The sequence below is a fragment of the Glycine soja genome, chromosome 20 (assembly GCF_004193775.1).
Source record: "Glycine soja cultivar W05 chromosome 20, ASM419377v2, whole genome shotgun sequence".
NCBI classification, from domain to species: Eukaryota; Viridiplantae; Streptophyta; class Magnoliopsida; order Fabales; family Fabaceae; genus Glycine; species Glycine soja.
This window is the reverse complement of record NC_041021.1, coordinates 9,976,336-10,048,424: the sequence shown is the minus strand read 5'-3', so window position 1 is coordinate 10,048,424 and position 72,089 is coordinate 9,976,336. Positions and strand designations below refer to the sequence as shown.

At 35.3% G+C, this 72,089-nt stretch overlaps 1 protein-coding gene and 1 non-coding gene across 3 annotated transcripts; one reads left to right on the top strand and one right to left on the bottom strand.

The window, feature by feature from the left end:
• Positions 1-3,817: 3,817 nt before the first annotated feature.
• Positions 3,818-3,924, bottom strand: LOC114403953. The gene has a single exon (XR_003664720.1). It is a non-coding gene; the product is annotated as a small nucleolar RNA R71 (small nucleolar RNA).
• A 29,331-nt stretch (positions 3,925-33,255) lies between these two features.
• Positions 33,256-63,945, top strand: LOC114403138 (flowering time control protein FPA-like). Of its 2 annotated transcripts, XM_028365913.1 has the most exons (4): positions 33,256-33,510; positions 34,476-34,817; positions 43,119-44,317; positions 62,467-63,945. In XM_028365913.1, exons 1-4 carry the CDS (start codon positions 33,508-33,510, stop codon positions 63,725-63,727), a joined length of 2,805 nt encoding a protein of 934 aa, XP_028221714.1. In that variant the 5' UTR covers positions 33,256-33,507; the 3' UTR covers positions 63,728-63,945. The 2 variants fall into 2 exon arrangements, with proteins under 2 accessions (XP_028221714.1, XP_028221715.1); XM_028365914.1 differs by lacking the exon at positions 34,476-34,817.
• Positions 63,946-72,089: the final 8,144 nt, after the last annotated feature.

The window sequence follows — 72,089 nt, the reverse complement described above, 5'->3', positions numbered from 1 at the left end:
AAATTTTTCACATACATCTTGTGCCACAGTTAAGAGTTCCTTGGCATGAAACATCCTTAACACTTGCTTGTCATGATAGATTTGATGCACCATATATCCATTAGGATAATTAACAGCATCTCGAAGACATCTTCCTTCAACACTTTCTCTATTTATTAAAAATAGTAGATGTTTGCCAATAAGCGACATCACCTATGGTGGATACACTATTGGATCAGGATCCTAAAAAAGTCAGAAAAACAGGTTATGCAGCATTGGTTAAACTATTGAAACAATCAGAGGTCTATGAAAAATTTGTAAGTACCTCAGTTGACAAAATAAGATTATGGCAGTCCTTATTGACTAACTTTGCTACATCAGCATTTGGTAATTTAAACCATGCAATTCCAGAATCATCATAAACTTGAGATATTAATGAGTAGTTGCAATGCCATCATAAACTTAGTTTTTAATTCACTATCATAGGAATGATTTGTATGCAAAACAGAATGTATGAATTAAGTATGTTTACCTGGGAATTAGTGGAACACAGACTTTAGTTTGGTAATGTCTTGTGTCATTATATTCTACCAATCGATGACCATTTTCTAACTCCCACTAAGGTGTATTATCCATGAATCCAACGATTTTGGCCCAAACGACACACAAATCATCCTTCACAGTGAAAAGCACCATATGTATATATTAGTGAAGACCGTATTAACAACTTCAACAATCCAATTAAATAGTTATATATGAAGGATTAAAAACACTGACCCATCCAAATAAGTGCAAATCTGCAATCATTTAATGGGCATTAAGAATCAGGAATTTGAAATAAACATCATTTGGAATTGGTCCAAGATTAATCACTCACACTTTTTCAAGCCTAACTCTGTTATGGCACATGTAATGTTAATGTTAAACAAATCCATATTTGACCAATGATAAAAGCAATACACATTTGGCCAAAATTGCAACTGTAGTAGGTACACATTAAATGAATGTATACCTTATTCCACAATTAGACATGGTTGGTAAGATTGGATTCAATATTATGTTGCTGACATTAGCCACCATTTCAATATACATTTCACTTGTTTCATTGATATGTTTTTAGTTAATATATTTACAAATGTATGTTGTATCATCAAGCGAGAACAACATTCAACACTAATGTTAATGCCTACCATTGAGTCAATACACATTTGGCAAAAATTGCAACTATAGTAGGTACACATTAAATGAATGTATACCTTATTCCAAAATTTGACATGGTTAATGATGCAATCCTACCCCCTAAGGGCATTGGATAGAAGACTCCATGAAGATTGAGCCAAAGAGACAAAAGAAGGCCCTAGGGTTCTCATGAGCCTCAAGGTAGATTTTAGGCCAATGGGCTAAGTATGAGCCCACTTATCTTTGTACATATTAGATTAGGATTTCATTATTTTTAGGTCTTGTATTTAGGGCTCCATAATGTAGGTAGGGTACTCTAGTATTGTAGGATTTTTCAGCCCTTGTATTTTAGGGCACCTAAACTAGTTTTTGTATTAGGGGTAGTTTCATAATTTTACATGCATTAAGTAAATATTTGATGTGTGTGTTGGGAGATAAATTTAATTGAATTGGGAGAAGCCCAGTCCAATTAAATTTTGGAGGGGGAGGTGAGCATTTGCATGCTACACCTTATTGCCACATCATATAGTCATACTTTGTGCATGTCCTTCATGCTTTACATGCCTCATGACAACTAAGTACAATTAGTGGAGAATCTTGGACTTGATCTTGGATTAGTGGGCTGAACCATAGCTAAAATTCACTAATCATAATTAGTGAAATTTTGGATCCAAATTTGGCTCCACAAATTAAAATTCAAATTCAAGTGAAATTTGAATAGAAATTCAAATTTCCCTCCAATTTTGTGTGACACTTAAGCTATAAATAGAGGTCTTGTGTGTGCATTTTTTCAACTTTGATGATTTTTTAGCCCTTGTATTTTAGGGCACCTTAGTTTAGGTGCCCTAAAATACAAGGGCTGAAAAATCCTACATTACTAGAGTACCCTACCTACATTATGGAGCCCTAAATACAAGGCCCAAAAATAATGAAATCCTAATCTAATATGAAAAAAGGTAAGTGGGCTCATACTTAGCCCATGGGCCCAAAATCTACCCTAAGGCTCATGAGAACCCTAGGGCCTTCTCTTGCCTCTCTGGGTAAAAGACTTGCTTATGAATCAAGGGGAAATAACATGTTTTAATTCTGATATTTTTTTAATTAAAATTTGCTCGCTGTTTAATTTACAAAAACAAACAACCCCCCCCCCATTCGTTACTGTTTTATTACTATCTATTATGAACATTTGGTTGACCATTGCTCGCTGGGAGACGACCTAGGATCACTTCCTAGATACTGCATTTTTAATGTTTATTTGATTCGGGTATAGCCTCGATCAAATTTGGCGCCGTTGCCGAGGAGCAGTGGTTCAAAGGTTCATAATAGCTAGTGATTCGTGTCTTATGTTTAGTTGTTTTACGTTTACTTCTTTTGTTTAGTGTGTTCGTGTTGTGTTAGTGTGGTATTAGTATGTTATGTTAGTGCGTTGTTCTGTTTTATTTGATGTTCTGTTTTGCAATTTAGTAGTAACCCTTGTTCAGCGCTTCCCCTATTTCAGTTTTATGTTTTGCTGTGAATAGTGCTCAATGATGGAATTAGAGACTGATTCTGTGTTACTGTTCACACAACATTACATTAGCGACTGAATTAGTGACAGTTGTTTACAATTTAATCGGCAATTTTTTTTTATAGTCAGGGTTGTTATTTTTGACTGAATTTTTGTGTGGTAGGTTCTTTTGACTCATATTTTGTGTGAAAAATACCAGGAAAACTTGTTGTGGCTGGATTTGAGAGATTCAAAAAAAATTTGAGAACTTGTGTTTAGCAAAACTTCAAACGGCCATAACTTTTGCTTTGGGTATCAGAATAACTTTTGTCGGTTGGGGACTCCCAAGCTCCAAAATCAGTCGTTTACTAAGTTTTTAATTTTTTAATTTTTTAGTATTATTGTCCTATTTTTCTAAACTTTGCTTAGGTATTTTTCATAGTTAGACATTGAATTTTTGTTTGAAATATTTTGTGCTATCTTTTCATGATTTTAGGGTGTTCCTCATAAAATTTTAGCTCATTTTGATATTGTTTAAGTATAGTTGTAGTTTCACCCCCTTGTTAGGTGCTTGTTGAGAAACGCATTATTTGTTGCATATAGTGCATGACTAGGGGTAATCCAGGTGATTTACAACCCTTTGATCCTAAAATAGATAGAACCTTTCATAGATTAGTTAGGCATAGTGTGTATCCTGGTCATTTTGTGCATTCTGAGCATTCTGAGCATTCTGTTGAGGATGATTCTGAATATTCTGATTTTGAACATTCCACTACTAATTTTTATATTGAGAACATGGCTCAACCTCCACCTTGTGAGAGGACTCTTAGGGAGATGGTTGCACCTAATTTCACTTATGAAAGCTTGTGCATTCAATATCCTGATGAGGGTGTTCCATATGTTCTCAAGATTGGACTAATACATTTGCTGCCCAAGTTTCATGGTCTTGCAAGTGAAGATCCTCATAAGCATCTTAAGGAGTTCCATATTGTTTGTTCCACCATGAAGCCCCCGTATGTCCAAGAAGATCATATCTTTCTAAAGGCTTTTCCTCATTCTCTAGAGGGAGTGGCAAAAGATTGGCTATACTACCTTGCTCCCAGGTCTATTTTCAGCTGGGATGACCTTAAAAGGGTGTTCTTGGAGAAATTCTTCCCTGCATCTAGGACCACTGCCATCAGAAAAGACATTTCAGGCATCAGGCAACTTAGTGGAGAAAGCTTGTATGAGTACTGGGAAAGATTCAAAAAATTGTGTGCAAGCTGCCCTCACCACCAGATTTCCGAGCAACTCCTTCTTCAATATTTCTATGAGGGACTTAGCAACATGGAGAGGAGTATGATTGATGCTGCCAGTGGTGGAGCTCTTGGTGATATGATCCCTGCTGAAGCTAGGAATTTGATTGAGAAGATGGCTTCCAACTCCCAATAATTCAGTGCAAGAAATGATGCTATTGTCCTTAGAGGAGTCCATGAGATGGTCATAGATTCATCTGCATCTACTGAAAATAAAAAGCTTGAAGGAAAACTTGATGCCTTGGTTAACCTAGTAACCCAGCTTGCCATGAATAAGAAATCTACACCTGTTGTAAGAGTCTGTGGTCTATGTTCTTCTGCAGATCACCATACAGATCTCTGTCCTTCTTTACAGCAATCTGGAGTCAATGAGCAACTTGAAGCTTATGCTGTAAACATTTATAATAGACCTCCTCAGCAGCAAAACCAACAACAGTAGAATAATTATGACCTTTTGAGCAATAGATACAATCCAGGTTGGAGGAATCATCCAAATCTGAGATGGACAAGTCCTCCACAACAACAACAGCATGTCCCTCCTTTCCAGAATGTTGCTGGTCCAAGCAAGCCATATGTTCCTCCTCCAATACAGCAACAGTCACAACAAAGACAACAAGCAACTGAGGCTCCTCCTCAACCTTCCTTAGAAGAGTTAGTGAGGCAAATGACCATCCAGAATATGCAATTTCAGCAAGAGACAAGAGCCTTCATTCAGAGTCTGACAAATCAGATGGGGCAGATGGCTACTCAGATGAATCAAGCTCAGTCCCAAAAATCTGACAAATTACCTTCACAAACTGTGCGGAATCCGAAAAATGTGAGTGCCATCACCTTGAGCTCTGGCAACCAAATTCAAGTGCCTCCACCAGCAGCAGCACCTGTACCTGAACCTATCAAGCTTCATTCTACACCTGAAAAAGAGGATGAGATAATTGCACAAAAGAGAAAGCTTCCTAACAAAAATGTTCATGCAGGTGGACCTTCTTCTAGTAATTCTGACTTACAGCAGCCTCTTATCCCTCTTCCATTCCCACCTAGAGCGATTCCAAACAAAAAAAATGGTAGAAGCGAAAAAGGAGATCTTGGAGACCTTCAGGAAAGTAGAGGTGAACATACCTCTGCTAAATGTCATCAAGCATATTCCAAGATATGCCAAGTTTCTAAACGAGTTGTGCACCCACAAAAGGAAGATCAAAGGCAATGAAAGGATTAGCATGGGTAGAAATGTGTCAGCATTGATAGGTAAATATGTTCCTCACATTCCTGAGAAATGTAAGGACCCAGGTACTTTTTGTATACCTTGCATTATTGGAAACAGTAAATTTGAGAATGCCATGCTAGATCTAGGAGCATCAGTTAATGTCATGCCTCTGTTCATTTTCAATTCTTTATCTCTTGGACCTTTGCAATCTACAGATGTAGTGATTCATTTGGCAAATAGAAGTGTTGCTTACCTCGCAGGTTTCATAGAGGATGTGCTGGTTCGGGTTGGTGAACTTATTTTTCCTGTTGATTTATATGTTCTTAATATGGAAGAGGGATTTTCCCATGGTTCAGTTTCGATTATTTTAAGCAGGCCATTTATGAAAACAGCCCGAACCAAGATAGATGTTTATGCTAGCACATTGTATATGGAATTTGGTGATATTGTTGTTCATTTTAACATTCTTGATGCCATGAAACATACATCTGAGGATCATTCTGTTTTTTGTGTTGGGATAATTGATCAGATTGTTGATAATTATATGTTTGATTTTGATTCTGTTCTTTATGGTAGCAAACATCCATTTTTATCTAATTTGCCTACTTGTCATTCCTTATGCATTGAATCTGAATCTAAGTTTGAATTTGATCCTGTATCTAATTTTTATGCTGAGAATGAATCTGAATTTGAGTCTGGTTCTGATTCTCTAGGTGTTGTACCTCTTGATATTGATTTTTTAGAGTCAGAATGCACTAACCATGTTGCGGGAGGTACATACACTTCTGACTTACTTTATGAGGTACAGGCTGAGGAAGCTTCTTCTTCTCCTACCCTGGTGCCTCCCACTGTTCAGCCACCAGAGTTGAAGCCCTTACCAGCAAACCTCAAATATGCTTACTTGGAGGACAAGGAAAAATTTGCAGTGATCATCTCTGCCTCCCTTGATGCTGAGCAAGAGGACTAGTTGTTGCTAGTTCTCAGGAAGCACAAGAAAGCCATTGGATGGACTTTAGCAGACATTCCTGGTATTAGCCCATCTACATGCATGCATAGGATACTTTTAGAGGATGGAGCTAAGCCAGTGAGGCAGCCACAGTGGCGACTCAACCTCGTCATTCTAGATATAGTGAAAAAGGAAGTGAGCAAGCTCTTGCAAGCTGGAATCATCTACCCCATTTCTGACAGCCAGTGGGTGAGTCCAGTCCAGGTGGTTCCTAAGAAGACAAGCCTCACAATGATCAAGAATGAGAGGGATGAGCTTATCCCCACAAGAGTGCAAACAACTGGCGAGTCTGCATTGATTATTGGAGGCTGAACCAGGTAACCAGAAAAGATCATTTTCCCTTGCCTTTCATTGATCAAATGCTTGAGCGCTTGGCAGGTAAGTCCCATTATTGTTTTCTTGATGGTTTTTCTGGTTATTTACCAATTCATATTGCTCTCGAGGATCAAGAAAAGACCACATTCACCTGTTCCTTTGGCACTTTTGCCTATAGGAGGATGCCCTTTGGCCTATGCAACGCCCCTGGTACCTTCCAATGGTGTATGCTTAGCCTTTTCAGTGATTTTTTAGAGAGTTGCATAGAGGTGTTTATGGATGATTTTACTGTTTCTTGGTTATGTAGGGTTTTATAGGCGTTTTATCAAGGATTTTAGCAAAGTGGCCCTTCCACTATCCAATCTGCTACAAAAAGAGGTGGAGTTTGATTTTGATGACCGGTGCAAGGAGGCTTTTGATTTCCTCAAGCGTGCAGTGACTACCACCCTTATCATTCCGGCACCTGATTGGACAGCCCCATTTAGGCTAATGTGCGATGCATCCAATTATGCATTGGGGGTTGTCCTTGCTCAAAAGATCTCCTTACTTCAGCTTACTTCTCTTCCGCCATGACTTAGGGAGTTTTCTTTCTTCTGTCTCCTTCTTTACTTTTATTGCACTTGTCCAAATTTATTGATTGCTTTGATTGTTCTTGATCTTATGATTGTGCTACATTGAGGACAATGTGTTGTTTAAGTGTGAGGGGGGGAGAAGATTGTTCTTTAATTTTTTTGGGTATTCTAGTTTAATTTTATTAGGTTTTCTAGTTAAAGTTTGTTAGGTTTTAGGTTAATTTTGTTATTTTGGTTTTCTGTTTTGTGTACAACATTGCATGTTCTCTTTGAATTATAGGTTATGTACAGGTAATGGGTAATTGTTTTTGAAATAGGAGTTTCTTGGCATTTTGTGAATTGAAATCCTTATTTTTTCTTTGCATGTCAAGTTAGTTTTGAAAGTTCGAATTGAAGGTGATAGATTTACCCTTGGTGAGAATTTGAGCCATCATCATCTATTTTATTCGGTGTGTTTTGCCCCATTGATTGCTTGCACAATAGCCTTGGCTTGACTCTTGTTGATACTTCTTGTTTCACATGCATGTTGGGAGATGATTTAGGCATTTTGTTCTTATAAGCCTCTAGCCAAATGAGCCTACCTTGAATTAATTCCTTTGATAGCCCCTTTGAGCCTATGTTCCTCTTTCTTTGTTTTGAAGTTCATTACAAGCCTTAAGTAAAAAACCATGATTTCACCCTACCCATAAGGAATTTTGGAGCTTTGGAATTGTTTAGGGAATAAGTGTGAGGGGGGGGGGGGGGGTATGTTTCATTGGATGATATGTTTTTGTTGGCCATGCTTGATGATGTATTTTGGCCATGCTTGATGTATATACATATATTGCCTAATTGTTGCTTTATTTTTCAAATTCTTTCAATTGTTACTGTTCACGTTAAAAAACATCAAAAAGAGAGAGAGAGAGAGAGAGAGAGAGAAAGAAAAAAAATAAAAAAATAAAAAAATAGAAAAAGAATGAAGTTGAATAAATGAGGTCTTGGTTTGAAGACTTGGATTGGTTTAAGGACTTGGTTGATTTTGTTTTGGGTTTACTTTTTAATTTTGGTTTTTGGGTTTACTACTTTTTCTTACTTCCCACTTATTCTCCATTGCTCCTCTATTTCTTTGGGTTTTAGCTACTATCCCATACTTTCATCTACCTTGTCCTTGGCCCCATTACAACCTTAAAAGACCTTTTGATCCTCACGTGCATGTGTTTGTGATGTGGTTGTCAATTTTAGAGTCTTGCCAAGTCTATGTGGTGTTTGTTTTCATGGGTGCTCTGAGAGTAAACAGTAGCCTAAACACTTGAGAGATAGAGTGCATATCTTGTGAGGCTTTATCATTTTCATTCTTGAGCTGATTGACTATCTTGCCAAGTTTGAGATGCTTGGATGATTTTCATGATGGCCTTGATTCTTTAACTCTTTACGTGTTGGATGTTACCCATTCTTTTCATTCCTTGAGATTCATTGAGAAATATGTAATTGTTGTTGTGTCTGTTTGTTTCTCTTTAGTATCTCTGGATTTGTCCCTTGCTTTGTTTTTTTTTTATTTTGCCCAAGAGTGCAAAAGGCTAAGTGTGAAGGGATTTTGATGTTTCATCATTTTCTCTTATTTCTTAACCCTTTTTGTCACCATTTTAATTACTAATTAGTCTTAATTGTCAACTTAATTATGCAGTTTTATCAATTGAGCCTACTGGACTAATTTTGTGATTTTTAATTTAATTTTAGGATAATTATAAGCAATTGGGCTTGAATCCAGAATTGGGCTTGGACTTGAAGAGAGCAGACAACTTTATTCTACCAAATCTTATCTTATCTAGATTTTATCTCATCTAGATATTATTTCATCTAGATTTTATCTTATCATATCTAGATTTTATCTCATCTAGATATTAGTTCATCTAGATCTTATCTTATCTTATCTTATTTAGATTTTATTTCATCTAGATTTTGTCTTATCTTATCTTATCTATATTTTATTTTATTTATGGGCTCGGACTTAAAACAGATTAGTAAGCTTTGGGGCTGACAACTATACAACATCACAAGGGTTCTAGTTTTAAGACTCTCTCTCTCTCTCCTTTTCGTTTTAGTTTTAGAACTCTCTCTCTTTTTCGTTTTAGTTTTAGAGTGCTACTCTCAATTCGTTTTAGTCTCTTTTTCGTTTTGGAAGAATAATTCTAGTTTTCTTCATTTTCTACTGATTAATGGAAGGCTAAGTCTCCAGTGTTGTTTTCTCTTGAGGATCAAGCACCGCTCTCTTTGAGGTTCTATTATTACTATTAAATTTTGATCAGTTTTTCCTCTTCACCAATTACTCTGTATTTGTTGCTATTAATCAATGCATGCTTAGTGCTTGATTAATTGTCTCTGCGCTTAATTTATGTTCATGCTTAATGATCGTTCATGATTAATTGGTGTATGTGTTGCTTAATCACATAATGAATGCCTTATGTTAAATTTTGCTTAGTAATTTAATTTAGGGTTGGATTAAGTGGTTGAACTGATAAATGATAAATTCTCGTAACCTAGGATAAGAGACTTGCTTGTGAATCAAGGGGAAACAACGTGTTTTAATTCTGATGTTTTTTTTTAATTAAAATTTGCTCGCTATTTAATTTACAAAAACAAACAACCCCCCCCCCAATTCGTTACTGTTTTATTGCTACCTGTTATGAACATTTGGTTGACCATTGCTCGTTGGGAGACGACCTAGGATCACTTCCTAGATACTTCATTTTTAATGTTTATTTGATTCAGGTACGGCCTCGATCAGTAATTTAAGCAAATGAGAAAGTCAACAAATCATAATGTTTTAATATTAGGATAATGGAAAAATACATTTCTTGGATATTAACACACTATCTATTGATTCTTTAATTTTTTTCGAGTTCTTTTCTAGTTGTTATTTCCTTTATTATAGAAAGCTAGACAACCAATAGTTCAACAGAGCATATAAGACATGATTCTGATTAAGATTTACCTAATAGGAAAATTGGCATGCAAGAATTTATTATTTCTAAAATAAAATTTGTCTGAAAGTGAAAAATATAAATTAAGAGTTAATAATATGAAGAACTTAAAAAAGCAACGACAACGACAACGATTTTGAATACAATACTCATGAAAAGAATATTAATACAGCGATCAATCAGAAAATAAAAGAAATAGTTACATTGGTAACAAAAGCAAAGTATAGAAACAAATATATTACCTTTTGTTGCATGACTTCTTCCTAAAGAAGCAGCCACACTTGTACATCGAAACTGGAAGCGATGAGAACTATTCTTAGGAGATACCACGGCTCTGAGTTCCAACAATCATTTAAGTTCACTTGTCCTCTCATAAGATTTTCACAGGTAGGTGACAATGCATCTTCAAACCAATAGAGAACATATTCATTTCAAGTTACAGGTGTTAAGGAGAGTGTTTTGGACTACCCTCAGTGAAAAATGCACTACGACAATAACATCAAAAGCCTTGTCCTAAGAGGTGAGTTTGACTACATGGAAATTTAAGTATATAGTCCTGAAAATTTACACATGTGCATATAGAATAAAAAAATTGATCGTGCAAATCACTAACATTTGACAATGTTGTATACTTAAATAGTACATCAAATGTTGGGTTGCTTATGCATTTCCGAACATTCTCAACATTACCAAGAATGTCAAAACGGAAAAGATTAAGCAAGGGTAGGTATTAGAAGGAAACATGCTGGAAATTGTTATCAAATGGCATCATTAATTAAATCCACCCTCACCATCAACATATGATGTAAATTTTATAACACAAGATACATTGACAAAGAATCGATATGGAGACATGTTTAACATCAAAAGAATAGTTCCAATAACAAAGTCACAGATATGGAAATTTACCAAGAAATGATGCAACAGCTTGCCACAAAAGTTAGCAAGAACATCATCACGGATTTTACCAGGGTTCTGGGCTATGGCAGCCAAAGCAGCAAACTACTCAGTCATATTTGTAGCAGTTTTATACTCATGCAGCACAAGCTTGGTGAATTATTGTTCATGGAGGCATCCAAGATAAGATATAAATTAAAAAAGAAAAACATGAGCTTGCTACCATCATGTATAATATATATATATATATATATATATATATATATATATATATATATATATATATATATATATATATATATATATATATGCAACAAAGATGTATATACCAAGAGCAACATTCTTTAGAGCATGTCCAAGTCCAAATTTGAGTGATTGAAGACACATTATTCTAGAAGCCATATCTCATTAGGAAGATATTTGAACACACATAACTCTTAAAAGGAAGCTAAGACAACATACCTTCTAGACTAGGAAGATATTAAAAAAAAACTGCAACATCTAGCACAATTATATTATTAATGAAAAAATGGATGTCCAGCAAAAATGAGATAGAGGAAGAAGTGAAGTTCAATAATGATTTTTTCTTCATGTGATAATGTACCTCTCTTGAAATCGGGCCTTAAACAATTGTTCCACTTAAGGCTCCATCTCTTATCACACCAACTGAGCCGAGCACCAACAACATTGAGAAAGAGTGATAGTAAGTAACAAGGAGTGTTTAATTAGTTCATAGAGCTTCTAACTTCTAAAACAAAAAAAAAACAATAATATGAACTTGAGACAACATGAAGGACCCAAAGGAGGAGGTTGTGGAAAGCATAACATAAAATGAAAGGAACCTGTTGCACTAACTGACGACTAATTATTGATGTTGGAAACCTTTCTGATTCCTAAAATAAAATTAAAAAACATCAACAAACTTGGACATTAGAATCACAAAAAGTAAAATTGAAAAGAAAAAAAGGTGAATGAGAATCACGACATACCCACAACTTCTTGTTGTTGGACAAAACCCTTTCGATTTCTCATATGAAAAATATCAAGAAATCCATTAAACAAAATGGGGAAATTAAAAAATAATATGAAATACATGTAACAATAAGAAAGGTGAAAATGAAAAAATGGATGAGAAAACAAACTTACCAATGGTATCAATGTGGTGGTGAAGGAACTCGTTGTTCAGTAGTGATGATGATGAAGGATGTCACTATCGAGTGGAGACGATGGTGAAGGAAGTTGTTGTTGAGTGGCACTAAAATGGAAATGCAACAAATGAAAATTGGTCACACATAGCTCGAGTTTTCCAACATATAGCGTGCACAATGAACATAACTCGGTGACATGAAATCACAGGTCTAGAACCTAGTCAGGCATAGCCTGGTCTTTTGAAGTTTGAAAATCAAATTGAAATTAAGTTGGGAAATCTGGAATGAAAAAATAGAGGAAGCAAAGCGCAACATACTAGCTTGGATTTTTGTTATAGCGTCAACAACTGAACAATTTGGGTTGGATTTAAAGGACACTCTTTAAAATTGAAGCAAAATGTTAACTAGTTGACAAGTGCACCAATTTATCTCAAGTAGTAAAGTACTCAAAAGTCTAAGTGTTGAATCCACAGGAACTTTTTATGTACTTAAATTGATGCAAACCCAATTTTTAAGCAGTTAGAAGAAGTGGAAGAGATAAAGAATTATAAGTGTGAAATTGGAAGGTAAAAGTAAAAGAAAAGAAAATAGGAACAATAACAATAATTGAATGCAAAAGATGAATTCATAATGCAAATATGTTGAGGCCTAGAACTACTTGTGATAATGCAATGTTAATGATTTTCTCTATCTAATGTTATCCCAGTTTCCACTCACATCTACTATGACACCCTATCTTTGGTTTCTCGCATGAAGAGTCTAATTTACCTATTTTTCTCTCCCAAATTTCTTTGCAAACATAAAAACAATAAATTGCATTAAGATTAAAGATGCATCAAATAGGCTAAACAAATATCAATCTATTTCTAGCAATGATTTCATTTAGATGCTCTTTCCCCCTACTTAGAAAATAATCATTTTTTAATGCATTATCCTCTAAACACTACATGAACATGGGTGATCAGACCATAATCAATAAACAAATCAGCACATAAAAGAGCAATAGAAACTGGATTGCATTAAATGGATATTAAAAAAGAGTTACATTACAAGAGTTGGTCTGTTCCCAACAATGGGGGTTTAGCCTCTCATTGACATGAGAAGCTTTGCACTTTAGGGGCTAATGTAGATAAAAGAAGGGAAGGGACGGATAGAGGAGAAGAAGGGAAGAATGACTAAGGAAAGAGAGTTCACCTACGAGAGATGCTCAAACTTTGAATGTATTCAATAGAGAGCTCTAAAACTCAATGTCTTTCCCTTCTGCTTCCTTTTATAGGCGTAAGGTATCTTAAAATCCACACGACCTCGTGCTAAGGGCACACACTCCTGGGCCTAAATTCTTTATTATTTCATTACAATGATATTAAATTCATTATTATTTCATTAAAAACTAATAAAGTGAAGAAATTCTAATCATTATTAGCCAAATTTAACTATCAATTAAACTCAAATTTTGCAGTTATCAAAAAACATTTTTTGGAGGTTAAAAATGATCAAAAAATGGTTCATTACATTTTAAATGTTTCCCGTAAGTAATTATTGATAGTAAAAATTTGCTACAAAACTTTTTGGCACAAATCAACTGTTACATAATTGTTTAACCGAAAAAATTGATGGCAAGGATAAAAAAATTAAACAGAAAATTAATTAGAGAACTACGACTGACAAACATTTAATCGAGGGATTAAAAATAAAAAATACTTAAGGATGTAAAATATATTAGCCTTCAATTTATAATCAACATTAGTAAATCTTTATCACTATGAATGAATTCATTGTTTTAAAACCAATTAATAAACCCCTACAACTTCAAAAGCGTGTATTTAAATGATTCGTTTGCACACTTAAACAGGAACTAAATTTAGGGAAAGGATACCTTTTCAATTTAAAACAAAAATTAATATATATATATATATATATATATATATATATATATATATATATATATATAGAAATGTATCAAGAGTGTATAAATTTCATTGGATTTTTTCTTATAATAAATTTTAATGGATTTCATAAGACTTTTTAGAAGAAAATACACATCAAATAATCTCACCAAAATCCTTGAGATTTCACAAGACCTTCTTTCTTCCATTCTTTCTTTTCCTGCAAATTGACGTGCTTTTATTTTCCCATCATACATGATCCCTTGTCTCTTTGTTGAAAACGGTAGACATTAATAACTTTTTTTTACTCTTTTGACCAACGAACAACATGCGTTGAAATATGTGATATGAGAGATTTTTCAAATTCTTTGAATTTATAATTGGGACATCTTGATTTTGTACTTATACATATAATTGAATATGAATATATATGAACATGAGAAATATATAGTTTTAATGAGTGTAAGAAGTTGACTCATGTATAAGTCGATAAATATATAAATGAGGTTAGAAACAACTGTTGGGCATGTTTTATGTATGGTGGGATCGTTAGTATGAGAATGACTACAAATATACACGTTACTAACAGACATTGTGATATATAGTTTTTATACAATTAACATGATTGATGATTAAAGGGGAATGAATCTATTGTGCTTGTAAATATGCTATGAGAAATTGATTTAGGATGATGGGTTTTATTTAAAGTGTTAGGTGAGAAAAATTTATGGATCTTTTATTAATAATTTTTTAATGTTTTCAAAAAATTTATTAAATTCTTTAAAATCTTAAAAATCCATAATATTTTTTTGAAATCTTATGAATTCATATTTTATAAATCCATTAATATCTAAACCGCAAAATCCTAATCATAAAAGTCTTTTTAAAAAAATCTTAAAAGTCATTACATTCTTACAAAGTCTTTTTAAAATCTGTTAAAAAAATTACTAACAAAAGGAATTAGTGTCATAATAAAAGTATTAAACTATGCTAAAAAATATTTTTTAGTGCATGTATTATTATTACTTCTTTTAAATATTGTCAATAGTTGTTAAGAAGATTTTTTTAAGAATTAGATTTTTTTAATATTTAATTTGAGATAAACTATGTTATAAGATAGTGATTAAATAAATTATTAAAGAATAAAATATTAAAATTTATTCATTATTAAAATTTAGTTAGAAAATATAATTAACAAAATTAGAAGAATAAAATAAAATTTGATGAGTTATATTAAAGTGAAACTCAAATAAAAGACTTGTCTAGCCTATAGGGACAGATCTAGAAGTCAATCAAAAGGGGACTGAAATTAATAACAAATATTAAATAAAGTTCAAATTTCTAATTACAATAGACTATATCTTACATGTATTTTACATTTTATTTTTTCTTCATATCATAAAATTAATTAATAACAAAATTTGTAACAAATTTTTTAATAATCCTTCTTTCAATGTATGTAATAATACTATTAGCTAGACGTTCATCTTCCATCATATTTATGAGCTTATTTTTTGCCATCTCCTTAGTTTAAAATGATCTCTTAGTTGTAACAATTGAAACAAGAAGAGTCAATACCAAACGAATTAAACTATCATTGAAAAGATAAGTTAAATTTTTTTTTTTCAGTAATCTTTGACATGGTTCAAAAATTATTGATAGATTTCTCAATTTAGAAGAGTTTCAACTTCTAACCTAGGAACTTTGAATGACTACTTGAGAGCATGAGATTGAAGAGTTTCAACTTCATTAATTAGTTTCTGGATCCGTCTATGCTTGTCTCTTAAATTATACATGAATGTAGATTTTCTTGTTCTCTACAATCAATCACAAAATAATAAAAAATGAAAAAAAATCTAAATTAAACACCATATACATTTTTTGAATGTATATAAAAAGACGATATGTTCTAATTTCTAAACATTAAACATATTCGGGAATATAAAATAAATAATGGGCATAAAAATTAGGAAAAAAAATTACTTTTGCTTTTTTTTCCTTCAAACAACGAGGGTGTGGCAATTAAGAAAAAAATATTACCCAAAGAAGGAAAGCAATTGACAAAAAGAAAATTTTGTAGTGTTCTTTGTTATAATTTTTTTTTTGCAAAATTATAGAAGTTAATAATATCTTTTTAAAGTTTATCTAATATTTACTTTTAAAAAAGAAAGATTGACTACAACAAATTCTTGGTATATATCTTTTAAGAATATATATCATTATAATTATAAATTTATAATTAATATTAATCTATTTCTTTTTTTTATGTATATTAAAAACATTTGGAAAGGAGGGACTAAAACCCATGCTTGCCCCCGTACGTTCGTCCCTGCTTGCCTACGACCTTAAAACTTGGAGACACAGTCTTGTTACATAAAATGAAGGAAGACAAAGATGGTTTACCTTAAATGGAGGTGTACAAATTACTTCCATATTCTCATAGACAAAGATAAGGGATAAATCACAATTTAAGAAATTCTCATATATCAAGTCTTTGCTCAACTAAAAGAGAAAGTGTATTAAATTTCTAACCTTTGTTGATCACTTACTGTGGAAGCAATGCCTTCCAAGGTTATTTTGATGATGCCAAAGAATCAAGAGTTAAGAAAAGTTTCAAGCAAAGATTCAAGAATCTAGTTTCAAGAATCAAGATTCAAGACTCAAGAATCAAGTTTCAAGAATCAAGATTCAAGAATAATCAAGATTAAGATTCAAGACTCAAGATTCAAGAATCAAGAGAAGACTCAATCAAAATAAGTACTAAAAAAGTTTTCCAAAACATTGAGTAGCACAAGAAGTTTTCACAAAATCATTACCAAAGATTTTTACTCTCTGGTAATCGATTACCAGAAGATAGTAATCTATTACCAGTGTTTTAAAATGTTAAGGTTTTCAAAATTCAAAATCAAGAGTCACATTTGTTGATGTGTAATCGATTACACCTTAATGGTAATCGATTACCCGTGACTGATTTCAAAAAATATATTTCCAAAAGTCACAAATCTTCAAGTGACTTGTTTCAGAAGATTTTTTCAAAAGTCACAACTTTTTAAGTGACTGGTTTTGTTAAAGAAATTGCCAAGAGTCACAAGCTTTGACTTGAGTCATCAAAATATTATAAATATGTGACCATGACATGAATTTTATTAAGAGATCAATCATCTATCTTTCAATCTTCTCTCAACATCATTCAATATCTTTCAACTCTTTCTACAAAATTTTCTGATTCTTTTTCTCTTCATCTTTCTAAAAATTTTTGTTCAAACACTTTCTTTTCCAAGAAAAGTTCTTTGTTCAAAAACTTGTGCTATTCATCTTTTTCATTCTCTTCTCCCTTTGCCAAAAGAACGAAGGACTAACCGCCTGATAATTCTTTTGGTTCTTCCCTTTCCCTTAAGCAAAAGATTTCAAAGGACTAACCGCCTGAGATATCTTTTGTTTCCCCTAACAAAGATTCAAAGGACTAACCGCCTGAGAATTCTTTGTCCCAACACATTGGAGGGTACATCCTTTGGGGTACAAGTAGAGGGTAGATCTACTTTAGGATTGTTATACTGAGAACAAGAGAGGGTGCATCTCTTGTGGATCAGTTCAAGTGGAGGGTACATCCACTTGGGTTTTCAAAGAGAACAAGGGAGGGTACATCCCTTGTGGATCTTTGGCTTGTAAAGGATTTTACAAGGTTGAAAGAAATCTCAAGAACCGCAGGTTGCTTGGGGACTGGATGTAGACACGGTTCGTGGTCGAACTAGTATAAATCTTGTGTTTGTCTTCTTCTTTCCTACACTCTTTAATTTTCGCTGTGTACTTTTAATTCCCGCTTTTACTTTTGGTTAAGTTTCTGTTTCTATTTCTTACTTTCTTAACTTAGTAGTAAAAGCCTAATTAAATCTAGTAACTTTAAGAAGGATAAGATTTTTAATTAGTCAAGACAAGTTTATAATTAATTCAACCCCCCCCCTTCTTAATTATTCCGAGGCCACTTGATCCAACAAGTGGTATCAGAGCAGGTTTCTTGTAGAAAGTTTAACAATTTCAAGAAAAATGGCCTCAACAAATTTCTTATTCCCAGAAGGAAATTCCATGGTAACTACTATTATAGAATCTAAATATTTATCTATTATGTCTCTTGCCACATTATTTGAAAAGTTGCAGGAACATGAGATGAAATTGCAAAGACTCAATCAAAATGAAGAAAGCGACAAAAGAAAAAGAGGAATAGTACGCAAAGTCTCATTATCCATCCAAGAAGGTAGCGACAACGAGGACTTAGATGATGAAGAAGATGATTCTCAAGAAATCAGAGACTAAAGCAAAAAGAGTAGACTGTCTCCTAGAACATTTTCTTGACAACATTATCAGTAATATCTCAATAGAGGTAACATCTGAACTATCAAGGCTTGATTATTGCATTTAGTTAAACTTTATTATTGTGGCTAATAGAAAATAATTGTTGAAATTGTTTGATTGTGTTTACAATGTTTAATTAACTATATTTAGTTTTAATTTTGAATATGTATGATTAATTGAATTTTGTTTGAATTGATTAATGCTTGAAATGCTTATGTTTTGTCTCCAAAATGATTAGATTTTGTTAAAAAATAAAAAAACATTTTGACATGTTAGAATAATTGAATTAAGTAAATAATTACCATGATGTGCGTTGATGATTGTTATTTGATACTTAAAATTTAGTGTTTCATTACCTGGTAATTGATTACCACTATGTGTAATCGATTATAGTAGAACAAACTTAGTTCTATAAATTGAAGATAAGTCCAAAATTATTTGATTATGTTAAAATTTATTATGATTTATTAACTATATTTAGTTTAAAGAATTTCAATATACATGATTGATTTTTTGTCTTTGGTAATTGTGTCCAACTAGTTGAAAGTTTGAAAATTAAAATTTGCAAGTTGTTGGAAGTTTGAAAATTAAAATTTGCAAGTTATTAGAAGTTTCAGAATTAAAATTTGGAAGTTATTGGAAGTTTGAAAATTAAAATTTGAAAGTTATTGGAAGTTGAAAGTTGAAAATGGAAGTTGGAAGTTAGAAGTTGGAAGTGGAAGTTTGAAAGTTGAAAATGGAAGTTGGAAGTTAAAAGTTGAAAATGGAAGTTGAAAGTTCGAAGTAGAAGTTATTGGAAGTTGGAAGTTAGAATTTGAAATTTAAAATTTAAAATTTAAAATTTGAAATTTGAAATTGAAATTAAAAAAATTATATTTTTTTTGGAATAGAAATTATTGTGCATAGTTAGTTGATTGATAATTTAATTAATTTAATTTGAAATGTTTGATGATTGATTGTGTTTGAGAGTTATTATGATTTTTTTTATTATATTTAAAGTTATGTTGATTAAGATAGTGAATATGTACTTTTTTTTATGGGTGCAAAATAGTTTGTTTTAATGTCTTTATGTTATGTGTTTAAACTTGATTATATTGTTTACTTATTTGGTACTTAGTGAATTATGTTTTGAAACTTTATTAGTACTTTATTTTCAAAAAGTTTAAAACTTGTTAGTTGCTTTATGTGTTATGGTTCTACTTGGTTACTTTTGATGACTTATGACTTATTCGATACATATGTTTTTATTATGATTTGTGGATGATTTATTATCTTGTTTGATTTTTTTAAGTTTTTCTCTCTTGTATGAATACATTTATTGTATGTTTATCCATTTATGTATGATTTGACTTGATTGGATTTTTGTCAAAATTATATTGATATGTTAAAATAATTGAGATAACTAATGAGTTACCATGTATGTGTTCATAACTAATTTTTGTTACTTAGAATAAATTTTTGATTCTCTGATAATAGATTTAGATTATAATTATATTTTGTTTTTAAGCCTTGTATTTGGCTATGTTTTTATGACATTTGAACACTTAGTATTTTTAATATTTGCTTAGTATGACTGAACATTTATGGATTGTGATATATGACTATGTGGATTACATTTTAATTTGGTTTATTCATGTCTTGCTTCATGATTGGTTTAGAATCTTTTATGATTGTTTTACAAAATATGCTTTGTGTATGTTTTTAAATTATGTATGTTATACGTACTTTGGCCTTTTTGATGTTGCTAAAGGGGGGAGAGAAAAATGGGTATTTTAAGAAATCAAGATGTTATATTTTAAGAAAAAATGGGTACATCCTTTATGGTACAAATAGAGGGTACATCTACTTGGAGATTTTTATACTGAGAAAAAGAGAAGGTACATTTCTTGTGAATCAGTTCAAGTGGAGGGTACATCCAATTGGGTTTTCAAAGAGAACAAGGGAGGGTACATCCCTTGTGGATCTTTGGCTTGTAAAGGATTTTATAAGATTGAAAGAAATCTCAAGAACTGTAGGTTGCTTAGGGATTGGATGTAGGCACGGTTTGTGGCCGAACCAGTATAAATCTTGTGTTTGTCTTCTTCTTTCCTACACTCTTTAATTTCCGCGGTGTACTTTTAATTCCCGCTTTTACTTTTGGTTAAGTTTCTGTTTCTGTTTCTTACTTTCTTAACTTAGTACTAAAAACCTAATTAAATCTAGTAACTTTAAGAAGGATAAGATTTTTAATTAGTCAAGACAAATTAATAATTAATTCAACCCCCTCTTCTTAATTATTCTAAGGTCACTTGATCCAACACTTACCCCATCGTGGTGAATGGCAGAGGCAACCCCATTCCTGCAACAGTGGAAAGAAAAAGGTGTTTTTTAAGGGAAAAAGTCTCGCTTAATTGTGGTGGCCAGGTACAGTGATTGTAATAGTATCATTTAGTTAGGAAATTTCTTTTATATTTAAGTCAAGTCGAGTTCAGTGAAACATATCAAAACGAAAGGAGTAACTATATGCACGTGAGCATAATGCAATAATCCCTAACACAACTTTTTTAATCTCAAATTGTAGATAATATCATTTTGTTCTAATCTGATTAAATAGCTTTTTAACAAAATTCGTGCTATCAAAAAGATAATATCATAAAAATTTCAATTCGGTTACCCCTTTAAACAAAATAATCGTTCATTTTAATAAAAGAAACAGGAAGATAGATTATGTTTTCACCAAATCAATTTGTTCCAATTAAAGCTACGATTTCGATGATTCTTTTGTAGTTTGTAACATCACAGGTTTGTTATTCTAATCTTACCTGTGTTGTCTGGGTCTCAAACCAGTGACCTGCATTTTATTGGATATCACATGAGTCACTGGATTGTTCAAGGTTGTTTGATATTTATTCGTTTTCCCGTATCTTATATGCTTATGTGTTTCTATTTACATTTGCAATTTGTGTAATTTTGATTTATTTTATGCATGAATATATTTTGGAAAAGTTTACTATGTGTGTGTGTATATATATTGAATCAAATGCATAATATTATGTTTCAATTATGCAATTGTATATGAAAATTTTATTCATCATTGTATTATATATTGATCTTCAAGTGCATAATATGATTTATTCTCATATGATTAAGTTTTATGTCTAAGTCATTGTTATAATTTTGATTAACTATAGATTAGTCACAACATCTGTAATTTGATTAAAATTACATATTAAGTTGGTTAAATATCATATAAGGAATTAGACATAATATTGTGATTAATTGTACTTTATATAATGAATTTTATCCCATAAATTTTTTTATTATATTTGTATAATTAATTAGAATAAAATGTCATATTATTTTTCATGGTTTATCCACAGGGATCATGAGGTGATGTATAATTTAGCAATTTTATCATAAAGTAAATATTTGTGATCAAAAATTGAATTATTTTCATGTTGTACCCATCATAAAGCATGAATTTGAGTATGTAATTTGATTATTCTATCATAAAGTCTAATTGTATCTTATGAATTAAAAATTTAGCCCACAAACAATTTTTATTTTACAAGATTCAATTTTCTAGTATGTTTAGATTAGTAAAACATACAATTAAGATTAGTATGCCTCAAATTTTGACATAAGTCTTTGGATTTTTGGAGCTTCTCAAACGGTTAGTTTTTTAATATTCATTGTGATGTTCCCGAACTCAAAGGAAATAACTATAAGATATGGAAGGAGAGAATTCTTCTGCAATTGAGGTGGATGGACATAGACTATGCCATAAGAAAAGACGAACCGCTTGTAATCACTAATAAAAGTAGTTCAGATGTTGTTGTGCTATATGAGTGGTGGGAGAAATCCAATCGGCTCAGCATAATGTTCATTAAGACCGAAATCTTGAATTGGATACGTGATTTTGTCGACTAACATGAAAAGTTTCGAGACTTGCTTAAGGATATTGATGACCAGTTCATCACTTCAGATAAGGCTTTAGCAAGCACTCTCATCATAAAGTTCTCCTTTCTCTGGTTCATTAGTATGAAAGGTGTGTGTGAGTACATAATGCAAATGCGAGATATTTCAGCTCAACTTAAGAAACTAAAGGTAGATATGTCTAAGTCCTTCTTGGTGCACTTCATTATGAACACCCTTGTGCCTGAATATGGGTCATTTAAGATTTCCTACAACACACATAAGGACAAATGGATTATCAATGAATTAATAACCATGTGTGTTCAGGAAGAAGAAATGCTTGTAATGAAGATGGGTGAGAGTGCATTGCTGACAACTATTTGTGGGAAGAACATGTTGGACAAGTGGCCTCAATAACTTAAGAGGGGGGTGAATTAAGTTTCAAAATATTGGATCGAGTGGCCTTAGAATAATTAAGAAGGTGGGATTGAATTAATTATTCCTAAACCTTTACTAATTAAAAATTTACTCTTCTAAGGTTTTTACTTATGTTGTTAATAGAATAAGGAGTAGAAGAGAAACTTAACCAAAAGTAAAAGCGGAAATTAAAATGCACAGCGGAAAGTAAAAGAGTAGGGAAGAAGGAGACAAACACACAAGAGTTTTTATACTAGTTCGGCAACAACCCGTGCCTACATTTAGTCCCCAAGCTACCTGCGGTCCTTGAGATTTCTTTCAACCTTGTAAAAATCCTTTTACAAGCAAAGATCCACAAGGGATGTACCCTCCCTTGTTCTCTTTGAACCTAGTGGATGTACTCTCCACTAGAACTGATCCACAAGAGATGTACCCTCTCTTGTTCTTAGTCAAACCCAAGTAGATGTACCCTCTACTTGTACCACTAAGGATGTACCCTCCAATGTGTTAAGACAAAGATCTCAGGCTGTTAAACCTTTGATACTTTGTGAATGGGGATACAAAAGAATTCTCAGGCGGTTAGTCCTTTGGTCACTTTTGTATAAGGGAATGGGAAGAATCAAAAGAATTCTCAGACTGTGTCGTTTTGAATTCTTTGACAAGGGAGAAGGGAGACACAAAAGAATTCAGGCGGTTAGTCCTTTGTTCTTTTAGAAAAGGGAGAAGAGAGACACAAAAAGAATTCAGGCGGTTAGTCCTTGGCGAATTCTTTTTGGCAAAGGGAGAAGAGAATGAAAAGATGAATAGCACAAGTTTTCAAGGTTTGGAAAACCAGAAAACTTCAGAAAGCTTTTGGTACAAAGAAGAAGAAGAAGTTCAAAGAGATTCAAGGATTGTAAAGGATTGTAAGAGATTGATTGAAAAAGTATTCAAGATTGAAAGAATGAATTAATTGAAAATGCAAAACAAAGCCTTGCTTTTATAGACTCTTCATGTCTGGTCAAGAAGACCATTTAGAAGAGTTATAACTTTTAGAAAAACTTTAAACCAATTTGAAAAAGTCAAAACTTTTTTGAAGAGTTACATCTTTTGATTTATTCAGAAATAGTCACTGGTAATCGATTACCAAATAAGTGTAATCGATTACACAAAGCTTTTATGTGAAAGGATGTGACTCTTTACATTTGAATTTGAATTTCAACGTTCAAAGACACTGGTAATCGATTACCAAAACATTGTAATCGATTACAGCTTTTTGAAATTAATTGGAACGTTGTAAATTCAATTTGAAAACTTTTTCAAAACAATTTTGCTACTGGTAATCGATTACAACAATTTGGTAATTGATTACCAGAGAGTAAAAACTCTTTGGTAAACATGTTTTGAGAAAAATCATGTGCTACTCAATTTTTGAGAAAAACTTTTCATACTTATCTTGATTAAGCCTTCTCTTGATTCTTGAATCTTAAGTCTTGAATCTTGATCTTGATTCTTGAGATCTTGAACCTTGAATCTTGATTCTTGACTCTAAACTTTCTTCTTGAGTCTTGAATTCTTCTTGATTCTTATCTTGAACTCTTGAATTGTTCTTGATTCACTTGAGTTGTTCTTTGATTGATCTTTGATTCACTTGAGTTGTTCTTTGATTGATCTTTGAGCTTTTTGTCATCACCTTTGTCATCATCTTTTGTTATCATCATTGTTATCATCAAAACACCTTTGAATCACCTTTGATTCACCATGAAGCTTTGCTTCTACACAAAATTTTCCCCCTAACAAACTTTAACCCTCTTTTGAATGATATATAATAGGCTCAGAATGCAGAAGAAGAAGAAGCAATTAATTTAATAATGTTCTTTTAATTGCGCAAGACAAAGTAATCTGTAATAAAATAACTAAGATAAGGGAATAGAGAAATGCAAACTTGATTTATACTGGTTCGGCCACTTCTCATGCCTACGTCTAGTCCTCAAGCAACCCATTTGAGATTTTTCACTATCTCTGTAAATCCTTTAAGACTTTGAACATACCTTGGGATCCCTCACCCTTGTGTTCAAGATTCTCCAAGAGACAACCCGTCTCTTGATTACAATTCTCACAATCCAAGAGACAACCAGTCTCTTGATTATAACTGACTTTCTGAGATGAACAGAAAGATTTCTCTCCTTTAGAGTGGATGATACAAATTGAAGTTCCTAGATGAATTCTCAATAGATTTGCAAGTGTTTGCCCAAGAGTTGTTGAGAGAGCATTTGGCAATTAAGTTTTCATAGAATATCTCTCTTTGGTAATAGCTGACTTTTTGAAGTTAGACACACATATATATAGGCCCATCGTGCCTTTTCAAAATGATTTGAAGAGATGTATCTTTTCAGAAAGTTTTTCTAAAATTTTTCACTGGTAATCAATTACATGTTTCTCGTAATCGATTACACAGTTATATTTTGAAGGGTCGTGACTTTTCAAATTGAATTTCAGGAGTTCTGTTACTGGTAATCGATTACACACCAATGGTAACTGATTACAACTTTCAAAATTCAAATTTCAAACCCTTTTAAAAAGCTGATTTGCAAACTTGTCTTCTGGTTATCGATTACCAAAGTCTTTGCTCTCTTGGAAACAATTTGTTTTAAGGCAAAAACCAATCAACTAATGAGATTGTTTGAGGCCTTATCTTTTTATTGATCTTGTTTGCTTGACCTTGAATTAATCTTGAAGCAATGCTTAACCTTTGAATATTTGTTGAAGCAACCTTGTATTAATCTTGAAGAAATGTTTAACCTTTGAATGTTTGTTGAAGCAACCTTGTTTTATTCTACTTTGGCATCATCAAAATCCTAAATTCATACATTCACATAACAAAGCTACTAAGTCTCAAGCTAATTAGAAGGGGAATGATAGAATATCACCTCAAGCTAATATTAAGAAGGTGACAAAGTGTTTTTTCTATTGAAAGAAGTGACACATCAAGAAGAATTACCCCAAATTCCATAAATGGCTTGAGAAGAAAGGTAAATCAATATCATTAGTATGTTATGAATCTAATATGACTAGTGTTAATATTAACATCTGGTGGATTGATTCTAGATCTACAATCCATATTGTAAATTCTTTATCGGGTATGCAAACCCTAAGGAAACTAGTGGGAAGTGAGTAAAACATTTATCAGACAATAAGCTAGGCTCACATGTGGAGGCTATTGGAACTTGCATTTTAACTTTGAGTAGTGGCTTTATTTTGAAATTAGAAAGGACCTTTTATGTGCCAAGTTTTTCTCAAAACTTGATTTCTGTTTCCAGACTGGTACCTTTTGGATATTCCTTTAATTTTAAAGACACACCATTTCAATTATTTTATAATTATGAATGTGTTGGGAATGATATTTTTTTATGGTCTTTATCTTCTTGTTTACAAAATGATGCCACTTATAGTTCAATGCATGTTCAAACTAGTATTAAAATGTGTAATATTAATTAGAATTCCTCTATGTTATGGCACCATAGATTAGGACATATCTCCATTGAGAGGATTAAAAGGTTAGTGAAAGACAGGGTACTCAATACTCTAGATTTTACTGACTTTAAGACTTGTGTGGATTGCATTAAGGGTAAGCAGGCCAACATGTCTAAGAAAAGTGCTAATAGGAGTTCAAGCATATCAGAAATAATTCGTATTGATATTTGTTGTCCAGATATGGATGCACACGATCAGAAATATTTTATCACCTTTATAGATGATTATTCACGATATATGAATGTTTATTTGCTTCATAACAAAAATGAAGCATTGGATGCCACGAAGGATGAGATGAATTCTATGCAGAGTAACAGAGTTTGAAACCTTGTAGAGTTGCCTAACGGGGCAAAGGCCATTGACTGTAAATGGGTCTTTAAGACCAAAAAGGATTCATTAGACAACATTGAGAGATACAAGGCAAGACTCATTGCTAAGGGATTTACTCAAAAGGAAAGAATCGATTACACAAAAACTTTTTCTCCCGTATCTAAGAAAATTCTCTTTGTATTATTTTGGCATTAATTGCTTATTTTGACCTTGAGTTGCAACAAATGGATGTGAAAACAACCTTTCTTAATGGTGATTTAGAGGAGGTCGTTTATATGAAACAACCTGAAGGCTTCTTCTTTAGCGGTGGTGAGCATTTGGTTTGCAAGCTTAAGAAATCTATATATGGTTTAAAGCAAGCCTCCTGCCAATGGTACCTTAAGTTTCATGAAATAATTTCTTCATTTGGTTTTGATGAAACCCCATGGATAAATGCAAATACCACAAGGTCAGTGGGAGTAAAATATGTTTTCGTGTTTTATATGTAGAATATATTTTACTTGCCACAAATGATCGAGATTTGCTACATGAGGTGAAACAATTTCTCTCTAAGAATTTTTACATGAAGGATATGGGTGATACATCTTATGGCATTGGCATTAAGATTCATAGAGATAGACCTCGACATATTTTTGATCTATCACATGAAACCTATATTAACAAAATTTTAGATTGATTTCGGATGAAAGATTGTTCACCAAGTGTTACTTCCATTGTGAAGGGTAATAGGTTTAATTTGAACCAATGCCCACATAATGACTTTGAGAGGGAACAGATGAAAAACATGTCTTATGCTTCAGTTGTTGGAAGAGTTATGTATGCTTAAGTATGCATAAGGCCTGACATTGCTTTTGCAGTTGGAATTTTAATAAGACATCAGAGTAATCCAAGTATTGACCACTGGAGAGCTGTAAAGAAAGTGATGAGGTACCTTCAAGGGACCAAATATTACATGCTTATGTATAAATAGACGGACAATCTAGATGTGATTGTTTATTCAGACTCAAACTTTGTTAGCTATGTTGATTCTCGCAAATCAAGATCCGAGTATATTTTTGTAGAAGCAAGCTTCATGATGATGAATCAAGATTGATTCAAGTAGTTTTGATGATAACAAAGATGATGACAAAAAGCCCAAGAGAATACAAGAGAATGATTTCAAGAACAAGATTCAAGAATCAAGAGAAGTTTGATTTCAAGATTCAAGAGAAGATGAATTCAAGGTTCAAGAAAAGAAATCAAGAAGACTTCACAAGGGAAGTATTGAAAAGATTTTTCAAAAAAACAAATATAGCACAATTTTATTTTTCAAAATAGTTTTTCTCAAAATTTTCTAAGTTACCAGAGTTTCTATTATCTGGTAATCGATTACTACATGTAGTAATCGATTACCAGTGTTTTTAAAACGTTAAGATTTTCAAAATTCAAAATGAAGAGTCACATCTGTTGATGTGTAATCGGTTACACCTTAATGGTAATTGATTACCAGTGACTGTTTTCAAAAAATACATTTCCAAAAGTCACAATTCTTCAAGTAACTTGTTTCTGAAGATTCTTTCAAAAGTCACAACTTTTCTAAGTGACTAGTTTTTAAAAGAAATTGCCAAGAGTCACAAACTTTGACTTGAGTCATCAAGAAATTATAAATATGTGACCATGACATGTATTTTGATATCAAGAAATCTATCTTTCAATCTTCTCACTCAACATCATTGAACTCTTTCAACAAATTTTTTTATTCATCTTCTCTTCATCTTTCTAAAAGTTTTTGTTCAAAACTTTTTCTTTCAAGAAAAGTTCTTTGATCAAAAACTTGTGTTATTCATCTTTTTCATTCTCTTCTCCCTTTGCCAAAAAAAATTCAACAAGGACTAATTGCCTGAATTCTTTTTGTGTCTCTCTTCTCCCTTTTCCAAAAGAACAAAGGACTAACTGCCTGAATTCTTTTGTGTCTCCCTTCTCCCTTTTCAAAGAATTCAAAATGACACAGTCTGAGAATTCTTTTGATTCTTCCCTTTCCCTTAAACAAAAGATTTCAAAGGACTAACCGCCTGAGATATCTTTTGTTTCCCCTTCACAAAGTTTCAAAGGACTAACCGCCTGAGAACTTTGTCTTAACACATTGGAGGGTACATCTTTTGTGGTACAAGTAGAGGGTACATCTACTTGGGTTGTTGTAACTGAGAACAAGAGAGGGTACATCTCTTGTGGATCAGTTCAAGTGGAGGGTACATCCACTTGGTTGTTCAAAGAGAACAAGGGAGGGTACATCCCTTGTGGATCTTTGCTTGTAAAGGATTTTACAAGGTTGAAAAAAAATCTCAAAGACCACAGAGCGCTTGGGGACTGGATGTAGGCACGAATTGTTGCCGAACCAGTATAAAACTCTTGTGTTTGTCTTCTTCTTCCCTACACTCTTTAATTTTCGCTATGCACTTTAATTAGCGCTTTTAATTTTGATTAAGTTTTTATTTCTGTTCTTTACTTTCTTAACATTATAGTAAAAGCCTAATTGAATTTTAGTAACATTAAGAAGGATAGATTTTTAATTAGTAAAGGTTCATTAATAATTAATTCAACCCCCCCCCCCTTTCTTAGTTATTCCGAGGCCACTTGATCCAACAATTTTCATGATGGCTGGTGGAGTTATTTCGTGGATGAGTGTTAAGTAGACTTTGACAGCTACTTCTACCATGGAAGCTGAGTTTGTCTTTTGCTTTGAGGCTACATCACATGGTGTATGGCTTAATAGTTTCATTTATGGGCTAAAGATAGTTGATACTATTTCAAGGCCTTTGAGAATTTTCTGTGATAACTCAGATTTTGTCCTTATGACTAAGAATAACAAAAGTGAAAGTTGAAGTAATCACATCAACATTAAGTACTTAGTCATTAGAGAAAGAGTAAAAGACAAAAAAGTGATTATTGAGCATATAAGCATTGAGTTGATCATCACTTATAAGAACATGCCACTACTTAAGTTTAAGGATCATGTAGAGAGAATGAGACTTGGTTCCACTTTGTGATTGTATACATACAGGTTAGAGTTAAAATTCTTATATTGTGATATTTTCTCATATCCAGGTGCACATTGATTTATTTGAGAAAATTTATGTTTTGGATCAAGAATAAACATTGGGTTTATTCATTAAGTTTTATTACCACATTGAGTATACTACTAGGGAAATTGAACATGTCGTAATACATGGATGATATTACTCGTTATAAGAGAAATTATCACTATAATTTGTATGTTCATTTCTTAAGGAAATTGCACATTGACTTATTTTAGTCAATGAGTTAAAATGTTTGGACTAAGTGAGAGAATGTATAAGTTTTTATTATTAAAAGTTGTGATTAACTCCTTATTAGTGGTATGTACATTTTGGACTTGGAATGCCATCTTTGGCTAAAGTGCTCCATCAGTTTTGGAGTTGAAAGGCCAAATATTGAATGACATCAATAGGTGGTAATGACTAATAAATGCATTCTTGACGGTAGAATGCCTATATATATATATATATATATAGCACATGTGTTTGGTCTCTAAGCTCATATCTTTCAATTTAGTCTGATACACCATCTACAAAGAGAGAATGAGAGCTTGGAAGAACCAAAATAAATCAATTATTACAATGACAATGATTGAAGGTATATTCTAATTTTGTTTTTCACATTTGTTAATGACTTGTGTTTCATTTTTTGTTTGTAACATCACAGGTTTGTTATTTTAGTCTTACAGTCACCTCATACTTGTATTCCAGCACTTACAATCGAAGAAGGTAGAGTTTTCTTGAAGAAGATAAAAGGAAAGAAAAGGATGAAAAAATGACTAATCCCCAACTACTAGAATTCTCTCCATGGTGGCAAGAGATGCAAAATGGGAAGAAGAGATGGCATTAGATTTGGCAAGAGACATAAGCTATGTTTGTTAAAACTAACTGAAAAGTTAGTTGATAATTAAAAATTGGAAGCTAAAAAACTAATTTATTAAATTATAAGTGTTTAGTAAAATTAGCTGTTGAAGTAGTTGAAAAGTGTAAAATGACAGAAAAATAATAAAATCATGATTTATTTTTAAAAAAGTAATAAGAAAAATGAATAAATATAGTGAGGATAAAAGTGAAAGAAGATGAATCAAAGAAAAATAAAATAATGTTGTTCTAGGAAGGTCCAATCACAAATCACGATCTCACGAACACATAATGTTTGATGAACACAAGTCCTAACTCAATCTTCAACTCATATAGCTCAGCAACACATAATGACATTATAATGAAGAATCCAATTTATAATGAAGAACTTAAATTATGGTTTAAGATTATTTTTAACTATTGATAATTTATTTTTAAAAAAATTATTGAAATTTAATTGAAAGATGAAGATAAAAGAATGTAGACCGAAAATTATAAACAATTAAAATATTAAAATGTTATATGTGTAAAGATACAAGAAAGTAGTTTAAAATGAATGAGAGAATATTTTATTAATTATAAATATAATATGTAAATACACATTTAAAATGAAAAGAAATAATAATATACAATTATAAATGCTTAGTTAAGAGAATAAAAAAGTGAGACTAGAAATAAACTTGTGGGGACAATATTTATATTATGAATAAACTTATTTTATTTTATTTTAAATTATAAAGATAATTAATAATTATATAAACTCTAGTTAGGCTTGGACAAAAAAGTCCAATATCCTAATCTGATCCAATTTTTAGTCTAGGCCAATCTATTTTAAATCACTTTAATGGGTAAGACTTTAAACACCCATCGACATCTTATTTCAGTTTAAAGATCTAAAATCCATTATCTGATACATGGATCTTAAGTGGACATTTGAATCCATATCTATTTCCCTCATTAGATCTGAAATCCAAATCCAAACCTTACACCTCGTCACCCTCGAAAGGCTCAAACGCGAAAATGAAATCTCAAGTCCAAATCCTAATGTTATGCTTTGAAATATTGAAATGATCAAACAACTTTGTCACTGGTTGAAACACGGCGCAATCTCAAATCTCAATTTGAAATCCCAAACTCAAATTGTTCTCTCAGTCTCTTAACCCCTCAATTTGTTCTCAGCCTCTCTCAATCCCTCAATCCAAGGTAACTTCGATTAACCCCTAGGCTTTGATTGTACTTTGCTTTTATTGAATTTCTTCTTTGGAAGCTTCATCAAACTCAACAATATCAAGAGAGGAAGAATCTCTTGCACTATTGCTGTCAAACCCCAAATCATTGTAACCCCTTTTCTCTCTCCTTGATTCCTTTTTTGTCGTTATACTCTATTTGGTAGTGTCTGAAAAATTTGGTAAGAAAAAAATGTACTTGTAAACTGTTAACTATTGTTAATCGAAGTTTTGCATGAATTGCTTTGTGTTTATTAAATTGTAGCATAGGTTTTGTGTTTGGCAGCTGAGAAAATTGGGATGGAAGGTCTAAAACTTATGTTTTTTTTAATGTTTTGTGAAATGGGTCTATTGAAATTACTGGTAATTTGAAAGATAAATATTGGGAATAAAGGTTTCAAGCTTATGATTTTCAATGATGATCAAGGTAGTGTTTGGATAAAGGATTTCAAAATTTCAAGCTTTGTTGCCTATAGTGCTCTTACTCAACTAGAACAAGATTGGTCTATACCAAACAAGTCATTTTGATGTATGATATTTTGAATTCACTTAAAAATTTAATTCCTCTCTCAAAACTCCCCATCCAAATTCACTATTGTGCTACTTTGGATACTCTGTGTAGTGTCTTAGAAAATTAGGGAAAATAGTATCCTTGTGCCAGGAAAATGGCCAAGTATTGGTGGGGTACTTGTATTCACATGATTCACCTGGATATGTATCTTGGGTGAATCTTTTAATTTTGTTTATGCTCTTAAAGTATTTTATTGACCAATAAGTTTTTTACGCAACTTTTATACTTGGAATAAGATTACAACTACAACTTTATCTTTTACTTTGTATCCTATACTAAATAGAAAAAAATTATCTAGAGTTAAGCCTTTTTTGGACAGAACTAGTGATACCTTTTGTGACATTCTAACATGTGTTGGGTGAAGATATTCAACTTTTGTGACATGTTCATTGGATATAGAATTTCCCTATTTATACAAGAGTATGGGGAAGATTTGTAAATGCATTTTTTCTTTTGATCCCGTGTACTTTTTAGTCAATTGCGATCATCATACACTGATATAATTATGTATTAATGTGATATGATCCTTGTCTCTTTACAAATATTATTGATTTATTTAAAGTATCCATGTTGTAGTCAGTTTAGAAGTGTACAACAGTTTTTGGTTGGGTCAGACTAATCTTTCAAAATTGTGGATATTATATTATTGTTTTGAAGATCCTCCATGTTGCAGTCACACTTGTATTTTTCTTCAATTTTAGTAACAACAATCTCAATTTGTGAGAGGTTGCAACTTTGATTATAATAAAAGAATTATAAAAAAAATATTTATAACATTTAAGTGGATATAAATTAGATATCACCAAATCCATATTCACTTAAATGGATTAGATCTTGAATTCAATTTTTTTTTTAAAAAATATGAATATAGAAAAAATCCAATTCATGTCCACCCTAAATTAATGATACCCAATGTATGCTTGTAAGTTTCGGTCCTAATTTACTTCCTTCTCGAGGATTTATTATGCGGAAATTGAACTCAGGTTGCCAAGTGAGCTAAATAATATTTGATTTGATACTCGTGGCAGAAAATAACATAAAACAAAATGATATTTTTGTAATAAACATTAAAAATTAGAAAACAGAAAACGCTAAAAGCTTTAACTGGCCCCTTATCTAGTTAGTTTACTACCATTTTGGATCGGTGGCATTTATTTCCCCTGTATTGCTATCAAGTACCACCACCGATCCTCAGAACAGAAACCCTAAGCATAATCACTGATTACTCTCTTTCGGCGACATCAACACTGAGTGAAGAAGAAGAAGAAGGAGAATCATCGTTCCCTCTTTTCTCGATACACCAAATTGCTGAAGCAGAAGTTCCGAATTCCGTCTCTCTCTCTCTCAAATTGTCCTCTTAACTTCGCCATGGTCAGTTTCCTTTCTCTCTCTCTCTGCTTTGCACCCAACTACTACACTTCATTTATCTCAAACCTTCAACTTCACACTATACTTAGGGTTTTTGGTTGTTGATTTTTTATTATTGGTGTTGTTGAAGTCGCGAGCATCATCGCCATCCGTCTTCGCACCCGCAAATTTTGAAACTGGGGTTTCTGGTTGTTAATTATGTTCATTCTTTTAATTAATTAGTTAATTGACTGATTGACTTATTATTATTATTGTTGGTTATTACGATTCTGAGGCCATTTTGATGTGATTGTTATGGAGTGGAGCTGAGTGGAACACTTGGACTGTTTGCTACTTTACTTTGAGAAAACATTTTCTGTTATTTTTTTAACTACAAAGCTGCCACATTATTTTTAATCTATTCCCTGCTTTTCAAGATCTGTACAAGGAACAGATTGTAAGCACGGTGATAATTTTGTAATTAGCAGAACCGGCCCAACATATTTTAAGGCCTAAAGAGAACTTTGAGGTGATGATATGCCTTTTTAAGAAAAAAGTAGGAGCTTTACAAAAATAAAAGTGAATTTTCCTTTCTTAGTATTCGAAGCAAATTCATCAAGGAAAAAGCACACTAGGGTTTGAAGCCCATTTATCAAGGAGAAAGCACACTGTAGTTACCCCTATACTATCGTACTAATATGAATACTGAATAACATTTTTTTTCTTTCTGGTGGCCTTAAGCAATGGCTTGGGCCATCCCTGGTAATTAGAAGTCAAATCAGAAAATGAAAACAGAAGTGTTGCCCATTTGGTTTTTGTTTGTGTTTTCTTAGTGGCAAGATTAATTAGACGGGTTTTTGATTGTTTGTTTGTGTGCATGCATGTGGATTTATGTTTTTGGTTTGGTTGTGTTAGTTTATTGAGAGAGATAAGGAGAATGGTGGAAGATTTACTGTGTTTTTTATTGTTTGTGTTGTGTTTGGCAATAGTCGGGTCGAGGAGGAGGAAGGGATCGGTTTAGGAGGGATTATCCTTCAAGGCATGAGGATAATAGGGGGAATGGGATTAGTGGACGTGACAACCGCAACAGCAACAGCAACAACCCTCCTTCCAGGCATCTTTGGGTTGGGAATCTATCCCACAATATTGTAGAGGAAGAACTTGCTCACCATTTCTTGAGGTACGGACCACTGGAGAATGTGGCATTCCAGCCCGGCCGCAGCTATGCTTTCATAAATTTCAGAATGGATGAGGATGCTATTGATGCCTTGAGAGCACTGCAAGGCTTTCCTCTTGCTGGCAACCCACTTAGAATCGAGTTTGCAAAGGCGGTCAGTGTTGCCCACCTTTTACTGCTTGTTACTTTTCCAGCTGATTATATGAATCTACTGCAGAAGTTCAATTCAGTTCAGTTCTATTTATTTAATCAAGGCCATAGTATTGGCTTAGAAATAAATCTGCAAAATTTGCACAAAGAAAAAAAAAAATGAAGGAATACTACACACTAGTTATTGCTTTCCATGTATGATTTTTGATACGGTTCCTTTCGTCAAATTAAGCTGCTCCAGAATATGCACCTTACTGTTAAGAAGAGCATGGCCAAAAGTTACTTCCTTTAATTTTCAGTTAATAATTCACTCCAAACTGGGCTGCAAAATAATAACCTTACCCATCCAACCACTGCCTAAACTACTGCCTAGTGGATCCATGCAGCATTAACTCTCAACTGCTTGATACTTCTTCACAAGTCCTACATTGGTTTTCCATTTTGCTAAATCTTGGGGCAAGACATGTTTCATGTTTGCCACTTGGTAATTTTCAAATTTTATGAGATTTTGTACTCCCAATGATTTCAACATCAAAAGTTAACAGATGTAATGTATAACAGATCTCAAATGAAGTTGCCATAGTTTGTTTTCAACTAATAATAAGTAATAACTATATCCTTTAATTAGAGAATGTAAAGCATCAATGTTTTGCAGAAAAAGTCATAACATTTAATTAACAGGACTACAAATTTGGTCAATAATAAGTTATAAGTCCAAAATTTCATCCAGCCTACTTATGAGAAATTGCAGCAAGAGGCAGTGATATCTGTTCAATGTTCATGTTCTTGAATCTTTGCAAACATTGCTCAATATCCAACAGTAATTGTGGGGGTGAAGTCAGAGTTGCATGGCCTAAACGTTAAATTTGTATTCTTGTCATTTTCCATTTACTTTTTATGATCTTTGCAAATATGTGCAAGTTGCAACATAATGTGACCTTTCATTTTTGGATAATTCCATATTTTTTGTACCATATATTCCTACTTAGATGGTTTTATAGTTTTCTGTATTATTAGTTCTTGTTATTCTTTTAGTGTTTGGTGGAGCCTTCTCATGTCCAGTCATAGAGCTGAACTGCTATTCCAGATGTCTTTGTATGTACTTGCATTTGTTTGGGATAAAGCTGTTACTTTATCATGCTTGCTTTTATTGATTGATTAATAATTTAATATATAGAAGGATTACAAAGGAGAACAAGATTTTATTGTTGATAGAAAGAAAACACCGCATAACACAAGGAAAATACTGCAAAGGTAAACAAAAGTAACCTCCAAAGATATCCATAAAACCCAGAGAGACAAAAACAAAAAAAATAAAATACAGCAAACGGGGTAAAACTTAAATTTAAAAATAAGGTTTGGCTTCTATCCAATACAAGAAATAACTGCATGGCTATTGCATTTCCATGATGCTTTGATCTATCCTTCCAAAATTATAATGAAACTCACTGAGGAAACTGCTCTTAAAGGGAAAATTCTATATTCATCAAATGGCACAGCTCAATCTATTTGAATGCTGTTAGTGGTCAGTATAAATGTAGTATCAAATAGTTTTGGAGCTAGAATAATATACTTTGCAGAAGAGGGCTTTGTGAAGTCATTGAACATGGAACAGGTCATTAATATTTGCACTGGTTTGTTCTAGTTAAATCCCTGCGTCAGTATTAAGATTCGTCATTTAAAACAAAAAATCTCAAGAATGTCTGCATAAAGTTCTTTTGTAAGAATCACTACAATCAAAGTATATATGTTTGTACTTGTGTAGAACTGAACTGCAATTCCAGAACCGAACTATACTTTTTGCTTCTAATTTCTTTTCCAGCAAAAGCTCCAAATTCCTGCACTTAATCTACTGGAGAAAATGCTTCCATTTGTGATTATGGTTATTGTCCTTAAACCATTAGAGTATCAAAATACACCATTATTTATATTGTGACAGTATGGTAACTTCATGTTGGTGACTGAGTATTGCCCAAATTAAAGTATGAACTTTGGTACAGGCCAGGAACATATGCATGAATCATACATCTCTAACAATGTATTAATCAAGAAGGAATATATTCCTGCATTGTGAATGAGTAAGAAAATGGAAGGATTGACTATAATGCACTATGGAAGAACAAGAAGTTCAAATCCTCCCATCCATAAGCGAGGAATGATCTGAAAGGCTAACAAACTTCTCTATCATTCACTTTTTTTGGAAAATAACATATGGAAATATATCAATATTTCAAATTTAAGAAGTATGACAATTCAGTTTGCTATTAAGAGAGGACAAGGATATGCATTTATAAAAAAAAGTTTCAGAACCAAAGATCAAACATGAACTGCATCTACATTACCAAATGCAAAAATGAGTGACAATTTAGAAAGATGAACACATTAGATTTGAATGGGAGGCCAACTTGCCTTTATTACATAATGCAAAGCCAAGGGACTTCAAGTGATATTTATTTGTATTGATGATTGAAAATACACCCATAAGCATTCACAAAGTTGAGCTATATGTATTTGTTGAAGCTCAGAGTTTCAATTCTAATGGTGGAAAGCCAATGCTATATCGTATAGTAGGTAGTGTCACATATGCATATAGGGGTCACATGACAGTTTACATATATGATTATATGTTAATTATATTATATATTTATATATGATTAAGTTGTATGCACATTAAAATACAGAAATATGCATAATATTAACTGAAGTTCAATTAGCTAGAGACTTGACTAAGATGAACAAAAGGATGTAGCACAATTAAGCAACCCCAATAATGATAGTGCTCGCAATAGCTGACAGAGTCACAATTGCAGATCTGAGAAATTCTGCTATGCAATAGAACTATAGCATGTCTATTTAACAATACTTCCATCACCACATTACCGCTATCATCATTGTCTCTACAATTAGCATTGTTGTTACCACAATTATTGTATCATTATCACCCCATCACTGCTAGTATCACTCTATTGCCAACACCACTATTGTTGTATCATCACCATTGTATCCATTGACGCTACAATCATTGTTGTAATTGCCATCACTAACACCATTGCCATTGCTGCCACCATTGTCCTCACCACCTCCATTTCTATCATTGTTATAGTAATAACTAATTGCATCACTACAACCACTTTTCGTTAGGGTAGTGTGGCCATTTGCATATAATTTATATTACTATTTGCTAGTTTATTTTGTCCACCAAACACAATATGAAATTAGAGCTTAATATGCTCATATCATTTCTTACTCTCGTCGTGTCCTTTCATCCTATCTTAACCATCAAATGTGCCCTTAGTAATTTAAGCTTTTAGGAGGTTTTGTCCTTGTATTCTTCAAGGTTGATCTTTGGGGACTTACAACATTTTGGATTTGAAATTGTCGTCTTGTGCTTCCATAATTACCAAATAACATCTATCCAAGTTGTAGATATATTCAATCTTGAGTAACATTGTGTTAAGAGGCTGTACAACTATCCTACGCAATTTACAATTTGAAGTGATATAAACTAGTTGAAGCTTTACAATTACAATATGCATTCCTCTAGATACAATTCCAGTGCATACTAATTGGTTGGGATATTGATTATCATGTTCTCTTTTGCTCAAGTGGCATTTTCTACTTGAAGTCTAGACATTGAATTTATGAGGTTTTTTCTTCCTTATTGCTAAATCACATGAGGCATAATTAATTAGAAAGAGCATCTATGCCTAAATATAATATTCAAAGTGCATCAGTCTTATTTATTTATTTGGATAAACATAATTGATAATTTATTAAGATAGAAAGGAGAGGTACGAATGTGAGAGAATAAGAAACTAAATAGTAACAAAATAAAAAGGAAAATAAAAATAAAAATGAGAAACATACAATAGAAAACAAGCCAATCTTTCTGAACGTCTAACCTTCACCCCTTAAGAAGAAATGCTTGATCCTAAATGAATCAAGAGGTATCCAATGACCAATAATATATTCTATCATTCCATTCCAACCTTTTACACAAAACAACCACACATTGAAAATAATACCAGTCTTTTAACACACAGGATTTGATGGATGTCCTTAGGGAAAATCCGATTTTCACCAAAAACTCCAAAGTTGTTCCAAAGATGGGAAATTGTCGAGCAATGCAAAAACAAATGAGAACTAGTTTCAAAAAGTCAATATGCACATCATACAATAATCAAGAGACTAAGCAATTATTGGTCTTCAGTTTTGAAATAAGTCATTGGCATTAATCTCAATTGATTTCCCAATGGACTGATGCAAAAAGAAACAATCCTAATTTTTACCATTCTATATCCAATACTGAAGACCATGATGTGCACAATGTGCAATGCTTGTGTTGGAGTGTGTGACACAAGAAATGAAGCATGAAATGCATATTGATTGAAAAAAATAGTGAATCAGTTTGGGTCACTGATTCAACCATATGATTCAACCATAAAATCGGTCAGGTCATATCAGTTTACATCAATTTATTGGCATATCCCATCCACTAAATGGCTCAAACTAGTTATATCACCTGTTCTCAGTCTAACTGGTTGGACCAATCGATTTAAGCCGGTTTTTAAAACATTGGTCAAGGGTCCATATCCTTTTGTTTGAGACGAAATCAAGTAGCACCATAACGAATTGTGATTTAGAGAATTTCCTATTATGCAATTTTTTAAGGAAGTAAAAATCTCCAGGGGCATTATGTGAAAGAGAAATTTTAGCAACACATTATCCAACATGCTTTTTCCAACACACATATAGATGATTGATATTATTGAAAATTATGAAATTAATAGTTAAATTCATTAAATGAGGACTGAGACCTATATTATTTCATGAATCCTAATAAATTTTAGTCAACAGTAGTGTGTTTGAACCAATGTAGTTAAACGGCCATGGTGGAATGGCGTGGCAAATTTTTTGCCAACCGCCGTAGGCAATCTGTGAAGGGAGGCCTGCTATGGCAGCGTCGTAGGCCGCAATGGCTTGTTTATATGGCAGAATTTTGGCCTTCCACCATGTGCCATTGATAACACTGGTTTGAATGAATAGTGTGTTGCCACTATTTCTATGCAAAGTAGAAAGAGTATAGGAAAAACTACCTACTCTAATGTCCTCCCAAAATTTAGCACAAGAACCATCACCCAAACTCAAGGAAATAAGAGATCTAAAGGAAACATAACTTTGAGATACTAGTTTCCTATCATGTGTAGCTTTCACCCCTGAATTGGCATCCCATTCATTACAATGTAAATGTTAGAGATATAGTATAAAACCATTAACTAGTCTTCCTTTAACAGCTTAAGCTTTTGAGATGGTTCGTAATGGTACCAAAGCCTTGCCTTATAGTAGGCTCTGAGTAGGGCCCCTGTCACTGTTGGACAGTTGCACCTGTCACTGTTAGACAGCCAAAGGTAGTTACTTTCGGTTTGGTCAGTTAGAATTTGCCTCATGTATCTTGCTCTATATATAGAGCCCTTCTGTACATTACTCATAGTCTAATACAAATTCAGTTTTATACTTCTCTCTCATAATTATAACATGTTTTCTGGAGCTACTGATGCCTAACCAAGGCTGTCGATCCACTGCAAACACCTTCAACTCCAAATTTGCCACCAGCAAATCCCCAAACTCTGGTGAATTTTCTCCCAATGACTTCTCAAGTCAACTTTTCGTATTCAATCATCAAAAAAGCTAATGACTTGATTTTTTTGGTGTGGCAACAAGTGGAGCCTATCTTGAAGACTCATCAGCTTCTTTGATTTCTGATTCAGTCAGAAATTTCTGCAGTTCCTTTCTAACAAAGATCATGATCTAGGGTTAGAGAACCCTGCATATCGAGCCTGGGAACTTCTAGATCAACCGAACTCCTCAACGTCAGAAAAGAATATTGAACGATTTCTGCTTCTTCGAATCAATGCCATTGCCGCTGGCTTGAAATCCATTGGTGATCCTGCTCTAAAGATTTAAATTAAAAAATAGAACAGGGCCTAGGTAGTAGTCCAAGTCAACCAACTCTTTTGAGAGAACAGAACACATAATTGAGTTTGGAAATCAACTGCTGAAGAGCATATGAGACGGGCTTAGCCTTGGCCATGTTGGTTTTGGCTAAGAGATCTCTGATGTATTTGCCTGACCTGGACTACTTCAGTGTTCTCTCTAAGCCTCTGTTTGGAAGGGAGGAATTTGGTGAGAAATTGGGGGAAGAAGAAAGATAGAGGGTGCAAGGAAATCAAATTGGTTGTTTGGTAGAGAAGAAACTAAAGTGGAAAGAAGATAAAAGTGGTGGGTTCCAACTAAAAAAATTTCCTCACAGATATGGGAAGTGGGTATATTTCCAAATACTAAATCTTAGTAAATTACACAAACCTCTGTTGAGGTTTGAAGAAACTACATGGACCTCCCCTCTGTTTTGAGACAACTTTTACCCCCTTTTTGTTAACGCCATTTTACACCATTTAGTTGACAGACTATATTAATAAAACTCAAAATCCATTTATGTATTTTGGATTTTCCCTTCATGCCCTTTTCATATTACTCTGTCACTCTCCATTTCTTTCGAAGGCCATTAGCAGCGCCGAAATTGGAGTTAGGTTTAGGGTTGTTAACAAAGGGGGAAATTACACAAACACCTTTGGAAGTTGAAGCAACATTATTCTCAGGCTGCAAGGGAGTTCCTGTGTTTCCTGCTAGTGTCAAAACAGCAGTGAAGGAGTTGAAGAGTTCAGGGTTTTCGAAGCACCAAGTTCTTGCATGGTATTTATTCTGTTTTGAGAATTCTGGTGATTTCTTACTGTAAATCTAAGTATGCATTCTGTGTTGGGATGCAATCAGGTTCGACTGCTGGTTTGTCATTTCAAGTTCTAGTTTCAGAATAATTACATGATTACCATGCTATGTTTGACAATATTTTGTGGTTTTTAGATTCTGGTTGTGTTCTTAAAATTTCTTGTTTTGTTCTATTAATTCTGGTTGGGTTCTTAAAATTCTGGTTGAATTCTTAAAATTTTGGTTTGGTTCTGTGGCTGTCCAGGTACATCCATCAGCAATTCTGGTTATGTTCTTAAAATTTCTTGCTGAATTCTCTTGCTGATATACTAAGAATTAATGTTTACTGAATCATACATGCATCTCATCAGATTTGATGGATGTTTTTGTTTGCTGCAAATGATTAAAATGACTTCTGTACTATATGTGCTAGGCACAGTCAGATACAGCATTGAAGTAGAAAACTAGCTCCTGGTCTTTTTCTTCCTCCCACTTTATAAATAGACTTTTTCATATGCTGATATTCTTGTTTCTATGAAGTGATTGATGGACACAAACATATGGGTTGGTTACTTGGTTCAATTAATCTTGAGAAATGGATTGCAGTAGTAATAATATTGAGATCCCTGCATGTTTGATTTCATGTGTACTGAACACCTGTATCGTTATAAACTTAAATAATCAACACATAGTAGTTCTATGGTGAAAAATTTAAGTGCAAAGTATTTTGCATGTTACATGATCCAAATGAAAAAGGTGGACTTACAGTGGTTTGTTTTGTGATATTTTCTTATTTTTTGCAAAAACTTACAGTGTTACATCCTGGACTGTTTTGAGTACAGAAAAAAGATGAGATACGGGGATGTTGCTTGGGAATTTGTCGGAGATAGGTTTTCTTCTGGCATTCCTATAGTTTTCTTCTTGCAAGGTGTAACCATCAAGGACATTTCATTGATGTGTACTGAAGAGGGGATTATAGGTTTGTGTTTAGGCAGTTAGACTTAAAGGCCAATATGAAACTTTGTTGAATCTTCGTAACTAGAGTCAATGATACATTGGTCTTTGATGTAGAGAGTGGTATTGATTGATCCATGTAGCTGATTCTACCATGTGGGATATGATTACTTTGTACTTGTTCTATTGAACAGCTTCGACTGTTTTATTGTCTTGATGTATTTTGTTTGTCCATTTTTTTGTCTGATGTCGTGTTTGATTTGTGCTCAAGTCTTGATGGTGCAATTTTAGTCTTGTTCCACTTCTATGGGTTTAGCGTGTCATACCCCCATTAGAAGAACAGTATGCTTTGTATTAAGCAGTTAATTCGTAGTGCCCCAAGATGTTGGATGTTGATAATCACTTAATCTTCATAATTCACATCTGGTTATGGAATTAATATATTTTTTTTCAAAGTATTAAAATCTCGGAAGTTGATCCATGTAGCCGACCCCACCTAGTGGGATAAGGCGTTGTTGTTGTTGTTGTTGTATTAAAATCTAAATGCTTGGAATGTACGATAATTTCACAGTTATGTTCTTAATCACAGGATAAGCCATCGGCAATGCAACGTGATGAAGATTGCTCATGGGATGAACGGAACTCAGCATTAAGGGGTTCTCCTTTCTCGCAAAGAGAGTTTAGAGGACACCATGGTAGCCCTGAATTGCATTATTCTGATAAATCCAAGCTGAGTGATAAAAATCCAGAACCCAGTGAGGTTCTTTGGATTGGGTTCCCAGCTCAGTTGAAGGTGGACGAATCTATTTTAAGAAAGGCTTTTTCTCCATTTGGTGAGATAGTGAAGATTACTACATTTCCAGGTCGTAGTTATGCCTTTGTTCGCTTTAGGAGCCTGACATCTGCCTGCAGAGCAAGAGACGATCTGAAGGGGAAGTTATTTGGGAATCCCCGGGTGCATATTTGTTTTGCCAAGAGTGAAACAGGTTCATCAAACAGTGAGAGGAGATCATTTAATGGCCCTCGTTCCCCAATTTACAAGTCAAGTGGGCGTGATGGATCTTCTGAGAACCTCAGACAGGATCGGAGCTTCAATGCAGATCGCAACATTGGTTCTCCAAACCATTTCGGGATTTGGGATTCTGATCCTTATGATCAAAGGGGTTCTTCATGGACTGGCGGAACTAACACATTTGAACAAAGGAAAGTCGGAGAGAAGGGGAGAACACTAGGAGTATCACAAGAAATCTATGAACATATGAATAGTCCATCAAGAGAAAGACATCATGTGGGTAATGTTCCACAGAGATTTTCTCAAAAGGGTGAATTCTTTGAAGATCCGCGGGCCTTGCCAGATTTTTCCTATCTACATGAGGCTAAAAGGATGAAGGCTGGTTCTCCACCTCTTGAAAGAGAGATTCCAGAGTATCCTTTCACTGAGTATGAAAGGCAGAGACGTGTTTTCCCGAGATTATCGGATTTACCCCCACACGAGCCTTTTGATAAAGGCTTTGATGCTGGAAATTTTACTTATGACCAGACTCTTGATCATCCACCAAATTCACCTTTGCCTCGTTTAGATAGACATGAAGGCTGGAAACCTTATGATAGTTTCCAAATGGGTCCTAGCGCTCTGCAGTCAACATATGTTGAGAAGAAAGGATTCACGCCTGAACAAGATAGTTCATCTTTAACTGAGTGGAAATGGGAAGGAACCATTGCTAAAGGTGGAACCCCTGTTTGTCGTGCACGCTGCTTCCCTGTGGGGAAAGTCCTAGATATGATGTTGTAAGTATTAAATATTCCTTTCAAATGTGTGTTTTTTCTCTCTTATAAAGATTTATGTAGTCTTTGCTTTGAATCTTTTTCCTTAGCTATTCAAATTTTACGAAGACTCATTAGATAAACTGCTATTGAAAGGAGTAAAATAATACGGAGATGTGAGAGGGGAAAAAACAAAAGAATTATACTTCACTTCCCTATAGTTTCACTCTTTTTCTAGTAACCTCCCTCTACTGTTTTGTCACTTATTCCACATGGAATTTTGTTTATGTTGAAACCATTAACTTTTCAATTAAATCTAATGGCTGTATAACATTTCTCAACTTACCCCCTAAAGTTTTTTTTTTTTTTAGTAGGAGCTAACACGCAAAAAGTGTGGTAACTTCATGCTATTTTTGGATTCATGGAAACAGATGGAATGTAGAGGAATGATATTAAATTAACTGTTAAATACTTGCTGAAAAATCTCACATTGTCTGTCTCAATTACTGAAATGTAATTTATATATCTATTGGGCATCTTAATACCAATTGGCTTAAGATGGAATTTAACAATACAGATATTAAGGATTTCAGATAAATGCTCAAGTGCTTTGTTATTATTTTTTTATATATAGAATTAGTTGACAGTTATTTGTTTCACATACATTAAAGCAAAGGAATTGAATGGCAGTCAAGAATTTAGGAAATATGCAATAAGAGGTATTGCAGTGGAGGTGTCTCGTGTGGCTTTAGGACTTATCTAATTATGCATATATGCTACTATGTTATCAAATTAAACATTTTTTATTTATTTATTATGCACGCATCTATGCAGCACCTTATTAAAATTCGAATGACTTAATTACTGTTTTAGTCCCTAAATTTGGGGGATGTATACTTTTTTGTCCTTGAAATTTATAAATGCTTTTTTTAATTCTTGAATTTTGAAAAATTGATTTTTAGTCTCTGACATAATAAATTAACACTTTGTAACGGTTTTAAGTACTTTGTGGTGGATTTTTTAGCACTTTGTGACAGTTTTCAAATGCAAATTCAAGTGGCTAAAAAATAAAAATTAATTTAAGACAGCTAAAACCTATTACAAAGTGTCAATTTATTATGTCAGAACTAAAAGATGCAATTTTTCAAAATTCAGGGACTAAAAAAAGCACATACCCCAAATTCAGGGACTACAACAGTAATTAAGCTTATTTGAATTAAAACTCAATAATGCTGACTGAAAGAAAACAATAGACAATTGAATCCGGGTGTCAATGTAATCAATTGAGAGTGTTATTGTAAAATATGGGTAATAAATGAGAGATTAGTTATCGATATCCTAATTTTCTAATTACCATAATTATGTAGATCCTAAAATATGCCCATTGCGAAAAGCCATAAATACAATATCTGATACAACCATTGGTGAAGAATTATGTGAGCCTTTAGTACACAAAGGCAACCAAGGAAGGTGGGGGCGTGTTTACGTGAGGAAAGGGCAGGAAGAAAGGGCATTAGAAGGATGATTTGGTCATAATTGTTAGTTAAGGGGTATTTTGGGGTGTGGAGTTAGATATTTTGCCTTTTGTTATCTTTACGGTTATTAGTAACAGATTTGGAGAGAGAAGGGGGATTCATTCTGTTTTTGGATTATTATCATTTTGGATAGAGGAGCTTGGCTCTGGGATAGACAGGGTACCCATTCCTGTCTGTTTTTCTTTGTTCTTGTTATCTTTTCTATTCAATCAAGGTCTCCCTGTTTCATTCACAATATCTACTATATTTGGTTTTCTAGTTCTGCATCAATTTGGTCCGACCTGCCGGATATTCTCATCTGTGGATGCCCACAACTAGGAATCAGAAAAAGAATCAACGACAGGAATCACCGAAAATGGAGGCACGCATGATTCAAGTAGAAGGAGAGCTGGATTGGGTTCGATCATCAATCGAGGAATTGCGTCTTAAGGCTGCAGAAAGCAAATCGATTATGGACCAGCTGCAGAAAAAATCAGAGCAACAGACCAAACTGATGGAAGCCATATCTCGAGGTTTTAGGAGGAATGGAGACGAAGATGGAGGTGAGAACTCGGTGGGACAGAAGGAGAGTGAGAAACCGAAGGCAAGTGTGAGCTTGAAGCCATTGGAGGGAATTGCCTTGGAGGAATTTCGTCAATCCCTCAAAAAGGTGGAGTTACCCATGTTTAATGGAGAGGACCCAGCGGGGTGGATTACGAGAGCTGAGATTTATTTTCGTGTTCACGAAACCAGCGAGGAAGTGAAGGTGAACCTCGCTCAGCTCTGTATGGAGAATGAAACCATTTATTTCTTCAACGCCTTACTCAGCGATTACGACGAGTTGACGTGGGACGATCTCAAACACGAACTATTGGAACACTACGGAGGTATCGGGGAAGGAAGCGTGTTTGAGCAGTTGACCTCTTTGCAGCAAACTGGAGGTGTTGAGGAATATATCAAGAAGTTTGAATGTCTAACTTCTCAGATTCCGAGGCTCCATGACGAACAGTATTTTGCTTATTTCATCCATGGGCTACGTGAAGAAATTCGTTCGAGGATGAGGAGTTTAAATGTGGTAAGCCCAATGTCACATGGAAGGATGATGAATGCCGCAAAAGCTATCAAGCTGGAGCTGTCTAGCCATGGCAGAAACTGGAGTGAGAAAAAGGAGACACGTGGGAGTGGCGGATCTTATTTGGGTTTTCGGATCAGCTCCAACGTATTGGCTAGAAATAACCCGAGGAGTTTTGGAGGACAAGGAGTGGTAATGGGCCTGGCCCAAATGCACCAGCTGACATTGGAGAAAAAAAATAGAAACTGGCCCAGAGATAGAGGAACTAAGCATTTAGCTTACCAGGACCTTATGGAACGTTGTCGAAAAGGGCTTTGCTTTAAATGTGGAGAGTCGTATGGCGCATTCCACCAATGTCCTATGAAACAATTACGCGTCATATTGGTAGGATACATGCAAGCTGAATTTGATGGGGAATGTAGTGCTATGAGGTTATTAAGCTCTCAGGTGGAACAAATTGGTGATTCACGGACAATGAAGATGCGAGGTAAGGTGTTCGATGTTCCCCTCTTTATACTTGTTCACAGCGGCGCTTCCCATAATTTTATTTCTCGGAAGTTAGTGGAGGCTATGGGATGGAAGTGGGAGGAAACGAGGAGCATGCGAATCTTGTTGGGTGATGGTCACAAAACTCTGACCTGTGGGGTTTGTCACAGATTAACGGTGGAGGTTGATGCATGTCGTTTTGTGGTTGACACCTGTCTTTTTGATCTGGAGGACATCGATTTGATTTTGGGAATGGCATGGCTAAGTTCTTAGGGGAAATGCATGTGGATTGGAGAAGGTAGATTATGAAGATTAATGCTTTCCAGGGAGAGAAAGTTTTGACGGGTCTCCAACCAGGAGAACTCAAATTTATTTCATTGTTTTTTTTTAACGGCCAAAATAATAATATATTAATTAGAAAATAAAAGATACATAGTACCAGAGGTACTACAACAAACCACAGGAGGTAGGGTCTCCTGAGTCATAAAGCAATTAAAAGTATCTAACATCCCAACAAAAACAATACAACCCATCCCAACATGACAAACACTACTTAAAAGCTACAGCCATAGCTGAAGACCATTGGTGAAAAGGAACAGTAAAATCCTTTTCCCACCCCCTCATCCAAGACCAAGAGTGGAAAATTGTATTATCCACCAGCTTGGAGATGACAAAAGGATGATTGTTGAAGATAATGTCGTTTCTGAGCTTCCATATTGATGTTGTAGCTGCTATCCACCAGATTTTCCACCTTCTGTTAGTGTCTTTCAATCCTGACATGGAATAATGCTGGATGAAATTATCCATAGGCCTCCAATGGAGCACTCTAGGTTCCTTTACCCATGAGCTGAATTCCCACCATAGAGGCATAACTTTATGGCACAAGAAGAATAAGTGGGAGGCAGATTCAGCTTTGTTTTGACAAAAGGGGCACAAATCATTTTCAATGGTAACATGCCTCCTAATTAAATTATCCTTAGTGGGCAATCTGTCCCATAGAAGTCTCCAAGCAAAGACTAGGGCTCTAGGAGGGATTTTCATGTTCCATAGGTGATGGAAACCAAGACATTGATCTTCATGAAGATGATCAGCTTTAATATAAAGATAGGCAGAATTAGTAGAGAAAATTCCTTTAGGGTCAGCTCCCCACACCCAAGAGTCTTTCAAAACTGTAGATGGCCTAATTGCAGCAGTTTGATCAATAAACTCTGAGGCTCTTCCCATTTCATTATCAAACAGATTGCGCCTCCAAGAAAAGCTCCATTCCCACCCAGATTCACAAAAGGATCCCATGGTTGTCACTGTCTGAAGTTTCTGAGATGAGAGTTGGTATAATTCCGGGAACCTATCTTTTAGCCTTATCCCTCTTTCCACCCAAGAGTCCTCCCAAAAAAGAATTTGATCACCCCTACCCAGCTTCCAAATGAATTGCCTGGACACATCTGCCATACTGCTGTGATTAATTGTAGACCTCAAATCAGACCACCAGAATGAGAAGTGCTTCCTTGTGGGCCCCTCATCTAAGCCTCTCCATCCCCTGTATTTTGAAATTAAAATTCTATTCCACAATTGGTCTGGATGGTGAAACATCATCCATTTCCATTTGATTAAGAGAGCTTTGTTAAAAGCTGTAATGTCTTTAACTCCCAATCCTCCCCTTTCTCTAACAGCACACACTTGACTCCAAGCCACCCAAGCTATCTTCTTCCCTTCTTGGTTACCACCCCAAAGAAACTTTCTTTGGATGGAAATGAGCTTGTTAATCACGGCTGAAGGAGCCCTGAAAAAAGACATGTAAAACAATGGCAGAGCTGTTAAGACAGCATTAGTTAGGGTGATTCTACCAGCCATGGATATACTTCTCTGCCTCCATTTGTTCAGTTTAGCCTCAAATTTGTTGATAATAGGTTCCCACACCACCTTCCTTCTCGGATTGACACCTATAGGCAGCCCTAGGTAGCAGAAAGGAAGCTGCAGTGGACCACAATTCAAGAGATCAGCAGCACATCTGATCCACTGATCAGATTGACCAATTGCTCCCAGTTGGCTCTTGGCAAAATTGATTCTCAGGCCAGAAGCTATTTCAAAGCTTCTAAGAATAGCCTTGATAACACTAACATTATCCATAGAAGCTTCCCCAAAGAAGATGGTGTCATCCGCAAACTGGAGAATATTCACTGGGACCTTATTCTTCCCTACCAAAAAGCTCTGAAATAAGTTTCTAGACACTGCTTCCCTCATCAAACCTGTTAACCCTTCAGCAACCAAGACAAATAATAAAGGGGCCAAGGGATCCCCTTGTCTCAATCCTCTTTGAGGCTTAAATTCCTCAGTCGGACTTCCATTTACAAGGATGGATATTGAAGCTGATGAAAGGCAGCCTTTAACCCAACCAATCCACCTTTCATGGAACCCCATTCTTCTCATCATATAAAATAGGAATTGCCAGGACACAGAGTCATAAGCTTTTTCGAAGTCCACTTTAAACACCGAGCAAGATTTCTTTTGCCTCCTAGCCTCCTCAACAACCTCACTAGCAATCAAGACTCCATGTAACAGCTGTCTACCCTTAACAAATGCTGACTGTCTTTCATCAACAAGTTGATCCAGAACCTTACTTAGCCTATTAGATAGGATTTTAGCAATAATCTTGTATACACATCCTATGAGGGATATGGGTCTGAAGTGACTAATAATTTGAGGATCCTTGATCTTAGGAATAAGAGCAATGAATGAAGAATTGAGGCCCTTAGGAAAAGCAGCATTCACATGAAATTCTGCTAGAAATCTTAAGAAATCAGGTTTCAGCTCTTTCCAAAAGTGCTTGATAAATCTAAAATTAAGCCCATCAGGCCCTGGGCTTTTGTCATTGCCACATGCCCACACTGTAGAATATATCTCCTCCTCTTTAAATGGCTCCACCATCAAATCCCTCTGAATTGGGTGCAGGACATTAAAAGCAACTCCATCTAAGTTGGGTCTCAGCAGATGAGGCTCAGAAAATCTGCTCTGAAATTGATGCATTACTTCAGCCTTAATCCTGTTAGGGTTTTCTACCCAAGAACCATCAATCAGCAGACCCCTCATAGCATTTTTCCTTCTGCTGTAATTAATGATTCTGTGAAAATATGCTGTATTGCTGTCTCCCTCTTTAATCCACTTGCTTCTAGATTTCTGTCTTACAAAGGACTCATGGATAGTTGCCTTCTCCCAAAGCTCAGCTTGAGTCTTCTTGAGCTCCTGGATTTGCTGATCAGAAGGTTGTGCTGATAGTGAATTTTCCAGATCATTTAGCTTTTGCTGAATCTGCTTAACTTTATTACCCATGTCTCCAAAGTTATCTTTGTGCCATTCATTGTGCCATTTAATGGAAGGGACAGAAGAGGTTCAGGAGAATAGAGTGAAGGGAGAACCGCAGGAAGTTTTGGAGAGTATTCTGGAGAAATTTGCTGATGTTTTCAAGGAACCCACTGGTTTGCCTCCCCCACGAGCTCGTGAGCACAATATTACTCTCCAACTCTGAGTGGCTCCAATTAATGTAAGACCCTATCGGTATCCACACCTCCACAAGAATGAAATAGAGAGACAGGTGAAAGAGTTGTTGGCGAATGGGCATATCCGATATAGCCAGAGTGCTTATTCTAGTCCAGTCATCTTGGTTAAGAAGAAGAACAATAAGTGGCGTATGTGTGTGGATTTCAGGGCATTGAATAGGGTTACAATACTTGACAAATTCCCAATTCCTGTTATCGAAGAGTTACAGGGAGCTAAGTATTTTTCTAAACTGGATTTGACCTCAAGATATCACCAGGTGCGTATGAGGACTGAAGACATACCTAAAACAACGTTTAGAACCCATGAGGGCCATTACGAGTACCTCGTAATTCCTTTTGGGCTGATGAATGTTCCATCTACCTTCCAAGCTTTGATGAATGATGTCTTCAGAGATTATTTAAGAAAAAGGATGTTGGTTTTTTTTATGACATCCTTGTGTATAGCAAAGGATGGCAAGAGCACTTGCAGCTGCTTCAACAGGTTCTGGAAGTTTTGAGGCACAACAAGCTGTTTGCAAGACGTGAGAAATGCACTTTTGGCCAAGAACAAGTTGAATACTTGGGTCTATCATCTTTGTGCAGGGAGTGGCGGTCGAGCCTGCCAAGGTGAAAAGTGTTCTTGGGTGGCCTAGACCAAAGAATGTGAAGGGGGTCAGAGGCTTCCTAGGCCTCACGAGCTATTATAGGAAGTTTATAAGGGATTATGGTAAGATTGCATGGCCACTGACTGCTCTAACAAAAAAAATGGATTTAAATGGGGTGCTTTGGCTCAACAAGCATTCGATGCTTTGAAGAAGCGTGTGACGGAGGCACCAGTGTTGAGATTGCCAAATTTTGAAGAGCAATTTGAGTTAGAATACGATGCTTCGAGAACAGGAATTGGAGCAATCCTGATGCAAAACTGCCATCCAATTGCATATTTCAGTTAGGCATTGGGTGAGAAGAATCTATCTAAATCTACCTATGAGAAAGAGTTGATGGCAGTCGTCCTTGCTATCCAACATTGGCGGCCATACCTGTTAGGAAGGAAATTTGTTGTGTTTTCAGATCAGAGGAGTTTAAAACAGTTGCTAAGTCAAAGGGTTTTAACAGGTAATCAACAAAATTGGTTGGCCAAGTTGATGGGGTATAATTTTGAGATAATTTATAAGCCTGGGAACGAGAATAAAGGAGCTGATGCCCTGTCAAGGAGTTTGGAGGACGCCGAATTGACTAATATGATCTCTTATCTTGAGTGGTTAGATTGGCAGCAGTTGACTCATGAGGTGCAGCAAGATACCCATTGGAAAAAGGTTATTTGTGATTTGCGACAGGATAAAGAGGCCCATACCGGTTTCTCCTATAATCAGGGAGTGCTGCTTTATAAAGGGAGGTTGGTGGTGCATGAGAAATCTCCTTGGATTCAGAAGTTACTAGAGGAATTTCATTCTACTCCTCAGGCTGGTCATTCGGGTTTTTATAGGACATATCGGAGGTTGACTTCCAATTTATTTTGGAAAGGTATGAAAGAAGATGTCAAACGGTTTGTGCAAGCTTGTGACATTTGTCAGCATCAGAAGTATAGTGCTACCTCACCTGGAGGATTGCTGCAACCTCTTCCTATTCCGGAACAGGTCTGGGAGGATGTATCAGTTGATTTTATCACAGGGTTGCCTTGTTCGAGAGGCTATGAAGCTATTCTGGTTGTTGTGGACAGGCTGACCAAATATAGCCATTTTGTTCCATTGAAACACCCTTATACTGCCAAGGGAATTGTTGAGATTTTCGTAAGGGAAGTAGTGAGGCTACATGGAGTTCCAAAATCTCTCGTGAGTGATAGAGATCCTTTATTTATGAGTTTGTTTTGGAAGGAATTTTTTAAGTTACAGGGGACAATGCTCAAGATGAGTACAACTTACCTTCCGCAAACGGATGGACAGACCAAAGTCACAAATAGGTGTCTTGAAACCTATTTGCGTTGTTTCATTACTGACCAGCCCAAAAATTGGTCCCTTTGGTTGTCCTGGGCAGAATTCTGGATCAATACCATGTACCACGAGTCTATAGGGACTACTCCTTTCGCAGCGGTGTACGGTCGTGAACCTCCCAAGATTATACAGTGCATTCCAGGGGAAGTGAGAGTAGAATCAGCTCAAAGGGAGTTAATTGATCGTGATGAGGCATTGAGACAGTTAAAAACATTTTTACTGAGTGCCCAAGATCGCATGAAAACCCAGGCGGATAAGCACAAAAAGGAAAGGGAGTTTGAAGTAGGAGACATGGTGTTTTTAAAGCTTAAACAACACAGGCATCATTCAGTCATAGCTAGAATTAGTCCTAAACTCAGTGCAAGGTATTATGGGCCATTTAAAATACTAGAAAAGATTGGGAAAGTGGCTTACAAACTGCAACTTCCTCCCACTTCAAGAATTCATCCCGTGTTTCATGTGTCCTTACTCAAGAAAGCAGTGGGGAATTATGAGGCAGAAGCAGACTTACCTACTGGGCTGGATGATGATAGAGCTGACATCATCAAACCTGAAGCTGTTTTAGCTTCTAGGAGAGTGATCAAGCATGGAGAAAGATTGAAACAGTGGTTGATTCAATGGAAAGGGAAGTCAGTGGACGAAGCAACATGGGAGGATGAAATCTCAATCTAGAGCCAATTTCCTACTCTTTGTCTTGAGGACAAGACAATTGCTCAAGGGGGAGGTATTGATACAACCATTGGTGAAGAATTACGTGAGCCTTTAGTACACGAAGACAACCAAGGAAGGTGGGGGCGTGTTTACGGGAGGAAAGGGCATTAGAAGGGTGATTTGGTCATTTTATTAATCTGCAAAAGTATAATAGTATTATATATGTAACAGTACAAGTTGTACTGGATGATTACAGAGAGACCAATTTAGGTAAGACTATGGTGACCTAATACATAGTTTACAACATGAATGAAGAAACCATAGTACCAGCCTTCTGCTAGTGTCACCATTACCCCCACTATAATTATTACCCCCCTCCCCCCCCCCCCCACCATCCCATAAAAGTCTCCTTCATATTGCTAGACCAGTGATTAAAAGGCATGTCAAAACCTTTAACCAGATTTTTAAACCAGGTCCAGCAGAGGAATATGGCATCCTCCAAGATCTTACTAGCATTAAGCCTTTCTTCCTCAAAAGCAATCTTATTCCTATGCTGCCAGATACTCCATGTCAAGGAAGTCCACCAGCATTGCCATTTTTGATAGCTAGTGTCTTTTCCATTTCGAAGCACTTGCTGGAGGAAGTGCATACGGGGGTTCTCTGGAAATGGGGCTGAGGTATTTGTCCACGATAATGATTCCCACCAAAGTGGCATGATCTTGCTGCAACTAAAAAAGAGGTGTGCTGCATCCTCTTCCTTATTTTTGCAAAATGGGCATGTAAGATCATGAATTTCCACATGCCTCCTGCACAAATTGGTTTTAGTGGGTAATCTGTCCCTGATAAGTCTCCACACAAAGAAGGCAGCTTTACTAGGGACCTTGACCTTCCACAACTCCGTGAAAAGCCATCCTGATTTTCATTAATTTGATCTGCCATGAGCAAGCTGTACCCGTTCCTAGCTGTGTACATGCCTGAGACGTCCTCTTTCCAAATCCACTTATCTTGTCTTTTCGGATGAATGTTGGTGCCTTGTAAATCTTCTAGAAACCTCACCGCCATATCCAGCTCACTGTCAAAAAGTTCGCGTCTCCATTTGAGATCCCACTCCCAACCTACATCTGATAAAGTACCCATACACTGAATAGATTGATTTTGCTGCTTCGAAATAGTGAAAAGTGTAGGGTATTTCTGCTTAAGTGGTACTCCATCCACCCTCCAACCATCCTCCCAGAACCTAACCTTTGCTCCACACCCCATTTTCCATTGTATGCCTTTAGCTAGACATCTTCCATCCTCACCAGCCAAAAATATTTTGTTTATATCCTTCCACTAAGCTGATACTCTACTGCCTCTGCATACCCCCTCCAAATTACCCCAATCTCCATATTTTGAGGTTAGTTTTCTAGCCAACAGTTGTCTTTGATTATGGAAAAGGTTCCATTTCCACTTACCAAGAAGAGCATAGTTGAACTTCCTAAGATCCTTAATTCCCATTCCTCCTTTCTCCTTTGGTAGACATACTGACTCCCATTTCACCCACGCTATCTTCTTTTGCTCGGCCCCTCCACCCCACAAAAACCGCCGCTGCAACCACACCAATTTGTCCAGAACGCTTTTTGGAACCCTGAAAAAGGAAAAGAAATATATAGAAATAGAATTTAGGACAACCTTTATGAGTGTTACCCTTCCCCTAAAAGATAGGAATTTTTGTTTCCATTTGGCCAATTTCCTCTCACATTTCTTGACAATAGGATCCCACAGCTCAGAACCCCTAGGGTTGGCCCCTATCAGAATACCCAGGTATAAAAAAGGTATGGTCAGTAGCTCGCAATTTAGATAGCTAGCAGCAGACACCTTCCAACTCTCCGACATCCCAATTACCCCAAATTTGCTCTTTGAGAAGTTAATCTTAAGATCTGAGACTTCAAAACTTCTTAAAATCACCTTGATGGCTCTCACATTTTCCATGGATGCTTTCCCAAGGAAAAGTGTGTCATCTGCATACTGCAGTATGCTGATATTGACTTCATTTCTGCCCACTTTGAAACCTTGATACAGGTTTTTATCCATTGCTTCTTTCACTAGTCCATTTAATCCTTCCACAACAATGTTAAACAGAAATGGAGCTAAAGGATCACCTTGTCCTAGGCCTCTTTGGGGGATGAACTCAGATGTAGGGCTACCATTAACCAATATGGAAATAGAAGTAGGCTTTAGGCAGCCTTCAATCCAGGATATCCATTTCCCACAAAAACCCAACCTCTTCAACATATACAATACAAACTCCCAAGATACTGAGTCGTAGGCCTTTTCATAATCTACTTTGAAAACCAAGCATGGCTTATTCCTTGTCTTTGCTTCATGGATCACTTCATTTGCAATGATAGTACTTTGCAGCAAATGTCTACCCTCTATAAATGCTGATTGCGTCTCATCAATTAATAGTGGCATCACCCCCTTCAACCTCCTTGCTAAAACCTTGGCCACTATGTTGTATATGCACCCTATGAGAGAGATAGGTCTATAATCATGTAAGTACTGCAGATCCTTGACCTTAGGTACAAGGGTTACGAAGGATGCATTGCATCCGTTCGGGAAAGATCCATGTACATAGAACTCATCCATGAATCGAAGCATATCGGTCTTGATAATTTCCTAGAATTCCTTAATGAATCTGAAGTTTAGACCATTTGGACCAGGAGTCTTATCACTCCTGCACTCCCAAACCGCCTCCTTAACTTCATTTTCACTGAATGGGCCCGACAGTCTGATGTTATGCTGCTGCCCAATTTCTTTGAATCTGACCCCATCTAGTTTGGGTCTCACCCATTCAACCTCTTGAAATCTGTTCTTAAAAAACAGGTACGTTTCCGCCTTCACCCTCCCAGGTTCATCAACCCATACATCATTTACAAACACTCTTCTCAAGGTGCTGGATCTGCATTTTGGGTTTGCAAATCTATGAAAGAACCTTGAGTTAATGTCCCCCTCTTTGATCCATCGTGATCGTGCCTTCTGCCTTAACAAGGACTCGAAAGATTGAGCTGCTGACCATAACTCCTCCTGAAGATTTTTCCTGCACATAAGTACTTGAGCAGATAGCTGTCTCACATCTCCTTCAGCTTCTATTTTGTTTAACTCCTTCTCAATATTTACTAATTTCTGCCTGGTGTCTCCGTAATGATCCTTATTCCATGCTCTCAAGGTAGCTTTAATTCCTTTTATTTTTTCTTTGAGCATAAAACCCCCCCAACCCCTTACCTGATTATTCGACCAAGATTCTTGAACCACCCTTCGAAAGGATTTATCATGGAAACAGCAGTTTAAAATCCGGAAAGGGCGAGGTCCCCAATCAACAGTTTCTGATTTTAGCAAGACCGGACAATGATCCAAGAAATTTCTTTCCAGAATAAACTGTGTGGAACCTTGCCATTTTGCTCAACCAATCAGCAGTGACAAGAAATCTATCAAGTCTGCTTTTTGCTGTTCCATTTGGCTTATACCAGGTGAATTTTCTCCCCGCACAAGGCACCTCTTCAACCTGAATGTTCTCTATCCATTCATTGAACTCGTCCATAGTGGCATCATTTACCCTACGTTGGCTCAACCCTACTCTCTCCTTTGCTGTTTGAATGTTGTTAAAATCTCCAAGTATACACCACAACACGTCTGGGTTTAGAGCTTTCAATTGAGTGATTTGACCCCACAAATTCCTCTTCTGGATCATATCACATGGTGCATATATGTTAACTATAGCCATTCTATGAGCATTTGGGACCCATATGCCCTCTAGATAGATGAATCCTTGCCCACACACCTTCCTATCCAATCTGAAAGAGCTTTCATTCCATAGGCATATCAGTCCTCCTGCTCTACTGACGGCAGGTTGCATTTCCCACTTAACATCTGTATTACCCCATAAAGCTTGACAAATATAATTATCTACTTGTTCCTTCTTAGTTTCTTGTATACACAGCATGTCTGCTCTTTCCTTTCTAACCATTCTTCTAACCGCCGCCCATTTCACTCCCCTCCCTAACCCCCTTATGTTGTATGTGATAATCTTTATTATTCAGGCTTCCTGTTACCCAACTTATTGGCATCCTCCTTGTCCCTCAGCTCCATCTTCGTAAATTGTGACCACCATTGCATCTCCTCCCTCACATGTAACTCCCAAATTCTGCGCCATCTCCCATTGTGCTGAGGCTTCCTTTGTATTCTCACTTGTGTGGTGGCTATCTTTTTGCAAATGGGGCTGAGTTATAATCTGCACTTCATCTGGTGTTATTATTCATTCCTGTTCTTCTAACCCACTACCACTGGTTGCTGGTGAAAATTCCTCTTGGTTCTCAGTTAGATAATGACTTCCTGCTGGGCGTAGCTATCTGTATTTCTTACCAATCCAGCAGTGGAAACTTGGTCCAATTTCTTTCTGCACCCTCTACTTCTTGAATACACCTTTCCCAAATGTCTTGGGCCTGTTTGTTCACACTGGTTATTCCTTTCTGGAGCCCTTATCTTATCACATAGGTAGTCTTTTGAGAAGCCCATTAAGGGCCCACCATCCTCCACATTTTGTAAGACAACATGTGGATTTGTGGCCTTAAATTCAAAATTTGCTACCGTCAATGGGTCCACCTTTTTCCCACTCTCCCCGATGCTGTTTTCTAAATCCCTTGAAATTTCTCTTTCCAGGATTACAGCTGCTACCTCTGCTGCCTCGTTAAGCACCTCCTTATGCATCTTGTATCTAGTTGTTTTGTCCTCTTTCCATAGCTTGTTGTTAGGTGTATGATTTGACCCATCAACAGTCCTTGTGCCTGTAGTATTTTATTTTTGTCAGGCCTGATGTTGCTTCGTTCAGTGTCTTTTTGGACCTTGCAGGTTGCTGGTATGGCCCACTGATGTGTTGGCGGCAAAGACCTCTGGTTATTGACCTGAGGTTTGACGGGCTGGTATTGACCTTCGGTCCCTAGTGACGCTATGATTCCTTGCTGCTTCTCGCTCCCTGTTACAGTCAGCCAGGCCTCCTCCGGTGCCGGTTCCTTGTCCGACATGGCATCTCCGCTCATCATCTCTGTACCTGCTTCGCTGTCACTGTCGACAGAGGTTATATCCTTTGATGACCCTATGAATCCTTTCCCCCTGCACTTACATCTATCCCAGTTACCACAAAATTCCTCAGTCATATGGACAGTATACTCTATTCCATTAATCCAAAGTGAGACCTTATGTTGGATTAGTGGTGGACGTGATGTCTTAACCAGGATCCGCCCCCTATCCAACCTGTGTAATTCATCCATATCGTCATCCACCTCCACCACTTTTCCGACGTTGCGATCTGTTAAAGGTGCTTGACGTCCCAGGCATGCAATGGTATGCCCCAACATAAAAGCCATACCAAGCAGTGTCCAGTCCTCAATTGAGGGGTCCACTTTTCCAACAAGTAAAATATCGCCGATCGTTGGCCATTTACTTCCTCCGCCATTTGTGCAGCCCTGTTCTTTGTGAGTCCCATTAATAATACCATATCATCTCTGATATACTTCGGTATGATGCCATTGTACCCAGTCCACATAAGGTTATCTCCTATCCTGTCAAACATTGGTAGGTCCCTCAGTCTTCCCACCCATGTCCTGTTTAGCCATATATTTTCATCCACAGGTATGTTCATCTGCACCGATGAATGAGATGCAGGTCCAGCGGAGCTCAAAACTGGTTGGCACCTCCCTGTGGGAAATTTCTTGCTTTCTGCCATGAGGACCTGCACATACGAGGCTGCCTTTCTTTTTGTGAAAGGTGGAGAAAGTGGATCCATGGTTGCCTTGCTACCGCATCAGTGTCTATTTTAATTAATGGAAGTCCTACTTCGGAGTTTGCACCCAAGAGAGGTTTAAGGCAGGGTGACCCCCTTGCTCCCCTCCTTTTTAATTTGGTGGCAGAAGGGCTTACAGGATTAATGAGGTCAGCCATATCCAAAAATCTGTACAGCAATTATCAAGTTGGAAGTTTGAAGGAAGATATAAATATTCTGCAATATGCAGATGACACTCTATTCTTTGGAAAGGCTATGTCAGTCAATGTCAGAGTTTTAAAGTCTATCTTATCATGTTTTGAGATGGCTTCTGGACTCAGGATCAATTATTCAAAAAGTCAGTTTGGATGCATTGGAAAATCTGAGGAATGGTGTAGAGATGCGGCCCTTTTTCTCAACTGCAGCCAGATGAATATTCCTTTCTTGTACCTAGGAATTCCAGTGGGGTCTAGTCCTAAAAGTGGGAGTGTTTGGCAGCCTATCATTAACAAATTTCAGACCAAGCTGGCAGCTTGGAAGCATAGATGTCTCTCTATGGGGGGCAGAATTACCATTATCAATTCTGTTCTGACAGCAATGCCTATTTACTTGTTGTCCTTCTACAGAATTCCCAAAAAAGTTGCTCAGAAAATAGTAGCTATTCAAAGAAATTTCCTTTGGGGTGGTGGCAATGACACATATAAGATCCCTTGGGTTAAATGGGATACAGTCTGTTTACCTAAAGTTAGAGGTGGATTGGGTATTAAAGATTTGAACAAGTTCAATGAAGCCTTGTTAGGCAAATGGGGGTGGCAGTTGGCAAACAATCCTCAGCAGCTGTGGGCTAGAATTTTAGTGTCTTTATATGGGGGATGGCATGCCTTATTACATGGTAGAGGTAGTGGTGACAGTTCTCCTTGGTGGAAGGATTTAAAACTTATCTTCCAGCAGCAACACCAGTGTAGTTTGACCACTCACTTGAGGTGGAAGGTGGGTAATGGGGCTAGAATCCAGTTCTGGAAAGACAAATGGAGGGAAGAGGATATAACCCTTAAAGACAAATACCCTGCTTTATATCAGGTGAGTCAGCAACAGGACCTGACTATTAATTTGATGGGTCAGAATGTTGAAAATGGGTGGGATTGGAAGTTCCAATGGAGGAGAAACTTTTTCGATCATGAAATTGATATGGTGGCAGCTTTCATGGATGAGATTGACGGAGTTCAGATTCACTCCTCTAGAATGGATCACCTCATTTGGAGGGCTGACCCTAGTGGATCCTATTCCACAAAATCAGCATACAGTTTTCTCATGGAAGATGGCAGTTCAGAATATGAAGATAATGCTTCCTGGTTTATGTGGAATCTGAAAATTCCTCCAAGAGCAGCTGCATTCTCTTGGAGAATTTTTAAAGATAGGTTGCCTACTAAGGCTAATTTAAGAAGGAGGCAGGTGTGCCTTTCATCGTATTCATGTCCTCTATGTGCAGGAGAGGAGGAAACTATTGGTCATGTCATGTTCGATTGCACTAGAACTAGATGCCTTTGGTGGGAGGCTTTGAGATGGGCTGACAGAGTGGGTCCTTTCAACATTGATCCAAAAAATCACTTTATCCAATTCTCAAACTGGAGTAGCAAAAGATGTATAGACAATAGATGGGCAGTGCTTTGGATAGCTTTATCTATGACTATTTGGAAGCATAGAAATTCAATGGTTTTTAATAACCAGAATTTCAACTCCGAAAAAGTCATGGATGAAGCTTTATTTCATTCCTGGGCCTGGTTAAAATGTATGGACAAAGATTTCCATATTCATTTTAACCAATGGTCCACTAGTTTGAGGGAGGAGTTGTCTTAGGGGTGGTTTCTTTTTGGATCCAGCTATTGTTATTTTGTAATTTTCAGATGGGTTAGGCATATGTGCCTTGTACTATCTATTCTGTATGCAGCACACCTAGTACTGCATTATATATAAAATTATATATCGATTTTTGCTGTGCGAAAAAAAAAAAAACGAGGCTGCCTTTTTCACATGTTGTGGTGGTTTTTCCTTTCCCTGATTTCGTCCACTGCTACCTTCTCCACGTACCATCCTCTCTCTGCCATGCTTTGGTACATTACATGCATCTTTAGTCCTCCTACTACCAGGCTGTCCAGCTTTCTCTCCAACGTCGTGACATCCTTGACCCCCTTAAATCTAACAAAGCCATATCTCTTCCCCCACTTATTCCTATTTCTTGCAATGAAAACTTCTTGAACATCCCCCCATTTTTTGAACACATACCATAGCTCGGTTTCATTTGTATGTTCAGGAAATCTTGTGAAATAGAACGAGATTACGTCCAATGCATCCCTCAAGTTTCTCCTAATTTCGCTTTGCTGACCGTACTCATCTCTGTTGGGATTCCGTTGGGATCCTACAGTCACCCACTCTCTTTTTCTCTCAACCCCCCCCCCCCCCCCCCTCCTTTCTCTCTCTCTCCCTGTTTCTCTCTCTACCTATCTCAATTGTTAGTTAAGGGGTATTTTGGGGTGTGGAGTTAGATATTTTGCCTTTTGTTATCTTTACGGTTATTAGTAACAGATTTGGAGAGAGAAGGGGGATTCATTCTGTTTTTGGATTATTATCATTTTGGATAGAGGAGCTTAGCTCTGGGACAGGCTGGGTACCCATTCCTGTATGTTTTTCTTTGTTCTTGTTATCTTTTCAATTCAATCAAGGTCTCCCTGTTTCATTCACAATATCTACTATATTTGGTTTTCTGGTTCTGCATCAATATCCAACAAAAAGAATTCCTTAGATGATAGAAAAGAACAGAATAGGAGGATTTGGAATCCCCCTACAGCAACCAAAGAAGAGATAATGAAACATTAATTAGCTTAAAAGAAGCTCTCCCACCCCCTTTGTATGTAGACAAGAGAAATCTCCCCTCTATAAACTTGTGCTGTCAACCAAAAGATCAAACTCTGCCACGAAATGGTAGTGAAGGAGAATTCTGATTAATAACTATGGCTAGTACACTCATCAACATTGCAACCATGCAACTATAGCACACTTCCAATGCAGTTTACTATCATTATTTTCCTCTCAATTGTTTTATGTTGAGTGTTAATGTCAATACGTTGATTTCAGACCTGAATTCTTGGATTGCACTGCAAAAACTGGTCTAGATATGCTTTCAAAGCATTACTACCAAGCAGTTGGTGTTTCGGTTGTTTTCTTTGTGCCTGGAAGTGATGCTGACATGCAATGCTACAACGAATTTATGCATTATCTGGAGGAAAAGAAGCGTGCCGCAGTTTCCAAGTTGGATGACAAGACCACTTTATTTCTTGTTCCTCCATCAGAGTTCTCAGAGAAAATACTGAAGGTACCTGGTAGGTTGAGCATATCTGGTGTTATTCTGAGGTTGGAGAACCCTGGTTTAAATCATGGTCCTGAACACATTCAAAGAGAAATGACAAACGAAAACCTGCTGTCCTATAATGAGAATATACTGCATCCAAAGTCATCATTTCCTTCAGTACGTGTACCTACATCCCCATCTATTTCAGAAATGAGTAATTCTGGAATCAGCAATCTTTCATTTCTGGGAAATAAATTTACAGCAGCTCCATCAGTTTCTGATTCAGCTCGTGCTGTAGCTGAGTCTCACGATGACAGAAGTCGCAACTATCCTGTCCAGCAGCGAACTTCTGGACCAAACTGGTCTTCTCAAAATCTGCAGAACTTCTCTAATAGAGCTCCACCATTGCAACCATCAGGTGGTCCTGTAGAATATATTGCCGAAGAACGCCAACCCATCATTCCAAGAACAGCGCCGGATGTAAATGCAATTCAATATTCCAGTGGAATTTCTGGTATTCCATTTTATGGTGATAGCAAGTTGTCTTACGCAGATATAAGGCATTTAGATCCTTTATCAGTGCCTGTGGGAGCTCTTGCCCCAGAACAGCTTGCACAACTAGCAGCGTCGCTTCTTGAGCAGAAGAGGCAATCAGGAAGCTCTTCTAGCACATCAGTGTTGGCTGATCCCCGACAGATTAACAGATTTAGCTCGTCCGACAACTCATCCAGATTTAGCTCGTCCGACAACTCATCCAGACCACCCCAGATATATGCTACAGAAAACAACAATCTGGTGAATTCTGATCTTTCAACATCTCAGATGGGTCAAATGCTACAGATGCAAAAGCAACAACAGATCTCAAATGTGCCTCAGTTATCACAGATGGTTCAAAGGGAACAACAACAAAGAGAGGCCAATGGAAATCAGCTGGATAGTAGCTTGCAGGAAGATGATGCTGATATAGATCCACAGAGACGTCTACAGGCAACACTGCAGCTGGCGGCGGTTCTTCTTCACCAAATCCAGCATGGAAAAGGAAGTTGAGCAGTGTCAGGATATATGCTGTTGCTTTCTTGGTTTAATTTCTTTATCATAACATGTTAAAACAAGGATTAATAAATGGTTGTAAGTAGGATGATCAGATTTTCATTTTATGCATTACAGTGGCTTGCAGGCAGTGTGATTTGTAGTAGAAATACTGCAGTTCTTAGGTTTTTTAAAATCAGCTTCCAGCTTTTATTGGTTTTGTCCTTTCTCTTCCATAAAATTATTGTAGGGTTAAATAAGTTTTTAGTTCCTCCTCTTAGGTGGATTTCCAATTTTAGTTTCTCATAAACATTTTGACCGATCCACCCCCACAGACTTTCCGTTCCGTTTTTAGTCAGTCGTTAACTCGAACTGTTTGGTAATGAAGTGGCATCCACGTGGCTTGCCACATGAACTACTAATGTGGTAGTCATTGCAAAATATTTCTTTTTAAAATTTTCTGGCGATTTCTAAATTGCCAAAAAAGGTAAATTATGGAAATGGTCTTTCATTTTATCTTGTTTTTCACTTTTAGTTCCTTGAAAAAGTTTGCCCAATTTTAGTCCCATAATTTTTTTTCATTTGTATTTTTAGTTTTCCCATTAACTTAGACTGTTGAACCTAATAATTAATAATTATTATTTGGTTTAAATGAGTTTCATATCTGCAATATACTTTTTTTTTCAATTTATTATCTAAAAAATATTTTTTTAGTTTACTACTTGATATTTTTAAATTTACTTTTAGTATCGGTCGTTCGTTTTTTAAACTTACTTATTTTTAAACTACTTGATATTTTTAAAATTATTATTTAGTCTGTCATATCATCACTTAAATCATCACTTAAATGATGATATGTTAGTTTTTTAACTAGTTACTTTATCATTTAACAGATTGAAACTATTAAAAACAAAAGTTTAAAAATGTTAGTAAAATAAAAAAAAATTAGGTAGTAAATAAAAAAAGAAATATATTACTGAAATAGAAAATAATTTAAGTCTTATTATTTTTACATAAATAATATGTAAGGCTGACTTTTTATTAACATTGTGCTACATTTCAAATTTAAACGCTACTTTGAAGTTACAATAATGTATTATATTGTGTTGATGATGTATGCTTTTAAACAGTGGCTTGTTAAAAATGACTTACCTTGGTTGCCGGTGAGAAGTAGTATTATTGAATAATCATACTTGAAATGTCATTACCATACTACATTAATATCTCCTTATACTACCCCATATGTGATACATTAAAAACATTGCATCATGTTACATACTATTTTGGCAAAGCTGGATAGGGCCAATATGCAAATACCCATCATCTCATGCGAAACTTTGAGTGTACGGTGCTAACTCATGCTTACAATAATAATGTGCAAGTTAATATCCAAATCTAGGATCATGTATTGCATGATAGTGCCGTGGATGTTACGGGTGAAATAACCAATTTTTTTTTTTTTTTTTTGAGCCTGGTGGTGGAACCTGACTCAAAAACTCAGGGAGCCAAGATAATATTTAATGTATAAATTAAATATAATATCATATCATTATAAAATAATTCACAATTAAAATAGTCCTTTTTTTTACAAAATAATTGAAATAGTCCTAGAAATACTATTTTATAGTAATTTATTATTGAAGTAGCATTCAATATACTAAAACGTAGTTATGACTTGCAAGACGTGTATTTGTATTCTTGAAGTAATTTTTTAAGTTATAATTATTTAATAAATTATTAGTTAAAATGATTTTTGTGAAAAAGTCTTGTGTGATTGTAAACTAATAATTGAAATTATATGAAAATAATAATTAATTGACTATTAGGTTTAATGGTCTAAGTTAAGGGGAGACTAAAAACACGAAATTTTTTTGAGAAACTAAGATCGGCCAAATGAAAGATTAAAAATGAAAATCATTATAAAGTGATAGACTTTTTCTTTTTTTATATATAGTTTACCTATTTTTATTTGGCATTTTCGAAACTGCCATAAAAAAATGCCATATGTTTGTCATGTTAGAACACTCAAAATGGATCTTATCGGTTCAAGTTAATGGTTGGAACTAAAAATGAAACAAAACAATTATGGTGAATCATGAGTAGACAATTTTCTCGAGGGACTAAAAGTGAAAATTCACCTAAAACAAGAAACTAAAATTTAATTAATTCATTATTGTATTACTGCTTTTGCTTTGTTATGATTGTCGTGTATGAAAGAAATTGTCATTTTAATTTTTTAATGTATCATTAATTATTTTTTTTTACTTATGTTCCTTATGTATTAATGATGAATTATAAAATTTAAAAATAAATTAATGATGATGTAAGATTAATTTTATAAAATTGTTATTTTCTTTCCTCTATTTATTATTTTTTTCTTGATTTATAAAAAATAAACTATAACAATAATTATTTTGGAAAGGAAGTACTATTTATTGAAAGAATGTCCTCACTTAGACAAGTATTATATTCTCATGTATTTTGTTTCACGCCCAACTCCCATCCAGTCTTTTCCACCTGCATCTATTGCTTTCTCATGCACTTTCACTATTCTCTTACAATAGCAAAGCAGAAATATAAAATATCCACTCAAATCAATCCTACAACTTCTCTATTCATATTTCAATAAATTGTACCGTTCATGTAGTTTAATTAGTGACTTGTCAATTTAGTTAGTGAGTGACCAATGAAGCATGGACATGAATACTAAGCAAAACACAGTCATCACAAACCATAGTATTGTCCAATATAAAGCCAAACAAAACCCTGACTTCATTTTAGGTATTGTCTGCCTTGGCATTGGTCCGAGCCTCATGGTTTTGTTCTTAAAAGGTACCTTAATGGATTAAAGGAAGTTGTTTATAGACTACGTCATTGGCCTCTACAACATATTGAAACAAGAATGTATGAAAAAATATATTTTTTTCAATGGGTAAACCCAAATTTTAGTTTCTTTGAGTGTAAATTAAGTGTACATTAGTCCTTGAAAGTAAGAAATTTTTAAATAAATCTTGATGCTATTAATTAAGTTCCTAAATTCAAATACTTACGGTCACTTTAATCTTTAAAAATATGTTAAAAATATTTCTAAGGCACATGACTTTTTGAATTTTAGATTAAAGTGATCAGCAAATTATACTTAGTCTTTTTTTGAATTTCAATATAGAACAATTACAATATGATTAAGATATATAATATTAAAAATAATATTATTGTTTGTTTGATTTTATATTATCTTGCTTATTTAGCACAAACAAATATAATCTGTTTTATATAATATTTTTTAATACATATTTAAGACAAGTTGAATTATTTAGTGACTCTCATGCATAGTTTTAAAAATGAACCAAATCAATTAGTCAGATTGGGACTCAATGGATCAACTGGTTTAGTCAACCTATTGGATTGGGATCATTGTTGCCTAATGCACTCATTTCGGTAAAAATGCTGAAAAAAGTTCCATCGCCATGGTTCGAACCCACACACCTTAATTAACTATGGTTGGAATCCACAACTTGCAACAAGAACAAGCATACAATGAATTCTACATCTATGCTAAAGGCTATTTGATACGACGTTGCCTAGCGTGCACAACCAAGGTGAATGGTGTTTGGTGCAAGAGTAACTTATACCTGTTATAATCCATTTTTTTCTTTTATGTTTTTTTTAATATTTTTTAGGAAAATCGATAGAGACATTAATACCCTTATTAAAGTATTGTGAAGTGACAATAATGCCCTTAAATAAAATAATATTGATTGAGGTTAATCCTTGAGGGGTTCGTGTATGGTTCTTGTTTTCCACAACCACAGTTTAATCGAATTGGTCATATTGGTTTTCAAAAGCTCTCTTTGTCTATGCTGCATGTCGATCTGCTAAAGTTGGTGCTGCGGTTGGTTGAGATCCCGCTTCATGTGTTCTCGGTTAAGATCAGGATTGGCCTGTCTCCAAGTTGAGGTATGCTTTTCCCCATTTTCATTTGGGGGTGTTGGTATGAATTTATAATTTTTGTGTTGCGATTTAGTTAGTGTGGGGTGTAAAGGGACTTTTCCATGTAGTTTTATAGCTAGAAATTTTCTTTGGAGTTTGATCGAGGCCATACCCGAATCAAATAAACATTAGAATGTAGTAATTAGGAAGTGATCATAGGTCGTTTCCCAACGAGCAATGACTAACCAAATGTTCATAATATGCTTCGTTATAATAGTAACAATTGGGGGGGGGGGGGGGGTGTTTGTTTTGTGAATTTAAGAACAAGCAAATTGGAATACGAAATTAATAGTATTAAAAACGTGTTGTTTCCTCTAATTCAGAAGCCATTCTCTTATCCTAGGTTATGAGGATTTCACCCCAGGCAATTAACCACTTAATCCAACCCTAATTTAATTTACTAAGCGAAAATCAATTTAGGGTTGTCAATATGTGATTAAGCAACACATACACCAATTAACCCCTTGTTCATTAAGCACGAACGTAATTTAAGCACAGAGGCCATTAATCGAACACGAAGCGTGCACAGATTAACAGAACGCATGTGGGTTAATTGGTGAAGGGAAAACCGATAGGAGAGCAACATTAAAAACAAAACCTCAAAGAGAGTTACGCTTCATCCTCAGAGGGAAACAACACTAGAAATTTAGTCTTCCATAAGTTCAACAAAAGTAGAAATCGTAAATGAAACTAGAAGCAGAAATGTAAATGAGGTTAAAGGCAGAAAACATAAATGAAGTTAAAAGCATAAGAAGGAACAAAAACAAAATTGCAATTGAAGGCAGAAAATGGAAAAATGCATTCACGTGAATAGTAATACAAAGCTAAAAATGTAAAACCCTAAAACTCCATGCACTCAGCTTGCGTATTTTCTCCTGAATCATAGAATAGCCTTTACACGAATCCCAAGGCTACTATTTGTAAGGGTCACTCAAAGTCATTGGGCCCTATTACATTATTTTGGCCTAAAACGAAATAAAAATAATTGAACGCAATAAAAAAATGAAATTAGACGAAATCTAATAAAATTGTCTGCTCTCTTCAAGTCCAATCTGGCTCAGCCCAATAGCTTATAATTATCCTGAAATTGAATTAAAAACACCAAATTAGTCAAGTGGGCCCAATTGATAAAACTGAATAATAAATTTAACAATTAGAGTAAATCAGTAATTAAATTGGTGACAAAAAGGGTTAAGAAATAGGTGAAAATAATGGCACATCAAAATCCCCCATACTTAGCCTTTTGCCCTCCTGGGCAAAATGAAACAAAGAACAAAATCCAAGGATATCAAAGAGAGACAAACAAAAACATTTACATATTTCTCAATGAACATCAAGGAATGAAAGGAATGGGTAACATCTAACATGAAGAGATCCAAAGAGTCAAGACATTCATGAAAATCATCCAAGCAACCCAATCACGGCAAAATAGTTAATCAGCTCAAGTGATAAAGCCTCACAAAATATACACTCTATCTCTCAAGTGTCTAGGCTACTATTTACCCTCAAAGCACCCATGAAAACCAACACCACATAAACTTGGCAAGATTCTAAAATTGACAATCAACCCATAAACACAAGAACATGAGGATCAAAAGGTCTTTTAAGGTTGTAATGGGGGCAAGGAAAAGGTAGGGAAAAATATGGAATAAGTAGCTAAATCCCAAAGGAATAGAGGAGCAATGGGGAATAAGTGCATATTAAGAAAAAAATAAGAAAACCTAAAGATAAAATTTAAACATAATGAGTAGAACCAAAAGTCTCATCATTCTTTTTCTATTTAAGATCTTATTCACTCAACTTTATTGCTTTTCTTTTTCTTTTTCTAATTGATTCAACTTGAATTTTTTTTAAAGCGTAGCATTTGAGAAATAGCATATCATTCAGCATGTCCAACATTTAACCAATATACAATGTACATCAAGTATGGCCCAAAATATATCATGAAGCATAGCCAACAAAAAATGTTATCCAATGAAACAAAACCCCCCACACTTATTCCCAAAAAAATTCCAAAGCTCCAAAATTCCTTAAGGTTAAGGTGAGATCATGGTTTTTCACTTAAGGCTTGTAATGAGCTTCAAAATAAAGAAAGGGAAACATAGGCTCAAAGGGCTATCAAAGGAATTAATTCAAGGTAAGTCCATTTGGCTAGAGGATTATAAGAACAAAATTGCCTAAATCATTTCCAAATATGCATGTGAATTAGGAAGCATCAACAAGAATCAAGCCAAGGCTATTGTGCAAGCAATCAATGGGGCAAAACACACCAAATGATTATGATGATGACTCAAATTCTCACAAAGGTAAACTTATCACTTTCAAATTGAGCTTTCAAAACTATCATGACATGTAGAGGAAAAACAAGGATTTCAAATCACAAAATGTCAAGAGACTTTTATTTTCAAAACAATTACCCATTACTTGAATATAATCTATAATTCAAAGAAAAATATGCAAAGTTGTACATACAAACAGAATTGACCTAAAATATTAAACTAGAAACCCAACAAAACAAACAAAATCAAAGAACACTCCCCCCATACTTAAACAACACATTGTCCTCAATGTAGCACAATTAAAAGATAAAAAACAATTAAACCATCAAATAGAATCAGACAAGTGTAATAAAAGCAAAGAAGGAGATAGGAAAAGAAGAACTCCCTAAGTCATGGTGGACGAAAAGTAGGGTGGAGTAAGGAAGTCTCTTCCACCACTGCGTCCACTAAAGAAGGGTTTGTGAGGAATGACTTAAGTCAGTGTCCATTGACCTTGAAGCTCTTATTTGTGGAGTCGCTTTTGATCTCAACTGTACCATAAGGAAAAACATTAGTAGCAACAAAAGGACCAATCCACTTAGACCTCAACTTACCACCCATGAGTCCAAGCCTAGAATTATACAATAACACTTTTTGCCCAACAATGAAGTCCTTAATTATCATGCTATCATGGAACTTCTTGGTCTTTTCTTTGTAGAACTTGGCATTCTCATACGCTTCTAGGCGGATCTCATCTAACTCACTCAGTTGCAACTTTCTTTCCTCACCAGCTTGATCTATAGAGAAGTTGCAGGTCTTCACTGCCCAGTATGCTTTGTGCTCAATCTCCACTGGAAGATGACATGCCTTTCCAAAGACAACCCGATAAGGAGACATTCCTATGGGTGCTTTGTAGGCAGTCCTATGTGCCCAAAGAGCATCATCAAGCCTGGTACTCCAATCTTTCCTGATTGGCTGCACAATCTTCTCTAAAAATGGGTTCCTTGATCACTAACGATTGCTTTAGGTACTCCAAACCTGCAAAACAGATTAGATCTGACAAAATCTACAACAACCTTAGCATCATTAGTTCTAGTGGGCTTGGCTTCCACCCATTTTGAAACATAATCAACTGCAAGGAGAATATAAACATAACCAAAAGAGATAGGAAAAGGGCCCATGAAATCTATGCCCTCGACATCAAACACCTCACAGAATAGCATGGGTTGCTGAGGCATTTGTTGTCACCATGTAAGTGCACTTCCTGCTCTCTGACACTGCTCACAAGTGCTACAAGTCTTCCACGCATCTTTAAAGATGGTGGGCCAATAAAAGCCACAGTCAAGCACTTTGCGAGCCGTCCTTTGGACACCCAGATGACCTCCCGGTGTGAAAGAATGACAGAACTGCAGGACTGAGTCCGTCTCATGATCTGGAATGCATCGTCTAATGACCTGATCACTGCACAATTTCCACAAGTAGGGGTCATCCCAAATAAAATGCTTAGCATCACTTTTAATTTTATCTTTTTGAGCCTTAGATGCTAAGGGGGGAAAAACAAAAGCAACTAAATAATTTACAATGTTAGCAAACCAGGGAGTAGAAAAAGAATCAGAAATACTCTACAGTATATACAAATGATCATCTGGGAAATCATCCTGAATGGGTGAGTCCTCATCAAACACACGTTCGATCCGACTCAAATGATCAAAAACTAAATTTTGTACTCCGCTCCTATCTCGGATCTCCAAGTCAAACTCTTGGAGCTAGAGCATCCATCGGATCAACCTATGCTTTGAATCAGCCTTCTTCAACAAGTACTTTAGAGCTGCATGGTCAGTATAAACAATAATGCGAGTACCAAGCAAATAAGAACGAAATTTTTCAAGAGCAAAAACTATGGCTAGTAACTCTTTCTCAATAGTAGTATAATTTGCTTGGGCAGCATCTAAAGTCCTAGAAGCATAATATATCACCCTAGGCAATTTATCAATTTTTTGTGCAAGGACAACCCCCAATGCATAATTTGATGCATCACACATAAGCTCAAAAGGGGCTGTCCAGTCGGGTGCCTGGATGATGGGGGTGGTAGTCAGTGCTCTTTTAAGGCAATCAAAAGCCTCTTTGCATTT

What these genes read in the sequence shown, in the direction of transcription:
- LOC114403138 (XM_028365913.1), top strand. An exon ending in GAATCGAGTTTGCAAAGGCG is followed by an intron (nt 34,818 to 43,118) that starts GTCAGTGTTGCC and finishes TCTTAATCACAG; the next exon opens with GATAAGCCATCGGCAATGCA. An exon ending in AAAGTCCTAGATATGATGTT is followed by an intron (nt 44,318 to 62,466) that starts GTAAGTATTAAA and finishes CGTTGATTTCAG; the next exon opens with ACCTGAATTCTTGGATTGCA.